Source organism: Canis aureus, chromosome 22 (genome assembly GCF_053574225.1).
Source record: "Canis aureus isolate CA01 chromosome 22, VMU_Caureus_v.1.0, whole genome shotgun sequence".
Lineage (NCBI taxonomy): Eukaryota > Metazoa > Chordata > Mammalia > Carnivora > Canidae > Canis > Canis aureus.
In genome coordinates, this window is record NC_135632.1 from 52,672,184 (window position 1) to 52,744,272 (window position 72,089).

Here is a 72,089-nt window from a genome sequence, read left to right on the forward strand (position 1 = left end):
TGGTTTTGTTGATCTGTTCCACAGATCCTCTAGTCTCTATTTCATTGAGTTCTGTTCACATATTTATTAACTCTCTTCTTCTGCTGAGTGTAGGATCTATTTGATGTTTTTCCTCCAGCTCCTTTAGGTGCAAGGTTAGCTTTCGTATTTGAGTTCTTTCCAGTTTTTGGATGGATGCTTGATTTCCGATGTATCTCCCCCTCAGGACTGCTTTTGCTGTATCCCAAAGATTGTGAATGGTTGTATCTTCATTCTCATTAGTTTCCATGAATCTTTTCAATTCATCTCTAATTTCCTGGTTGACCATTTCATCTTTTAGCAGGATGGTCCTTAACCTCCACGTGTTTGAAATCCCTCCAAACTTCTTCTTGTGATTTAGTTATCATTTAAAAGCATTATGGTCTGAAAATATGCAGGGGACGATCCCATTCTTTGGTATCGGTTAAGACCTGATTTGTGACCCGGTATGTGATCTATTCTGGAGGAAATTCCATGTGCACTTGAGAAGAAGGTGTATTCAGTTGTGTTTGGATGTAAAGTTCTGTAAATATCTCTGAAATCCATCTGGTCCAGTGTATCATTTAAAGATCTTCTTTCTTTGGAGATGTTGTGCTTAGAAGATCTGTCAATTGTAGAAAGCACTACATTCAAGTCACCAAATATAAGTGTATTATTATCTAAGTATGTCTTAACTTTGGTTATTAATTGATTGATATACCTGGCAGCTCCCACATTCGGGTCATAAATACTGATGATTGTTAGGTATCTTGTTGGATAGATCCTTTAAGTATCATATAGTGTCCCTCTTCATCTCCTAACAGTCTTTGGAATAAACTTTAGTTTATCTGATATAAGAATGGCTACTACCCCTGCTTTCTTTTGAGGACCATTTAAATGGTAAATGGCTCTCCAACCTTTTATTTTCAGGCTTTAGGTCTCCTCAAGTCTAAAATGAGTCTCTTGTAGAGAGCAAATAGTGGGTCTTGCTTTTTAATACAGTCTGAAACCCTGTCCCTTTTGATGGGGTCATTAAGCCCATTCACGTTCAGAGTCACTATTGAAAGATATGAATGTAGTGTCATCATGATACCTATTCAGTCCCTGTTTTTGTGGATTGTTCCCTTGGGCTTCCTCTTTCTATTACAGAGTCCCCTTTAGTATTTCTTGCAGAGCTGGTTTGGAGGTCACATATTCTTTCAGTTTCTGCCTATCTTGGAAGCTCTTTATCTCTCCTTCTATTCTGAATGAGAGCCTTCCTGGATAATGTATCTTGGCTGCAGGTTCTTCTCATTTAGGACCCTGAATATATCCTGCCAGCCCTTTCTGGCCTGCCAGGTCTCTGTGGAGAGGTCTGCTGTTAACCTAATACTTCTCCCCATAAAGTTTGGGGATCTCTTGTCTCTTGCTGCTTTAAGGATCTTCTCTTTATCTTTGGAATTTGCAAGTTTCACTATTAAATGTCGAGGTGTTGAGTGGTTTTTATTGATTTTAGGGGGGGATCTCTCTATTTTCTGGATCTCAATGCCTGTCGTCCCAAGTTAGGAAGTTCTCAGCTATGATATGTTCAAATACACTTTCTTGTCCTCTGTCTCTTTTGGCGCTCTCTGGAACCCCAATTAAACATAGATTTTTCCTTCTGAGGCTGTCAGTTATTTCCCTTAACCTATTCTCATGATCTTTTGTTTGTCTCTTTTTTCCTCAGTTTCCCTCCTTGCCATCATCTTGTCTTCTATGTCACTCACTCGTTCTTCTACCTCGTTAACCCTCGTCCTTAGGACCTCTAGTTTGGATTGCATCTCATCTAATTGATTTTTAATTTCTGCCTGATTAGATATAAATTCTGCAGTCATGAAGTCTCTTGAGTCCTTTATGCTTTTTTCTAGAGCCACCAGTAGCTGTATAATAGTGCTTCTGAATTGGCTTTCTGACATTGAATTGTAATCCAGATTTTGTAACTCTGTGGGAGAGAGGACTGTTTCTGATTCTTTCTTTTGAGGTGAGGTTTTTCTTCTAGTCATTTTGCTCAGTGCAGAGTGGCCAAAAACAAGTTGTACTGGAAAAAGGAGAAAAAGAGAGAAGAGAAAAAAAGAAAACAAAGAAGAAGAAAAAAAAGGTGGGGGAAGCAACAGAAAACAAAAAACAAGGGGGGGGGGTGTCCTCTGATTCTATATACTGTAAATCCCTTGACTTCCCCTGGAACTTTCCAGTGCTTGGTCAATAACTTGCTTTTCCCCTGTCCTTCTAGCTGGTCTTCTGGGGGAGGGGCCTGCTGTGCTGATTCTCAGGTGTGTGCACCTGGGGGAGCTGCTCAGCCCCCTGCCTGGTGCACCATTCAGTGGGAGCTGTTTATCCTGTGAGGCCCCAGGAGGAAAAACAACAGTGGTGGAGGCCACTTCTCCAGCCCTTGAGTCAGCTCCCGTAGTAACTACCACAGCTCCCAGTCCACAGGGGCCTGGATGCTCCGGGGGTGGGGGGCACCGATCTGCAGAGCTCGGGGCCACTGGCGGCAGGAGCATCCTTGCTGCACTGTTTCCTCCTGGCCTCTGCGTGTCCCGGGGGGGCGGGGAGCGCCGGACCTTGGGCTGTGTCCCCCAGCGCCCTGTGCTCCAGGACCTGCGCCACTGGAATTACGCTCCAGGGGCCATGCTGCCTCCTCTGCACGGAGCCGAGCCCGAGCTGCCCCCGGAGCTGCTCGCGGCCCGCTGGGCGCACGCTGCAGCCCTATAGGGAGGTGGGCTGCAGTTTGTGGCATGTTCTCCCCCGGGGGCGCAGGTCCTCTGTTAGTGCCCCCTGGGAGCCCGAGGGCATCCCCGCCCTCCTGGGATCCTACTCCAACTCCCTGCGGGCGCCTTTCCATCAGGGAAGGTTGGTGCAGCTCCAGCTTCTCTAGGACTGGGCTTTCCTGTCCTGGGGACACTCGCCCCGGCCTCAGCCCGGCTCCTCGCGGGGGCCCCTCCCCCTTGGATGCTTTTTTATTGCTTTATTTTTCCCCCCGTCTTCCTACCTTGATAGAAGTGCAAACTCTTCTCACTGTAGAGTTCCAGCTGTTCTCTCTTTAAATCTCAGACAGAATTCGTAGGTTTTCAGGATGATTCGAAACTTATCTAGGTAATTTCGTGGGGACAGGTGACTTGGGGACCCTACTCTTCGGCCATCTTGCCCCTCTTCATAATAAGTTTTTAAAATCGTTTGTAGGGATCCCTGGGTGGCGCAGCGGTTTGGCGCCTGCCTTTGGCCCAGGGCGCGATCCTGGAGACCCGGGATCGAATCCCACGTCGGGCTCCCGGTGCATGGAGCCTGCTTCTCCCTCTGCCTGTGTCTCTGCCTCTCTCTCTCACTGTGTGCCTATCATAAATAAATTTAAAAAAAAAATAAAATCGTTTGTATTTCCTTGGTATTGGTTGTGATCTCCCCTTTTTCATTTGTGATTTATTAATTTGAGTCTTTTCTCTTTTGCTTTTAGTAAGGCTGCCTAATGGTTTATTTATCTTATTAATTCTTTCAAAGAACCACCTCCTGGTTTTGTTGATCTGTTCCACAGTTCTTCTGGTCTCTATTTCATTGAGTTCTGCTCGAATCTTTATTAACTCTCTTCTTCTGCTTGGTGTAGGTTTTATTTGCTGTTCTTTCTCCAGTTTGAGGTGCAAGGTTAGCTTGTGTATTTGAGGTTTTTTTCCAGTTTTTTAAGGGATGGTTGTATTGTGATGTATTTCCCTCTTAGGACTGCTCTTGTTGTATCCCAAAGATTTTGAACAGTTGTATCTTCATTTTCACTAGTTTCCATGAATCTTTTTAATTCTTCTCTAATTTCCTGGTTGACTCTCATCTTTTAGCAGAATGGTCTTTAACCTCCACGTGTTTGAGTTTCTTCCAAATTTCTTCTTGTGACTGAGTTCAAGAGTCAAATTTGTGGTCTGAAAATATGCAGGGGATAATCCCAATATTTTGAAATTGGTTGAACCTGATTTGTGACCTAGTATGTGGCCTAATCTGGAGAAAGTTCTATGTGCAATTGAGAAGAATGTGTATTCAGTTGCGTTCGGATGCAAAGTTCTGTAAATATCTGTGAAATCCATCTGGTCCAGTGTATCATTTAAAGCTCTTGTTTCTTTGGTGATGTTGTGCTGAGAAAATCTGTCATTTGCAGAAAGTGCCGTGTTGACATCTCCTACTATCAGTGTATTATTATCTAAGTATGTCTTTACTTTGGTTATTAATTGATTGATATACTTGGCAGCTCCCACATTGGGGCTTAAATATTCATGATTGTCCAGTCTTCTTGTTGGATAGACCCTTTAAGTATGAAAGAGTGTCCCTCTTCTTCTCTTACTACAGTCTTTGGGATAAACTTTAATTTATCTGGTATGAGGATGGCTACTCCAGCTTTCTTTTGAGGACCATTTCACTGATAAATGGTTCTCCAACCTTTCATTTTCAGGCTGTAGGTCCTTAGGTCTCAAATGAGTCTCTTGTAGACAGCAAATAGATGGGACTTGCTTTTTTATCCAGTCTGAAACCCTGCGTCTTTTGATGGGATCATTTAGCCCATTCACATTCAGTTACTATTGAAAGATGTGAATTTAGTGTCATCGTAATACCTATTCAGTCCCTGTTTTTGTGGATTATTTCTTTGGGCTTCCTCTTTCTTTTCCAGAATCCCCCTTAATATTTCTTGCAGAGCTGGTTTGGTGGTCACTTATTATTTCAGTTTCTGTCTATTTTGGAGGCTCTTTATCTCTCCTTCTATTCTGAATGAGAGCCTTGTTGGATAGAGTATTCTTGGCTGCATGTTCTTCTCATTTAGGACCCTGAATATATCCTGCCAGCCCTTTCTGGCCTGCCAGGTGAGAGGTCTGCTGTCAATCTAATATTTCTCCCCGTCTAAGTTAGGGATCTCTTGTCTCCTGCTGCTTTAAGGATTTTCTCTTTATCTTTGGAATTTGCAAGTTTCACTATTAAATGTCACAGTGTTGAACGGTTTTTATTGATTTGGGGGGACCTCTCTATCTGCTGGATCTGAATGCCTGTTTCCTTCCCCATGTTAGGGAAGTTCTCAGCTATGAAATTTTCAAATATGCTTTCTGGACCTCTGTGCCTCTTGGCGCTCTATGGAACCTCAATTACACGTAGATCTTTCCTTCTGAGGCTATCATTTATTTCCCTTATCCTTTCCTCATGGTCTTTTAATTGTTTTTATCCCTTTTTTTCAGCTTCCTTCCTTACCATCAACTTGTCTTCTATGTTACTCTTTCTTCTACCTCATTAGCCCTCATCATTAGGACCTCCAGTTTGGATTGCATCTCATTTAATTGATTTTTAATTTCTGCCTGATTAGATCTAAATTCTGCAGTCATGAAGTCTCTTGAATCCTTTATGCTTTTTTCTAGAGCCACCAGTAGGTTTATAATTTTGATTCTGAATTGGCTTTCTGGCATTGAATTGTAATCCAAATTCTATAATTCTGTGGCAGAGAGTACTGTTTCTGATTCTATCCTCTGTGGTGAGATCTTCTTTCTATTCATTTTGCTCACTGCAGAGTAGCTGTATGAGCAGGCTGAGTCAGGAATATTAACTATGACCTAAGTAAATTTCACCCTCGATGATTCTGACAAGGTCAGAGACCCAGAAATTTAAAAAAAGATCAGAATGAAATAAAACAAAAGGACCACTAAAGTGAAAAACAAATTTTAAAACAATGTAGTAAAAAATAAAAGGCCAAAAATCCCAAAGAAGAAGAGAAAAAAAAATAAAAGAAGAGAAAAAAGCAAAAGTAAAGAGAAAAAAAAGAAAAGAAAGAGAGAAAAAAATGGGAGGATTGGGAGATGGTGTTGGTGACAAAGTTGTAGTGGAGGTAGAATGTAGTCAGTCTACTGAGGGGTCCTAGATGGTGATCCTCTTGGTTCTGAGTATATTAAGTTCTGTATGTTAGAAGATGCTCAGTCCCAAATTTATATAAACCAGAAATACTTGTAGAAAGCCCCAACATTGATCACCAAAACATAAATTAGATAAAAGAGGGTGACAGAATGGGAATGAGGAACCTCACAGAATGAACCAGCACAGTATACCACTTGGTTCTGAGTGCATGCTGGTCATGTTTTAGAAGGTATTAACTTCCACCATTGTAGAATAAAATGAGGGAGAGAAAATGAAAAACATAATACAAAGAAAACACATCTTATATATCTCCCAAAATTAAGTTGAGTATGTTGAAGGGAATCTAGAAGTGGAAAATATATCTAAGACCTGTAATTGTAGAGATATGAAAGTGAAAAAGGAAGAAACCTAAAAATAAAGAGGTGGTAAAATATTGTAGTTAAGGTTGGAAAAGAGAACAAAAAATGGGAAATTTATAGTCTGATATAAAAAGGAGTTGTACTAGAAAAAGGAAGAAAAAAATAGGGGTATTCTCTGGTTTCATATACTGTAAATCCCTCGACTTACCCTGGAGGTTTCCCATGCTGCTTGACAAGAACTTGCTCTTCCCCTGTTGTTCCAGCTGGTCTTCTGGGGGAGGGGCCTTCTGTGCTGACTTTCAGGTGTGTGTACCTGGGGGAGATGCCCTATCCCCTGCAGAGTGCCGGGCTCAGTGCCAGCTGTTTACCCCATGAGGTCTTTGTTCCCTGGTGGCCTGCCCCTCTTAGGCACACAGCGACACCAGGAAGAACAACACTGGCGGCAGCCAGGTCTCCAGCTCTTGAGTCAGCTCTCTGCATTAACTACTGCAGTCTCCCAGTCTGCACTGGCCTAGATGCTCCCAGGGTGGGGGCGCTGACCTGCACAGCCTGAGGGCGCCCGGTGGCAGGAGAGTCCTCGCTGTCCTGTGCCCTCCCTGCCTCTGCCTGTCCTAGGGAGACCACAGGATGGGGGGCTGTGTCCCTCCATCACCTGGGGATCCAGGGCCTGTGCTGCTGGAATTGTGCTCCTGGGGCCGCAGCTCCTGAAAGCAGCAGGGCTCAGACTCCTCTGTCCAGAGACCCCACCTGACCCACTAGTTTCTCCCAGAAGTCCTGTCAGGTGCATGCTCCAGCCCTTTACTGAGTTGGGCCCGCAGTGTGCTTTGCACTCTCCCCTGGATGCACTTCCTCTGTTAGAGACTCCGGAAGACTGGAGGCTCCACTGCCCCTCCTGCGGTTCTGCCCAATTTCCCTGCTAAGTGCCTTTCCATCCAGGAAGAATCTGGTGCAGATTTTTAAAGTTCCCACTGCTCAGGGCCTGGGCTTTCCTGTCCTGGAGGCTCTTGCCACCTGGCTTTAGCAGGCTCTTCGGGGGGCCCCTCCTCCATGTGATTCTTTTTATTTTATTTTTTTCCACCTTCCTACCTTGTAAGAAGTGAATAACCTTTCTCTCTATAGTGTTCTGGCTGTTCTTTATTTAAATCTCAGGTCATATTTGTAGATTTTCAGATGGTTTGAAAGTTATCTAGGCAAGTTGGTGGGGCCAGGTGAGTTGAGGACCCTACTCCTCTGCCATCTTGCCCCGCCTCCTCCTAAATACAATATCTGTGTCAATTACATTATAATTAACTCTCATGAGATCTTTATCTATGGCCAGTCTAAAATCTTTTACAATTTACAGTTATTATTTTACTTTGATGTGTTTGCAAAAGTGAGATTCATAAAAATGGTCCTATCAAGTACTCTTGACTACTAACACTGCTGCCAAATTAAAAGGTGTCAAACCTCCAGTCCATATTTCAAAACTGAAGAAGGATCCACGTGACATCTTATCCTGTACAAGTGGTGGAGACTTCAAAATCAAATTGATGAGGAAGAGGAGTAGCCAACATGAAGAAAGGCTGCTTTTACCCAAAATGTTGGATCAAGAAGATATATTTTTCCTTTTCTTTTTTCCTCTCTGACCATCCTTTTCCTAATTCTTACACCACAAAGATCTTTTTCCACCTTTTCTTCTTGCTCTGTTGTGGAAAGATAATGGCATTATTTACATATCTCAGGCTATTGCAAGAGTGAGTAGGAGGGTAATCCAATCTCCAAGTGATTGTTGGAAGTGCCATGATGGTGGTGGTTCTATAGTTCTGCTTGTCACACACTTCTGATTCCCAATGCCTCAACCTCACCAGAGCACTCAGCTCCCTGTCTATCATGTTATCCTCCTTAATGCTGGGGGGCCATTTCTTTCTTACTCTAAGGGAAATATCAGGGTCTACCACTAAAGCTATAGCTGCCTAGCAGACATCATTGTATTTGCCTGTAAAAGTTGTCCTGACAATAGAATAGCTCTGGATTATCTACTTGCAGAACAAGAAGGAATTTGTGCAATAATCAACAGCACCTGCTCTATCTGGATAAACACTTCTGAGAAAGTGGTGGAGACACTGTTACATGAAATGCATAAAGAGGACAACTGACTCAAAGAAGTATCCCCTAAAGAAGGGTTCATTTTTTTAACTTACTTTATTCTAGCTTATTTGGTTTATGGGGACCCTGGCTCTGGAGTGCTCAACAAACCAAGGGTGTCATTTGATTGCTAATAATTACTATTTTCTCCCTAATAAACTGCATTCCCTCTGAAGTTTTAAATGCACTGGATAGCCATTGACTGGGTAATAGATAGTCTCTGACCAACTAAAACAAACACAAAAACCCTGAAGAATAATATAACCAGGTCCAATAATACAAGCTTGACATCATCTCTTGTGACTATTATACTGTGACTCCCGAGGCAATGATAACGGAGAGTCAAACTAGGCCAATATTTTTTAAAGCATTTATTTATTTATTGAGAAAGAGAGCATGATCAAGGGGAAGGACAAAGGAAGAGAGAGAATCTCAAGCAGACACCGCACTGAGCACAGAGCTGACATAGGACTCTATCTCACAACCCAGAGATCATAACCTGAGCCAAAATCAAGAGCTGAACACTTAACTGACCGAGCCTTCCAGACACATGTAAAGCCGATATATTTTATCATATCTTGAATGGTCAAGAGAATGATCAAAAGTGGATGGGAGCTGTCAAAATAAATTTTTAGGTTCAAGAAGGAGCCACTACTGCTCAGGATGCCACATCAGCAAACCTAACTTCCATGTTCCTGTAGAGTCTCCACTTGACAAGACACACAGAGTATCCAAACACCAATCCAACTCTTTATATATTTTCTTGTTCCTTAATCTTTCCAAATAAGGTCAGATATGCAACCCCAGCTAATCACACCCTGTCTCCAACTTGCTGCTTCTAATTCTATTTAAAACTTTCTCTTAACCACAATCCTCCAGGAAGAGTGTGCTACCACTTGGGTGGCACTGTATTCTCCCAGCCTTTGGAATTTTCCTTGTATAAAGGACATCACACTTACTACTAAATTGTTTTAGTTTTGTCATTTTGCAAATGACAAATTTCTACCACACAGTGGTAGAAAACATTTGCAAATCATATAGCTAATATGAAATTTATTTCCAAAATATATAAGGAACTATTATAACTTAATAAGAGGACAACTAACCCATTTTTAAATAATTAAACCTTAATTTTAAAAATTAAAAGTAACCAAATTAAACTTTTAAAAAGACAACCCAATTTTAAAAACCCCAAAGGAAAAAAAAAAAAAAAAAACCAAAGGATTTGAATGGACATTTCTTCAAAGAAGATATGCAAATGACAAAGAAGTACATGAAAAAAAATGCTCATCATTAGGCATTAGGGAAATGCAAGTCAAAATGAGATACCACTTCATACCCACTATATGGCTATAATAAAAAAATTAAAAACAAATAAAAACAGACAATAACAAATTAGAACCTCATATTGCTTATAGAGATGTAAAATGGTGTAGCTGCTTTGACAAGTAGTTTGGCAGTTCTTTTAAAAGTTAGGCATATGGCTACCGTATCACTCAACAATTCTGCTTTGATATAGATGCCACATATAAATGATAACATGGCCATACAAAAACTTACACAGGAACGTTTGTAGCAGTGCTATTCCTAATCTCAAAAAAAAAAAAAAAAAAAAGAGAGAGAGAGAGATAAAAAAACCTAAATGTCTGCCAATAGATGAATGAGTAAAGAAAATGAAATATATCTGTATGGTGGGTTATGGCTGGGTAATACAAAAATTGAAGTGCTGATACATGCTACAAAATGGAAGAATTTGAAAACATCAAGGTATTTGAAAAAGTCAGCAACAAAAAGACCACATATTTCATTCATGTAAAATAGCTAGAAAGATGGGGCAAATTTATAAAGACACAATGCAGACTAGTGGTGGCGTAGGGCTAGGGGCAGCAGTGGGAGGTGGGCGGGCCAGGAAGGTGAAAAGTGCTAATGGGTAGAGGCCCTCTTTGGGGGTAATAAAAATATTCTAAAGTTATATTATGGAGACATTTGCATAATTCTGTGAATATACTAAAAACCATTGAATTATACACACTAAATGGTTAAATAGTGTGGTATGTGAATTATATCTAAATGAAGCTATTTAACAAAATCCATCCCAAAGCTTTATTTATCTAAGCCAAATGTTTACTCTGTGTTCTCCTTCCCATTTCAAATAATTTCTGGCCACCTTGTCCAATCAAGCCTCAACAAAATTAAGCAAGTACAATTAAACAATTGTACCCTAATTATAAGCCAACATAGAAATTTCCTACCACATCCCCACCCTCATTATCTCATTCCCAGGAAAAATTAAAGTTCAAGACTAACTCCTTTGCAAGCTGAAGTCCTAAAACATTAAAATCCAAAGGAATTAAAACCCCAGGCAGAATTCTCTTGTTCTTGTGTGAGTTTAAAACTCCAAAATTTTAAGTTTATAAACTACCCTCCCCAAATTCTTATTCAGTTCAGACTTAGCCAGAATCTGAGCCATTGAGATTCCCAATCTTAGTGCCTGGGTAAAGTCCAACTTCCTGCTGGAAGCCTGGAGCCTGATTCTCACTATGATTGAGTGTAGGATTTTCAAAGCAGCAATTCCCAAAATGTGGTTCTTGGATCAGCTACAGCAGCAGTAACAGGAGCCAGGAATTTGTTAGCAATGCAAATTCTTAGGGCCCACCCCAGCCCTGCTGATCAGAAAATCTGGGGGAGAATCCAATAATCTGTGTTTTAACAAGCTGTGTTATGCAGCCATGATCTCCCTCTCCTGGACTTCAGGACCTTGTGTAATCAGTCCCCTTCCCCTGAGCATGGATTGGTCTTAGTGACTGGTTTGTAACGAAAAGGCTATGGGCACCCCGGGTGGCTCAGTGGTTTAGCGCCGCCTTCAGGCCAGGGCATGATCCTGGAGACCAGGGATCCAGTCCCACCTCAGGCTCCCTGCATGGAGCCTGCTTCTCCCAGTGCCTGTGTCTCTGCCTCACTCTCTCTCTCTCTCTCTCTGCCTCTCATTAATAAACAATAAATAAAATCTTTAAAAGAGAAAAAAAAAGGCTACACAGGGACACCTGGGTGGCTCAGCAGTTGAGCATCTACCTTCAGCTCAGGGCATGATCCCAGGGTCCTGGGATTAAGTCCTGCATTGGGCTCCCAGAGGGGAGCCTGCTTCTCCCTCTGCCTGTGTTTCTGCCTCTCTCTGTGTGTCTTTCACGAATAAATAAATAAATAAGATAAATAAAAAGAAAAGGCTACCACAGAAGTGAAGAGATGTCACTGGCAAACCCACTCTGTACAATCTGGAAGGACTGGCTTCCATCTTGGGCACTCCCTGGCTCTCTATGTCAGATGGGTAACTGCTGTGATGTAAGGGCACTCAGGCAGCCTTTGGAGACACACACATGATGAGGAACCAAGGCTCACAAAGAGCCATGTGAGAGAGCTTGGCTGTAGTCCCCTACCAGCCATCACCAGAGAGACCTCCATCAGAGACTGTATCTCTGGCTGTAACTTCATATCAGATATCAGAGATATCTCTGTATCTCTGGCTGTAACCTCATAGAGACCCTGACCTAGAGGCACCTAGTTAAGTTGTATGTACACTCCTGACCCATAGAAATTGAGATAATAAATGCTTATTGTCTTAAGTGTCTAAGTTTTGCAGTAATTTGTTACACAGAAGTATGTAATTCACATATTATTATACAATTAGATAATTCTGACAGAGGCTAAAGTTTAAGAACCACTGCTTTCACTTTAGGAATGGTCAGTCACCAACTGAAGCAGAATTTCTCACTCTTGCCCTTGCCTTTCAGTAAGGATCAGGTAAATTTTTGATGGCTTCACCTTCTTCTCAGGTTGGTCACTAAAGTTCCCTAACTCTGGTGAGGCTTGTGTTATTTTCCAGATTGCCTCCCTTTCTTGCCTTTACTTTCTCCTTGTTTTCAAAGCCCACTCAGTTTCTATTCTTACACTACATTTTGCCTGAGGGGTACCCTATGGAGGGCTACAAATAATTGCTAGTCTGTCAAAGTCATCTGCTATTGCAACAAATCTTATCCATTCTCCCTTCCTGGGATGGATAATTTGCATGTAAGGAGACATTTCTCATCCCAATGTCCTCTACCCCCAGCTGCTGTGGTGAGTGTCTTCTGTCTCTGTCATACCCTCCCTTGGTTTCCTTTAGTTCATCAAGCACACTCCCGTGGAGCTGAAGCAAACCTGTATGTCTACCTATTGTGTCCACATCACCTGGAAATCCAGCAAGGGAGCTCTGATGAGTTTAGGTTGGTGAAATTAATTGGCAAATCTGACCTAGCTATGGTCCTTACCCTGGCTGTACATAAAATCACCCAAAAGCTTTGGACATATGCTCTACCCAGACTGCTAAAGTCACACTCCTCAGGTGACTCACAGTTTTAGGGGTTAGTCTCTCAACTGTTCTCTCCGTGGTTATTCTTTGTGCACCTCTTCTCCCCCAAGTAGTTTCATGGATCTTCCCTCTCCTCTAAAGGTGTCATTTCACCTTTCATTTCAGTCTGTCCCAAGACCTCTCTTGGCTTCATCAGTGGGATGCCTTTGGCTCCAGCTACTGTTGGTAATTTAGTAATAGCATGTTTCCCTCACCTTTTTAGTGCCTCCTTCATGAACAGTTGGATCCACATTAGTCCCCATCTCCTTATCCTGGTCTTCAAATCCACTTTGTGTTTTATATCAGTCTCACTGGTCCAAGTACTTAAATTCCTAGGGAAGTCTCTTCCTTTAGCTAAATTAGAGGGTATTTCAGTTAGTGTTCTTCTGCGAAACAGAATCAATAAGATCTATGTACATATATTATGAGATTTATTTTAAGTGATTTGTTCATGTGATTATAGGAGCTAGGAAAAAATCCAGGTCTGAAACTTGTCAGACAGGCCAGCAGCATGGAAACTCAGGAAAAATTGTGTTGTTATCTTAATGTAGAATTCCTTCTCCTGGAAACCTCAGATTTTGCTCTTAAGGCAAAAAAGCTTGTTGAATGAGATTCATCTGACGTTGTCAAAGGTGATCTCCTTTACTTAAAGTTAGCTAACTGCAGATGGTAATCATATCTACAGAAATACCTTTACAGTAACATCTAAACCAGAGTTTGACCAAACAACTGAGCACCATAACTTTAGTCAAATAAATACATAAAATTTAACATCATTGTTGATTTTCTTCCTTTTTGTTCTAATTTTGCCTCTGTTCTTGTTTTGAAAGCTAACTTGAAACATGTTTTGCAAAATACTTCTGTTCTTGCTTATGTTTCCAAAGAAATTTCAGTCCAAGGACAGAATGTTCCACACACAGTCCTTTTAGTCGCATTCTTGGCCTTTAGTTTTACAATGATATCACTGAGAAGATAAAAAAAAATATTTTTGTAATTAGAGCAAAGAGTGCTCAGCCACAAGGTGGCTGTTTTGTGCAATAATATGTGCTAAAAATTGTGTAAGGACACTTACCTGAGCCCAACTTTGCCTTTCAGAGCCAATGTTATGGCTGGACTGGTCCTAGAGGTTTTTATTATGATGACAAGATGCCTTCAGTAACAAAGATCAGAAATACACAGAAAACCTCGTAGACTCAACAACTGTTAGAACAAGTAAATATGGATCCCTGGGTGGCGCAGCGGTTTGGCGCCTGCCTTTGGCCCAGGGCGCGATCCTGGAAACCCCGGATCGAATCCCACGTCGGGCTCCCGGTGCATGGAGCCTGCTTCTCCCTCTGCCTATGTCTCTGCCTATCTCTCTCTCTCTCTCTATGTGACTATCATAAATAAATAAAATTAAAAAAAAAAAGAACAAGTAAATAAACTCAGCAAAGTCACAGATACAAAATCAACACACAAAAATCCATTGCATTTCTATACACTAATGCTGAACTATCCAAAAAAGAAATTTAAAAAGTCCTATTGACAAGAGCAACAAAAAGAATAAAATAGAAATAAGCCTAACCACGGAGGTAAAGGACATGTACACTGAAAACCAAAATATTAATGAAAAAAATGAAAGCAGGAACAAATAAGTGGAAAACATTCCATGTTTATGGGTTGGAAGAATTAGTATTTTTCAAAGGTCCATATTACCTAGGCAACTTACAGGTCCAATGTAATCCCTATTAAAATCCCAGATACACTTTTACAAAAATAGAAAAAATAATCCTAAAATTCCTAAAGAGACACAAAATAGGGGTTGGTAATTTGCCTAATAGGCAAAGTAATATTGAATTAAAAGAACAAAGCTGAAGGTATCACACTTTCTGGTTTCAAAACATATTACAAAGCTATAGTAATTAGAACTGCATGATACTGGTATAAAATAAACATACCGACCAATGGAACAATAAAAAGCTCAGAAATAAACCCATATATATGCATTCTACTGGTTTTCTTTACAAGAATGCTAAGAATAAACAAATGAGAACAGATAATCTCTTCAATAAATGGTGCCGAGAAAATCAGATGTCCACATTCAAAAAGAATGAAATCAAACCCTTATCTTGCACCATAACAAAACTGACTAAAAATGGATTAAAAGTTTGAACATAGATTCAGAACCCTAAACTCCTAGAAGAAATATTACAGAAAGCTACTTGACATTGGCCTTTGGCAATAATATTTTGAATGTGACACCAAAAGCATAGGCAACAAAAACAAAAATAAAAATTGGAACAACAGCAAACTGAAAAGCTTCTGCACAATAAATGAAACAATCAACAGAGCAAAAAGGCAATCTACAAAGTGGAAGAAACCAATTGCAAACCATGTATCTGATAAGGAGTTAGCTTCCATAATGCATGAGGAATTCATACAGTTCAATAGCATGCATAAATAATAAATAAATAAATAAATAAATAAATAAATAAATAACCCAACTTAAAAATGATCAGAGAGGGGCACCTGGATGGCTCAGCAGTTGAGTGTCTACCTTTGGCTTGGGTCCTAGTCCCAGGGTCCTGGGATGGAGTCCCACATTGGGCTCCCCGCAGGGGGCATGCTTCTCCCTTTGCCTGTGTCTCTGCCTCTCTTTCTGTGTCTCTCGTGAATAAATAAATAAAACCTTTTTTTAAAAAATGATCAAAGAACTTGAATAGACATGTATATGGTCAGCAGTTATATAAAAATATGCCCAACATCACTAACCATCAGGGAAATTCAAATAAAAATCACAATGAGATACCACTTCAAAATTCTTTAGGGTGGTTATTATAAAAAACAAAAGATAATTGTTGGGAAGGCTATAGTGAAATTGGAACTTATACAGTGTTGGTAATAATATGCAATGATGCAACTGCTATGGAAAAGAGTATGTAGGTTCCTCAAAAATTAATAATAGAATTGTCATATGATTCAAAAACCCCAATTCTAGGTATATGTACAAAATAATTGAAATCAGGATCTCAAAGAGTTACCTGCACTCCTGAGTTCATGGCAGCATTATTCGCAGTAACCAAGATATGGAAACAACCTAAATGTCCATCAACAGATAAATAAATAAAATACAGCATACACACACACACACACACACACACAGCAGATTATTATTCTTCCTTTAAAAAGAAGTAAATCCTACCAGTCATGACATCATGGATGGATCTAGAAGACATTATACCAGGTGAAACATGTTACTCACAGAAGGACATATACTGCAAGATTTTTCTTATCTGAGGCATCTCACATAGTCAAAGGTACAGAGATAGACAATAGAGTGATTGTGTGGGGGGGCAGGTATGAGAAATTGCTGTTCAAAGGATATAAAGCTAATTTTATGAGGTAAGTTCCAGAGATCTGCTGTACAATATACTTCCTAAGGTTAACAATAAGGTATTATGTCCTTAAAAATTTGTTAATAGATCTCATTTTAAATGCTTTTACCAGAAAGGAGGGGGACACAAGAAAATCTTTGGAGGTGATTGATATGTTTATTACCTGGATTGTAGTGATAGTGACACAAGTGTATGCATATGTTCAAACTCACCAAGGAATATACATTAATTATGTGCATTTTTTGTATACCAATCATACTTCAATAAAACTGGAAAAAATAAAATAAATGCAATATGTGATTCTAGATTGCAACTTGGACTAATAATTTCCATGATGGACATGAGTTGAATAAAATTTGTATATGGGCTGTAGATTGACCATTAATGCTGTATCAAGGTTAAGTGTCCTAGAGAGGAGGGGCAAGATGACGGAAGACTAGGGTCCCCACATCACCTGTCCCCACCAAATTACCTAGATAACCTTCAAATCATCCTGAAAATCTACGAATTCGGCCTGAGATTTAAAGAGAGAACAGCTGGAATGCTACGGTGAGAAGAGTTCGCGCTTCTATCAAGGTAGGAAGACGGGGAAAAAGAAATAAAGAAGCAAAAGGCCTCCAAGGGGGAGGGGCCCGCGAAGAGCCGGGCTGAGGCGGGGGCGAGTGTCCCCAGGACAGGAGAGCCCCGTCCCGGAGGAGCAGGAGCTGCACCGACCTTCCCGGGCGGAAAGGGGCTCGCAGGGAGTTGGAGCAGGACCCAGGAGGGCGGGGATGCCCTCGGGCTAAGGGGACACTAACAGCACCTGCGCCCCGGGAGAGTGCGCCGAGCTCCCTAAGGGCTGCAGCGCGCACGGCGGGACCCGGAGCAGCTCGGGGGGCTCGGGGGCGGCTCCGCGGAGGGGGCTGCGGGGCGGGAGCAGCTCGGGGGGGCTCGGGGGCGGCTCCGCGGAGGGGGCTGCGGGGCGGGAGCGAATCCAACAGCGCAGGCCGGAGGCACAGGGCGCCGGGACACAGCCCAGATTGGCCTCCCCCCGGGACAGGCAGAGGCCGGGAGGGCCCAGGACAGCAAGGACGCTCCTGCCCCGAGCTGAGCAGATCAGCGGCCCCGCCCGGAGCCTCCAGGCCCTGCAGACGGAGAGCTCTGTGGTTACTGCGGGGGCTGACTCCAGGGCTCCAGAGCTGGCCCCGCCACTGCGGTTATTCCTCCTGGGGCCTCACGGGGTAAACAACCGCCACTGAGCCCTGCACCAGGCAGGGGCAGAGCAGCTCCCCCAAGTGCTAACACCTGAAAATCAGCACAACAGGCCCCTCCCCCAGACGACCAGCTGGACGGACAAATTCCAGGGGAAGTCAAGGGACTTAAGGTACACAGAATCAGAAGGTACTCCTCCGTGGTTTTACCTTTACCTTGCCTGTCTTGCATTCACTTCCTTAGGATATGCACAGCCTTCTGAAAGTAATCTTTCCTCCTGCCTCCTTCCACCTGGTAGTCTGCTCCTGGTGCTGCTCGGCCCTGTATCCTAACTTGGCAGAGTGCAACAGGGAGCAGTGGCAGAAAAGTGCTGCAGAGGCTCATTGGAAAAAGATCCCTCTGTGGCCAAGAGGCAGCACTCACCAACAGCTAGAGAATGCAATCATAGCTCCTTGTTCAAAATACATTTTTAAATTTATTTTATTTTTCCCCTTCCCATTTGCTCATCTTACCAGAAAAGAGTTTTGTTTCTTAAATTCTGCATGAGTGAAATCATATGGTATTTGTCTTTCTCTGATTGACATATTTCACTCAGCATAATACCCTATAGTTCTATTCATGCCACTGAAATGGCAAGGTTTCATCCTTTTTGATGGTTGAGTAATATTCCATTGTGTGTAGATATATGAAGTGGTATCTCATCATGGTTTTGATTTGTATTTTACTGACTATAAGTGATGTTGAGCATCTTTTCACGTATTTGTTAGTCATCTGGATAATCTAAGAAAGGTGTCTATTCATGTCTTCTGCCCATCCTTGACTTGATTATTTGGTTTTTTGGGTGTTAGGATTGATAAGTTCTTTATAGAATTTTGGATACTGACCCTTTATCAGATATGAACTTGTAAATATCTTCTTCCATTCTGTAGGCTTCCTTTTAATTCTCTTGATTGTTTTCTTCACTCTGCAGAAAAGAGAGAAACGGGAGGGGGGGGGAGCGGGGAGAGAGAGAGAGAGAGAGAGAGAGAAACTGAAAGAGACTTGTTTTTGTATTTTTTTAAATTTTTAATTTATTTTTTATTGGAGTTCAATTTGCCAACATATAGCATATCACCCATCAAGTGCCCCCCTCAGTCACTCAGTCACCCCAAGCCACCTCCCCTTCCACTACCCCTTTTCATTTCCCAGAGTTAAGAGTCCTCATGTTCTGTCACCCTCACTGATATTTTCACTCGTTTTCTCTCCTTTACCCTTTATTCCCTTTCACTACTTTTTATATTCCCCAAATGAATGAGACCATATAATGTTTGTCCTTCTTCGATTGACTTATTTCACTCATCATAATACCCTCCAGTTCCATCCACTCAAAGCAAATGGTGGGTATTTGTCATTTCTATTGGCTGTGTAATATTCCACTGTATACATAAACCACATCTTCGTTTTCCATTCATCTTTCAATGGGCACTAAGGCCCCTGCGACATTTGGCTATTGTGGACATTGCTGCTATAAACATCAGGGTGCAGGTATCCTGGAATTTCACAGATGTGTATCTTTGGAGTAAATCCCCAACAGTGCAATTGTTGGGTCTTAAGGCAGATCTATTTTTAACTCTTTGAGGAACCTCCACACAGTTTTCCCAAGTGGCTGTACCAGTTCACATTCTCACCAACAGTGCAAGAGGGTTCCCCTTTCTCCACATCCTCTCTGTTTGTTGTTTACTGTCTTGTTAATTTTCCCCATTCTCACTGGTATGAGGTGGTATCTCATTGTGGTTTTCATTTGTACTTCCCTGATGGCAAAGGATGCGCAGCATTTTCTCATGTGCTTCTTGGCCATGTCTATGTCTCCCTTTGTGAAATTTCTGTTCATGTATTTTACCCATTTCACGATTGTACTGTTTGTTTCTTTGCTGTTGAGTTGAATACGTTATTTGGGGGGGGGGATTTGGAGGCCTTTGTGTTTTTTTTTATAAATTAATTTTTTATTGGTGTTCAATTTGTCAACATACACAAAAACATACAGTGCTCATCCCATCAAGTGCCCACCTCAGCGCCCACCACCCAGTCACCCCTACGCCCCGCCCACCTCGCCTTCCACCATCTAGTTTGTTTCCCAGAGTTAGGAGTCTTTCATGTTCTGTCACCTTCTCTGATATTTCCTACTCATTTTCTCCCCTTTCCCTTCTAATCCCTTTCACTATTTTTTATATTCCCTGAATTAATGAAACCATATGTTTGTCCCCTTCTGATTGACTTACTTCACTCAGCATTATACCCTCCAGTTCTATCCACTTTGAAGCAAATGGTGGGTATTTGTCGTTTCTAATGGCTGAGTAATAGAACAGATCGACAAAACCAGGAGTTGGTTCTTTGAAAGAATTAATAAGATAGATAAACCATTAGCCAGCCTTATTAAAAAGAAAAGAGAAAAGACTCAAATTAATAAAATCATGGATGAAAAAGGAGAGATCACAACCAATATCAAGGAAATACAAATGATTTTAAAAACATATTATGAACAGCTACACGCCAATACAGTAGACAATCTAGAACAAATGAATGCATTTCTGGAAAACCACAAATCACCAAAACTGGAACAGGAAGAAATAGAAAACCTGAACAGGCCAATAACCAAGAAGGAAATTGAAGCAGTCATCAAAAATCTCCCAAGACACAAAAGGCCAGGGCCAGATGGCTTCCCAGGGAATTCTACCAAATGTTTAAAGAAGAAACCTTACCTATTCTACTAAAGCTGTTCTGAAGGATAGAAAGTGATGGAGTACTTCCAAATTCGTTCTATGAGGCCAGCATCACCTTAAAGCACATAAAGCATCTTATTAATAATTTTTATGTTAATTATCTTTGAAATAATACTTTGGATATATTTGATTAAATAAAATATATTATTAAGTTTAATTTCACTTGATTCTTTTTTACTTTTGAAAATTTGGCTCCAAGATAATTTGAAATTACACACATGACATATATTTCTATTGGACAGTGCTGGTCAATGTGGTAATGCATTTCAAAATACTTTGGCATAAACAGTGGGAAGGATGTATGTTCATAGAGATCAACTCTCCACAATCTAAAAATAGCTGTGTGTGCTCAGGGTCCATCAGAAATCTCCATCTCAGGGTGATTGATTGGAATCAGAAGTCACTAATTAGCAAAATGGCAGAAAAGTTAACATCCATCATAACTGAAACCTACCCCAGAAGGTTTAGTCAGTAAAAAAAAAAAAAAAAAGCAGATAGAATTATTTTTGTGTGTGCAGAAATCATAAAAAGGTTTGGCTGAAAAAAAGTTGCACAGACTTGGCCACCCTTGGATACACGAGGCAAACCAGGAACCCCCAGCATCTTAGGGCAATGTTCAAAGTGGATGGCTGTGCTAGCTGTGTGACACTCCACTTCCTGGAGGTCCCCAAGCCAACCCAAGCCCAGAGAATGTCTTCATCCTGGAGTCACCTTCTCAAGCAAACACCAGCTGAAGAATAGAGAGTGAGCTACAGGGAGAGACCACAGGACTGCCTGGTGCCTACACGTTAATAATGTGTGAGTGTTTGGAAGAGTTGGAACTGAGACTTGTTTCTATAAGTAGGTGATGAGGTTAGGAGGAAGGGGAGATTGTGTAGCCTTCTCTTAACTTTAATTGGGACATGTTGCTGATATAGACCAAAAGAATTGACTTTTGCTGAATGACCAAATTCACTTACGTTATTTCAGTACATTCCTTCTGGAGGCAACAAGGCTAGGACAACTAAGTGGGATATAGTGTGCCACTTGCTGCTACATCCATACATCATTTTTCCCCTCTCTCTCACTTGTCCTCTCAACCTACTTCTCTCTCATTTTTTCAATTTACCTTCTTTCTCTTTTCCTTTCTTGGTCACAAATCACTTCCTTTCCCTAATCTCTTCATTTCTATTAATGATACCATCCTTTTCTTATTACCCAAACAGAAAACTGCATTGATTTCTCCTCCTATTACCCCCCTACAATATTAAGACAATCTTCAAGATTGAATCAGTAATCAAAAACTTCCCAATGAAGGAAAGCCCAGGAACAAATGGCATTCACCTTTCATAGGTGAGTAGATAAACATCCTGGATATATGCACGCAACAGAATATTATGTATTGCTAAAAAGGAAATAGCTATCAAGTCATAAAAAGGTGTAGGGGAAACGTAAATGCATATGAGTAAGTGAAACAAATCAATATGAAAAGGCTACACACTGGATTCCAGCTAGATGATATTCTGGAAGAACGAAAACTATAAAGGTAGTAATCTATCAGCATTTCCATGGATTAAGGAGGAAACAGGAATAAAAAGGCAAAGCACAGAGAATTTTTAGGGCAGTGAAACTACTCCATGCGATATCATAATGGTGGATACATGTCATGCATTTGTCCAAACTCACAGAGTGTACAACATGAGAAGTGAGGCCTAATGCAAACTGTGGACTTTGTGGGATAATGATGTGTCCATGTAGGTTCATCAGTTGTAAAAAATGAACCATTCTGGTGGGGCATAGGAGGGCATAGGAGGGCATAGGAGGGCATAGGGCATAGGATAACATAGGAGGCACATGTGTGAGGGCAGTGGGTAAATGGACAATCTCTGTAATCTCATCTCAATTTTGCTGTGAACCTACAAATACTCTAAAAAACAAAAACTCTTAAAAAATCAGCACATTTTTAGTGGTAAAGAATGCAAAACAGTGATAAAAGAAAACTATCTCAACATATTAAAAGTCATACATGAAAAGCCCACAGCTAACCTCATCCTCATTGGTGAAAAAATGAAAGCTTATCCTCTAATCAGAACAGCACAAGGATATCTGCTTTTCCAACTTCTATTCAACATAGTTTAGAAGTCCTAGCCAGAGGGATGAATCAAGAAAAAAAGACAAAAATCATTCATATTAGAAAGGAAGAAGTGCAATTACTTGTTTGCAGGTGACATGATGTTATATCAATACCCTAAAGATCACACACATATTTGAACTAATAAATTCAGCAGTTGTGGATACAAAATCAACATAAAAAATCATTTGTATCCTATACGCTAACAATGAACCATCTGAAAAAGAAGGAAAACCATTTTTTTCTAAAAAGCATGAAAAATAATAAAACACTTAAAAATAAACTTAACTAAGGAGAACAAAGACTGATACACTGATAGCTACAGTGTGTTGATGAAAGAAATTAAAGCAGACACAAATAAATCAAATACATATTGTGCCCTAGAAGAGATGACAAATATCATTAAGATGGCAATACTGTCCCAAACAATCTACACATTCAAAGCAACCCTTAGCAAAGTCCTGTTTTGCAGAAATAGAATAATCCATCTCAGAATGCATTTAATTTTCAGGGACCCTAAATAACCAAAACAAATTTGAAAAAGAAGAACCAAGTTGGAGGTCTCACACTTCCTAATTTCAAAACTGACTATAAACTTGCAGTTTATGAAAGTAGTGTGGTCCTGATATAAAGAAAAACATATAGATCAATGGAACAAAATGGAGAGCCTAGAAATAAACTTTTGCATATGTGGTCAAATGATTTTTGACAAAGGCACCAAAATCCACTCAATTGGAAAAATATAATCTTTTCAATAAATGGCTAAAACAAGAAAAGTCTACTCAAAGAGTTGAGAAAACTGGATATCCACATGCACAAGAATGAGATTGGGCCTTATCTAACACTATATACAAAAACTAACTCAAAATATTATAAGACCTAAATGTAAAAGCTAAAACTATGCAATTCTCAGAAGGAAATATAAAGGAAAACCTTCATGATATTGGATTTATCAATGAGTTCTTGTATATGACATCAAAAGCACAAGGGACAAAAGAAAGAAATCAAACTGTCATCCAAGGGCACTATCAACAAATGAAAAGGCATCCATGGAACAAGAGAAAATATTTGCAAGTCATATATCTGAAAGAGATTAATATCCAGAATATATAAAGAATTCCTACAACAAAAAACAAAAACTCTACTCAAGATGGACAAAAACTTTGATAGGCATTTCTTCAAAGAAAATGTACAAATGGCCAATAATCACATTAAAAAATGATCAGCATCATTAATCATTAGGGAAATGCAAATGAAAACCATAAGACATACAATTTCATACCCATCAAGATGAGTATTAATTTTAAAAAGAAAAGCAAACAACAACAACAAAAAAGGAAAATCATCAGTGCTGGTGAGGATATGGAGAAATTAGAAATTTTGTGCACTGCCATGGGAATGTAAAATGGTATAGCCATGACAGAAAATGGTATGATATGTGTGATGGTTTCTTAATAAGTTAAAAATAGAGTCATCAAATAATACAGCAATTCCACTTCTGGGTATATATCGCCAAACACTGAAAGTAGAGATTCAAAGAAATATTTGTACACTCATGTTCATAGCAGCATTTCTCACAATAGCCAAAAGGTGGAAGCAAACCAAGTGTCCGTGGACAGAGAAATGGATAAATAAAATGTGGTGTACACATACAATAGAATATTTTCAGTCTTTAAAAGGAAGGAAATTCTGACACCTGCTATAAGGATGAACCTTGAGGATATTATGCTAAGTCACAACAAGACAAATACCCTGTTTCCACTTAAATGAGAGGCTTGACTACTCATCAAGTTCATAAGGATGGAAAGCAGAATGGTGGCTGCCAGAGGCTGGCAGGGAGGGGAAAATGAGGAACTGTGTACATATGGGGAAGATAAATAAGTCCTGAAGATGATGATGGTGATGGTTTCACAACATGAATGTACTTAAAGGCCTTGAACTCTACACTTAAAAATGGTTAAGATAGCAAATTTTATGCATGTACATTATACCACAATAAAAAAAAGTGGGGAAAAAATCCTCCAAACACAAGCAAATTAATTTTTCCCCTAGAGTGTTTCTTGTATCAGTCACATCCTTTTTAGTACCTGTAGACGCTGATGTTTCATCTCATGCTAGAAACAATTTCCCAAAATACAGGTCATTACATATCACCCAGACAGGTATGGGCAGAGCAGGATTGGAGTGTAGATTTCCAAGGAGGATTCTCACTTTCCACAACAGGCCCTGCTCTCCTCCTGCAGGGACTTGCTGGGCTGGGACACAAAGAGGTCACAGTGAGGGCACAATCAGTGTGTGCTCTTCCCACAAGGGTTCATTTCTGGTTCCAAAAGCATTCATGACTTGCAAGATGTATAGCATGGGAAGGACACTTCTTATGGATCAGTGTGTTCCAATAAGTGACATGCTATGAGCTGTGAGGATACTTCAGACCCTTCTACTGGCATGTTGCCTATGCTAGGGATGCATTCATTGAATCAAAAGATTTGTGGGACAGAAGAACTCAGAGGGCCCTTGAGACCTTCTTCTCAGTGATTTCCAAAGGCAGGCCTGTAGATGATGCTCTTGCTGCTATATCAGAATCACCTGGAGGATTTGTTACAAATGCAGACTCCCAGGCTCCACTGCCAGAGGGTCTGACTCTATCAGATAAGGCCTCAGATACTATATACATTTTTAAGCTTTCTATGTGTTTCTGGTGGAGAGTCAGATTGCCAGCAATGCTGAAGAAAGATAAGTGGAGTACACTGAAAGTAACTTGCAATTTGAAGTTGCAGTCCGGTGGAGCTCAGTTGTCTCCCTATAGCATAAGGAAAATTGAACCAAATAGTCTCTGACTATCCCCTCCAGGACCCAAGTAGATATTGAGATTGGTCATATCTTTGAGACTTTAATACCAATCTAAGGCCACAGTAGAACAGGTGAGTCTCTGTGGCCAGAGCACACCTGTTCTGGGGCCGAATTTGGTCCTCTGGGCTTTCACTAAGGATTTCTTTGGTTTCTTGGAGTTTTTTGTTTGTTTGTTCAGTTGTTTGGGGGGTTTTTAGTGTTAGAATGAGTAAAAATTGCTGTGAACTCAAATTTTCCAAAGCAATCTTGCAATCTCATGAAACAGGGTACTGTGCAAGCTCTGAGGAAGAATATCCAGAAACAGAGACAGGAGCACAGAGATGGGTTTAGAATGGGGAGCCTGAAGGCAGATTTTACAATCTCAGAATTTGGCTATGAAGACCCAGGCTTTAAGCTCTTGAAATATGTGGTAGTGAATGAAGAACTATCCATGGTTATCTTTGACTATTTAATTGGAAAATCTAAAGACAAGTGCCACAAATTACTCCAGTGACTCACTGGGTTTTCCAGATCTCTGGTCCTGTCCTGCTGCTTACCTCTAAGAAGAATAGAACACCCACTAAGGAGGGTAGAGCACTCCCTAAGGGGAACAGAGCACCCCCTAAGGAAGACACTGCACCCCATAAAGAGGACAGAATCATTATTTTATTTTTGTCAAGGGAATATCTCCACATAATAGGAAGTGCTGATGAGCTTAAGATAAAAAGCAACAATTTCATCTGTTCCAAGCCACTGTCCTGGCCCGCAGAGCAAGCTGCCATGCTCTAGTTCCTCTAGTGTCTTCCCTAGGACTTGTCTAGGCCATAGGCTTATACCATTCTAACTGTATTGTCAGCATTGGACAAGATCTATCTGATCTCTGATATGAATGATGGCAATTGATCCACACAGGTACAAACTCATCTCTAATGTTTGATATTTCTATTTTAATACTACTATATGCTATCCTTTAACTTGAACCACTGTGTGTGGACATTGGAGATATATATCCCAAACCTAATTCTTTAGCCTGAAATCACATGGATTATGATGAGACTTAAGAAATTTGCTTAGTCAAGAGCAGCTGATGTATCTGGAAAAGTAAAAAGGTGGAAAATGAACTGAATTAGTGTTTTGTTCCCCAAAAAGGAGTGTTATCTTTGCAGTGAGTTGACTGTTTTATATTTCCAAAATAAGTGCCAATTTGGACATTTGTGGTTGATTCCAAACAACACTATTTGAGGAAGTGGAAATTTGGCTGAGTCAACGGAAACTGTTGCAGGATACCCAAAAAGAACTCTGAATGGAACCATTTCAAGAAGAAAGCTGCCATTGTCCATGCCTGCATAGCCATTAAGGAAGACAAAAAGGACACGTTTGTTAAATTGGCCAAGTTTAAAGAGACTGTTTTGAAAGAAGCAGCGGTAAACATTGCCCCAAAACCGTCAAAATGAAAAGAATTGAGAACACCATGTACAATGTGAGTAAAATGTCTAAGGCAGGACAACCCGGACAGGCTGTGAAGACAGGACATCCATGACAAAAAGCCAGCATAAAATAAAACAGAGTGGTTGGACAGAAGGTTTCAAGGGCCTCAGCCAGTGATTGCATCTGTTGCCTAGGCCTCATTTTATAATGCAAGAAAACTTGTTCCTCGTAGAAATAAGAAGAACCCAAGGCTGCTCGGACTTCTGCATAGTGACAGAGAACCGGAGTCCTATATGAAGCAGCAATTAAATGGTGCTGTGAGAGGCCACACAGCATCACTGCACATGCCTCTCATGTCAACTTCACATAAGACCATGCCATAGAAGAGGGGAAGGGGTTGTGGGAAGATTGAGTATGGGGCAGGGGTTTCCCAGCTGCAAGGTCAGAACACAAGGACTTGAACCCAAGCTTCTCAACACTGAATTTGAAGCTCAAGGGATGCCTGGATGGTTCAGTGGTTGAGAATCTGTCTGTGTTTGGCTCAGGGTGTGATCCTGGGGTCTGGGATGAAGTCCTACTTCTGGCTCCTTATGGGGAGCCTGCTTCTCCCTCTGCCTGTGCCTCTGCCTCTCTCTCTCTCTCTGTCTCTCATGAATAAGTAAATAAAAATATTTTTAAAAAACGAAGCCCAAGAGGGTTAGTTTGGTTGTCAGAACTTCTCAAAGAGAAAACCATCACATTTGAATCTCTAGAATGAGTTTTCTTAAGCTGTGATCTTAACACAAATCAGATCAAAGTCTAAACTTAAAGCCAAACAACAGTGCCCAATCCTGTATCCAAACCATCCCAGGGAATCTGATAGATGGTAACAGAGCCATTGAAACTCCTTCTCCCCTTCCTCCCCAACATGCTCCCCAGTCCCACAGCTTAGAATATGTAGTACACGTCTCAGCTCAGTCACCTTTTTCTGGGGATGAGGATAGTTAGATACAAGCTTGGTTCCTGAGGGATGCTTTTCCGATAATTAAGGAGAAGAACGAAACACCACAAATATCATTTGTTGAGCATCTAGTTCTGCCAGGCATTCTGTCATTGTCTTATGTACATTATCTCATCCACTTCCTAACAACCCTTGGGTAAGATACCAAATAATTCTTATTTCATGGTTGTGGAAACAGAAGCAATTGTAAAGTAAAAATGTGCCCCACTGCTGCAACCAGCAAGAGGAGCAAATGACCCAAAGTGAGGTGTGTCTAACTCCAAAGACCTCCTCAACTCTGCTTTGCATTCTTCCATGATTTCTATAAACCACAACATATTGACCATACAAGTCATCTAAAAACATGAGCCTCTATAAGTGGATGCAATGATGGTACAGCTTCTTTACAATCAACCCATACTCTCAGTCTGCACTCCCAGTTTTTTCTCTTGCTCTTTTGGGTAAGTGCTTGCCTGCATCCAAGAGGTAATTCCAACTTTCCAGGAGACAAACTCCTTGAAGAATAAAACTTACAACATTTCAGAAAAAGATAAAAGAACAAATCTCATATTTCTAAATGATAAAGGAATAGACTAGAAATTGTAGGGTTGGGTGCTGGAGATACTAACAACAGTATAAATTATAATAGCTAATCCAAAAAGGGCTTCCTAAAACCTGGGATCAAACCCAGACCACCTTCCCCAAAGCCAAGGTCTGAGTGGAGAGCACAGAGGGCCACTGTTCCACTGACCACAAGTTAGGGGCTGGCAGGGAGCAGCCCTGTGCAGCAAGCAAGGCCTAGGCCTAGTAATATGTCCTGACATTTTATTCTCTTTCTGGCCAAAGTCAAATGGTCACCTTATTTTTCTTTCTTTCTTTTTTTTTTTTAAGATTTTATTTATTTATTCATGATAGAGAGAGAGAGAGAGAGGCAGAGACACAGGCAGAGGGAGAAGCAGACCCCCAGCAAGAAGCCCAATGCGGTACTAAATACTGGACCCTGGGATTAGGCCTGTACCTTCTTCACTCACCACTAGAGAAGAAAAGAGATTCAAAAGCAACCAACATGTTTTAGAAAACAGGCATAGGACAAACAGACTATTAGGATCTGGGAGTAAAGAAGGAATTGTTCCATAAACGTGCTGGAAAAAGCCAGCTGTGCATCCAGGGCTGGCAGGGCTGGGTAGAGGTTGTAGGGAACAGGAGAGGAGGGAGTGTCAAGCCTTAAATAGGAGAGGAGGGAGTGTCAAGCCTTAAATCCCTACCTCACACCTAACACACATTCAGACTTCATCTGGATCACACACATAAAGGAGAAAAGCAAAGAAAATTACACAGTTCAAAGAAAATATAGAAGAATATGGGATAGAATTTTTTAAAAAGCATAAAAAAAGCACACACCCTCAACAAAAATGTTGATACACTGAGTTGTCTTCCATTTAATCTGTATAATGTACTATCGTTAATTTAATCTGTATAATAATAGAAATCATTAGCATGGTGATCAGTAATAAAGCTGAAGGCAAGGCTACTCCATTCCCAACAATATTCTTTCTGGGCTCCAACCCAGTCAGTCATACACGTGCATGGGGAGACCAGGATGAAGGTGACTGTTGCAGGTCCAACTTTAACAGGCAAAGAGTAGGTTTACCCAGTATCACTCAGCAGAGAATTCTTTCATTAACAACACCACAGGGTTCTAATACATACAAAACAATGCCAGTGGAAGAACTAGATTGACAAGTACAAACATGGGCAACCTCACCAATATGATTTGAGTAAAAGCATCAAATTGAAATGCAGTATGATATTATTTATACAAAATGCTAAAAGCCTACAACTTAATAACATATATCATTTTGGCTGACTTTCTCCCTATGAGGCTTAAATGGGACAATGCTTGTAGAGAGCCTGAGGCAGTATCTGGCAAAAGTGAGCCCATGTGAATATCAGCTTCTATCCATATCGAGAAAAAAATAAACCTCTGGCTTTTTGAAGGCCCTGTTATTTGGACTGTCAATTCTGCTGAGGCAAGCCTACATTTTACCTAAAGTGGTAATGTACCATTTCATACTTTTTAAATGAATGTAGAATATTTTAAAGTTAAAACAAAAAAAACTATACACAGAAAAGAAAAAAAGGAGGGGGGCAATGTAAGAAGAAAGCTCTGCTCTGGGTCTAAGGAAGGCTTGCCAGAGGAGCAGGTGGGTGCAGGCCCGCATCGAGCACAAGTCAGAGAGCTCAGCACCTGTTGGTAGAGACAGAAAGACACTTTAGAAGACAAGATCTCAGCAACCACAAGCACATTTATAATAGGATTGACTGTTTTTCTGTCTTCTTGTTTTAGTTTTCAAATCCACTTTGGCCACGTAGAACTGAACCTTGAACAACATGCATTTGAACTGCACAGGTCCACGTACAGATGGGATTTCTCCAATTATTAACAGTGTGGTACTGTCAACATATTTTCCCTTCCTTATGATTTTCTTACTGACATTTCCTTTCCTCTAGCTAACTTGATTGTAAGAATACAGTATTTAATACTATAACACATAAAATATATGTTAACTGACTATCAAGTTGTCAATAAAACTTCTTATCAACTGTAGCTGAGTTCTGGGGAGTCAAAAGTTACAGATGGATATTCAACCACACAAGGGTCAGCTGTTTCATGTAAACAAAAGTGAATGAGATGGGATAGCCATCTCTGGTCACAAGAAAGGCAAAGTACGGTTTCTAACAGTGAGTCATGGAGTGGTGATTGGGGCAGCTAGACTCCCACTGAGTGATGATGGGATAGTGAGTGGGCCTGTTCCTCTTAAGTAGGTTCTGCAATACCACTGGCTCATAATCACATGGCGGGCTAAACCAGCGGAAGGAAGAGAAAACCGCCCTGGTGACTTTCCATATGCACATGCTGTAAGCAATTCCTGGTTGCGGCATCACATATCTTGTGGTCATATTAATATTTTTATTTTTCCCTTTGCCATTAATACATTCAATTGTTACTCCTCTTTATCAGTTTAAATTTGCTGGAAGTCTAAATTAGATGCCTGCCTTAAGTGATCAGGACTCAGTCTCCTGGAGACTCACACAAGAAAGTTTTTCCAGCTGGAAGCCCCAGGTAAAGGGAGGCCCAGGTGAAGAGTGGCTCTGCCTTGTCTGAAGGTTTCCTGCCCCTTCAGTGCTTCCTTTGACCTGGCTGTGATCACTCTATTCTATGTGAAGTCCAGGGATTCTCTCTGTCGCTGCTTTCCTCTTTGTCCACATGGGCTCTGGACACACTCTTGTTTCCCAGCACAGGAACCAGAGCACCTCAGGTTATCTGGGTGGGGCGCCATGAGGAACTGTCAAGCTGGAGGTGCAGGGCCCTTAGGAAGCAGTCTGGAAGCCAAACGGACAATCCTGGGCAAGACAGTGCAGGACAGTTGGAGGGTAGGACCAAGTCAGGCTGGGCAGTGAATCAGACCGTCTGGAAATTGTTGAGCTGTAAGGTCAGAAGGAAGGAGCTGGGAGGAATGTCCTGTGTCTAGGACAGAGATGGTGATTTCTACTCACCTGCAGCATCACCTTTGTCTCCACAGGGAAGAGCTGGTGGTTTGGTCCTTGTCACTGCTAACATATTCTGATTTCTGAAAGGAGTGCTTTCAGATATACAGGGCTTTTGTTCTAAGGAATCAAGCTCATTTCAGTGAGCAGTTACTGAGACCTTCCTATGTGACCCATATGGGGCGCTCTATACCAGTAACATAAAGGGAGCTTGACAAAAGTCCTACTTCCCCTAGAAGACAAGCACTAATTCCTTAGGTTAGTGAGACAGAGTTCTTCCATGGGACTCTAGACAGCATTACAGAGAAGGTATATTTGGCCTGGGCATTGGAGGATGAATAGGAGTCCCTAGAGAAAAGGTACCCCAGATCCCAGATAGAGGGGTGGTCTGACAGACAGTTGTGACAGGCTGCTATAAGCTCCCAGATGCGGATCCTATACCTCTAGGTTTATTTGGGGCCTACACAGTGTCTGTGCCTATGTCTTTTGGGTTCTAACTGGGTAGGATACACTTTCATTCTTCTCATTCCTTGGCTTAATATCCTTCTAATTCCTTCCTGATATGCTAATAGCTGTCAGTCTGGAAAGGGAGACCACCCAGACCACTAAGGATGTGGCAAGAGTATAAACATACTTGTAAGAGTAAGGTATCCATCCATGCACTTTTGATTCCAGGTCTGGATGTGGCCAGCTGCGAAACTCTTCTTAGTTGCACAGTGAGGACCAGTGTGGTGCACATCCCTTCTGTGAGATCATGTGATGACATTCCCTTGGATGGAGAAGACATTGACATATAAAAGACAGATCTGTGTTGTTCAGGACCTTACCATGGCAAAGTGTGAGTGGCCTCAGTGGACATTTGCTGGCTCTGTTGGGACACTTGCCCTCTATCCATGTGTGTCATGATTCTGTTTCACACAGATTTCCATGGCCTGTCCCCTCTACTGAAAATCCACAGAAACATCACTATGATGGCAAACACTTCCATCTCACCCCTAAACAAACATCATTCTCAGGCTAAAAAAACCATATCACGGGATCCCTGGGTGGCGCAGCGGTTTGGCGCCTGCCTTTGGCCCAGGGCGCGATCCTGGAGACCCGGGATCGAATCCCACGTCGGGCTCCCGGTGCATGGAGCCTGCTTCTCCCTCTGCCTCTCTCTCTCTCTCTCTCTCTCTCTCTGTGACTATCATAAATAAATAAAAAAAAATTAAAAAAAAAAGAACCATATCACGTAAGCTTCGGTTTGTATAAACTTAAAGCCATCTGAGAAATGATGTGACCATTTCTTTTCCTATCCTTTCCTTTTTCTTTTCTTTCCTTTTTCTTTTCTTTTCTTTTCTTTTCCTTTCCTTTCCTTTTTTTAAATTTTTGTTTTTGGTTAATCTGCATTTTTGAAATATGACAGACATACATAAGCTACAGCATTCTACAACTCATACATTAGGGGTGAGTATACACCGATCAAACTACCACCATCATTACAAATAACATATCACAGCCTGGCAGGATGGAGTCTGTGGGGAACAAGGCAACAGTGACCATGGAACTTTGCCTGAAGACTAAGATCACATAAAACTGTGGAGGTTAAGATACAAGGATGCTCACATTCCCTGGAGTAAGGAGATGAAGATCTCAGGGTGGGGGATTAGCTGGGGACACCTGGAAGGATCTCCTGAATGCAGGCAACGCTCATAGTGCAAAATTTGAGTTGGAGAGACCCCTCTCCTGGGAAGGATGCGAGCTCTGAGGACCTCTGGGCAGTGAGGATGGGCTGTCAGATTCTAAGCAGCCTTCTCTGTCTGTAGGGCCATCTGGTCACAGATGCCTAGGGTCTGCAAACTCTATACCAGGCATGGAGTTCTGACACCTCCCCTGATCTGGTGCAGTGCCCACAAACCATCCTCAGCTCCAGCTTGTGCCCTTACACTTGAATGACTTTTCTTTGCAGTTTGGCTGCAACCCCTCCCCCCACCAGGGACTCACTCTCAACTGTGCTCCCTAACATGTAGTCCAGAGATCAGGACAATCAGCATCCCCTGGGAGCAGATGAAGCACCCGAGAGCAGGTGAAGATGCAAACTTTCCAGCCCTGCCATAATGACTGGGTCAGAATCCTGGCTGAGGGAAAGGCCCAGGGCTCTGGGTGTCCACAGGCCATTCTGGTCCACCTGAGTTCACAAAGAGCAGCAGGCAAAGGCTGAAACCTTTCACAGGCACAGAGTTGAAGCCTTGTTTGGAAGGATGTGCTCTTTAGTCCTTCCAGAGTCCCATCGGCTGCTCCAAATGGAGACTGTGAGGGTCCTTCTCAAGAACCCAGACTGCGGGATCCCTGGGTGGCGCAGCGGTTTGGCGCCTGCCTTTGGCCCAGGGCGCGATCCTGGAGACCCGGGATCGAATCCCACGTCGGGCTCCCGGTGCTTGGAGCCTGCTTCTCCCTCTGCCTGTGTCTCTGCCTCTCTCTCTCTCTCTCTCTCTCTCTCTGTGTGACTATCATAAATAAATAAAAATTAAAAAAAAAAAAAAAAGAACCCAGACTGCACACAGGAAATTGTGTCCACTGAGTCTTCAGGACCTCTGCCACGAAAGGGCACTGATGCACAGCTCAGCCAACCCTGGGAGCTCAGTGGTTTACTGCTCTGTGTCTGTTTCTCCCTCATTCCACCTTCTCTCTTCTAGAGCAAATTCCTACAAAGGGATCTATAGGCTCAGTGTGTGTCAAGGGTCACTTTTGCTGCAGCACCTTTGGAGAGTGAGTGCTTACATCATGCATCTAGGTCCCCAGGCTGAGCACATGACAGCATATCCAGAGGCTGAGAAGTGCAAAGGGAGATACAGCGAGCTCAGCTGGAAGCTTCTGGTTCCAGGAACTTGAATTCTCCTAGCCTGGCATCATCCTCGGATCCAGTGAACCTTGTCAACTCCACTACTCTAGGGAAGCTGGGAACCTGAGGGGGATACAGATAACTGACCCCATCAAGACCTCAATGTTCCTTCCTTCCAAAGATACCCATTTTTCTCTGGGCAGGTTGCCTCTGTCCCCATCAAAGCTGGCTCTTGGCCACTCATCCTCTTTTGGATCTGTCCTTGTCTCAGTGGCCCTCACCCTACTGCTGTGTCCTGGGGTCATCTTCCATTTCTACCCCTTGCTCTTATGTCCTTGTATCAGCCTTTGATTCTGGGGCATCCAAATGAAGTTTCTGCCCAGTGAGGAGCTGAGGGGGATGTTGTGGCTGGGACTCAGCTGCAGGGGACCTCTGCCTCCCATTGCTGGTTCTTTCCAACCCACCCTGCCTGGGTTTGTCCCTCTCTCTGGACACAAGACAATTTTGCAGCTTGGGATGGGGAAGGCAGGGTGATATGTGGGAAGGGACAGTGTGTAATAGTAGATAGGAAATCCAGAGGGAGTTGTTCTGAAGCCAATGTACTGGACCAATGCCTAGGGAGCCTCAGATTGGAACTTGAGCTGGGAAAGCAAAGGCCCTGAGTGCCCAGATGCCTGTAGCCATGCCACGCTGGCAGTGTAGGTGGGCTCTGTCCGCGACCTTGCTGCTGTTTCTCTTAGGTTCCCCATTCCTAGTGACTCATGGGTCAAGATCTGGAGAGGGAGTAGATAATAATGACCAGAAAACCATGGAGATCTTCCTCTCTGCTACCGTGGAGTATGCCTTACATGTATTCAACTTGCAGAGCAATGACACGAAGGCCTACAGGTTGGTGCGCATCCTGGATTCCAGGATAGAGCAGGTAGGTACCACACCCTCGTCTAATATGCACTTGCTATAAAGTCAGATCAGGAGGGTCCTATCTAGAGATTTTGTTCTGAAGTCCATTAAATACAGCAAAAATACAAACTGTAAATTTCAGTTATGTGAAAGAATTTGAAAATTTAATTACCCTGGTCAATGTCTACCACATGTAAGATGTTCCAATTTTTACCTTTATATGAAGTTACTTATTGATGATCAAAATACAGACTATAAGAAAATACAGATACTGAATAGGGAAAAGAACAAGACAGAAAGGAGGAAGAGAAGATAGATTGAGAAAATATCAGAGATGGATTGAAGAAATATTCTAGGAAAACATATGCAGAAAGAAACAATAGACATGGAGAAAGGGAAGGAGGGGGCCTAAAGATCAGAGCAGCAAGGATTCTCCCCATCCAGAGAAGCCTCTGTGACCTCAGGGCCTCCTCTCTGAGCTCCTCCTTATGGTCTCCACCTAAGGGGATGGATGCTACTCTACACTCTTCCCATACCATGCTTCTCGATCCTAAAGCATTGTCCTTGTACTGCTGTGTCGACAGAATGCAGCCAGGAAGGTTGCTTCCACATGGGCTGTATCAGGAGCAGATCTAGCTGTAGGTTGGATGTGCGTGCTTTAGAAAGCATGGAAGAGTGTGCATATGTGTAAGTATGAGTTTTTGAGTGACTGTATGTCCCTTTCTAGGTGTCTGCGAGTGCATGTAGTAGTTATGGGTGTGAGTAGCATGAATGCGTCACTGAGTGTGTGTAGTATGTGTGCACATGTTGGGGTATTCTCCGGAGGGAGAGGACTTCTGCCCCAAGATACAGAGGGAAGGGTAGTGCGAGTTACACCCTGCAAGGAGCTCCAACCTCTGTGAATATTGCTGAGCCAGGTCCCAGCTTGTCCTGCTGTCCCAGCTCTCTCAGGTTAGACCTCTGCTCTGGAGCCCCTAGATCTACACTCACACTGAGTTAGAGTGTGGGGAGTAATGGAGGGTGGAGTAGTGGGTATGGAATGGAATGAATTGAGCAGAGAAGAGTACAGAAAATTCCAGCTGCACTTTTTAATAGGACAAGAGGTATCCAGAAGCCATAGTTGAGGGGGTGGGGGTTGTGTACACACCCGAGCACTCATGGGCTCATGTGAGTATTACAATAGCACTGAAGGCCAATTTCCTGTTGTCAGTCAGTTGAAAGGTGTGATGATGGAGTTGTAGATGAGACTGCTACTCTGCAGCTGAAATTATTCAGCAGAATCTTGAAGAGCCAACACCTTCCCAAGCGTTCAGCACCTGTACCCTGGAAGTGCTGTTGTAGCTTCAGAAGCATGCTGGAAGTTGGGCTGAGTCTCCCTAGGGCATTTGGGGATGTGGGGCTATAGTGTGTGATATATGAATGGTGTGTGACCAGGCCTGCCTCTACCCTGAGTCCGACAGCAAACACAGGCTTCTTTGATTGAACTCCCCAAGCTTGGCTTTATCCCCAGCAAGCTCAGCCAAGCCCAGAGGCAGCTCCCTATGTGGAGAAGTGTTTGAGGCTTTCCCCACAGTGCATGGGTCCACACTGGCAGTTGTGCAAGGGAAACAGGAGACAGATTATCACACTAATTTCAATGTCAATTACAATTCAAGGAGAAGAAGATGATGGCATTTTCCATGGAGCTGCAGCTTAAAAGAACAAGATGTGGGAAATTTGATGAAGATATTGACAACTGTCCCTTTCAATCAAGTTCAGGACAGAACAATGTAAGACATATAGTAGGTCTCTCAGGTCACACAACTGAGGATTCAGCTTGGGACAGAGGGGAAAGTGGGGTAGGTGACAGTGTCATTCATAGGCACATAGAGAAGTGACAGAGCTGCAGGCACTGCTATGCCCACCACTGGTGCTACATAGGAGCCCAGCTGGGCAGGCCATCCTTCAGGTGCACTTGTAGCCCCTGGCCAGACTGGGAACTGACTCTGCCCACTCACCCCATTCCAGTTGCCAGCCACTCGAGCCACAGTGGTGACATTGCTCCTGGCCAAGGGTCCATGTCTCTTGGGAAAGCCATTGGATATTCCTTCTCTGGTCTTTATTGATGTGCCTTTCCTACAGAATTCGGGAGGAGAAAATTGAGATGGGCAACATGGCCTTTGCTAGACTGGCTTTCTCAGGTCCCCCCTGAGAAAAAAAGCCAGTGGGATGGGGATTGAAGAGGGGACCACAGGGATCCCTGGGTGGCGCAGTGGTTTGGCGCCTGCCTTTGGCCCAGGGCGTGATCCTGGAGACCTGGGATCGAATCCCACGTCGGGCTCCCGGTGCATGGAGCCTGCTTCTCCCTCTGCCTGTGTCTCTGCCTCTCTCTCTCTCTCTCTCTCTCTCTCTCTGTGACTATCATGAATAAATAAATAAAATCTTTAAAAAAAAAAAAAAAAAAAAAGGAAGAGGGGACCACAGCTCACCTCCCATGCCCTGACCAGATTCCATGGACTATCAGTTACTGCTTTGGGGAGAAGGTCAAGGTGAACCCCCCTAGGGTGAGGGGCTCCCCTGAGATAGAACCCCTAGGAAAGAGCACCACAATATTGTACTATGGGCATGGGTCACACTGGATCAGCCTGAGTGTTGCCCTGGAGACCACAGGCCTAAGGATGAGAAAATGGCACAGAAGCCCCTGAAGTCAGGACAAGGTCCTGCATTCAGAACAAGCAGTGCTCAGGTGGGGCTGTACCTGAGAATCACAGCCTGTATCCCCAGCTGCTAATGCCGGTATGGGTGGTTGGGATATGTGTGGTGTTTACAGCAGGAGCCACTGTTTTCAACCATTCTCACCCACTTTCCATCCCTGTGCTTGCCCTCAGATCATCACCTGCTTCTTCACCATCAGCACTGATCCCTGGAATACAATATTTGAACTCTGGAACAAGACCTGCTTGGAGGGTGGCTCACTCAGTTAAGTGTCTAACTTCAGCTGAGGTCACAATCCCAGGTCCTGGGATCAAGCTCTGCATCAGGCTCTCTGCTCGCTGGAGTCTGCTTCTCCCTCTGCCTCTGCCTACCATGCTCCCTGCTTGTGTTATCTCTCTCTGTAAAAACAAAAAAACAAAAAACAAAAAACGACCTGCTTGAATGGCATCCACTAATGAGATCCCAGAACACCTGGCTCTGATTGTTCTCCTGAACACCAATCATGTCCTGTTGGTCACCCTTCAGTGGCTGAGCAGCTTCAGGTTATGTACTATTTATTTACAAAATCTGATATCTCATATATGGGCATTGTGAAAATTCTTCATTGTTCATTTTTTATGTAGAAAAATTATTAAACATTAGCATTTCAAGAATCTTTGTATGGCATGGTTCCAGATAGAGGGGCTGGGCAGGTGAAGGGCTCATCCCAGCAGGGCAGTGGAGTGGCCCCAGGTGGAGGGTTCTTTTCCCATGCAGACCTCTGGTGTCATCTCCAGGTGGCACAACCTGGAAGTGCAGGAGACTCTGAGCTGCTGCCTTGAGGCTCATGAGGAATCACCTGCTCCCTAGAGGTGCAATGACCATGATCCAAAAGAGATGGGATCCATGATCCCAAAGTGCAGGATGGACACAGACAGGCACTCAGACCCTCAAAACATATAAGGCCCTGTATTGGGGGGCTTGCTCACACCCATTCCCTGATCCATACATCTGTGAGGATATGAGAGTATCTGTAGCTTCCACCCACAGAGTGATCCAACCACTACCAGCAGTAGCAGCAAGTCCTGGAACCTTAGAAATGTTCCATCAGGGATTCTCCACTTTTGGACAAGGAGTTTTCATTTTCATGAAATCCCAAGAGATACACAATGAAATCTTGAGTGTCACTGCTCTACCAAATGCTATGAGACTCTGCCTGAATTTCCTGGGTACACATTTGCCAGACAATTTCTACAAATAGAGTTCAACTATTTTGGCCTTTGTGGGCCACCAGTTTTGTTCTCATCTCCTCAGCATTGCTTTGAAAGCTCCATAGAACATAGGAGTACATATTACAGTGTTGTCTTCCAGTGAAACTCTTTACAATCACAAGCAGGAGCTCTGTTTGGTCCTTTGGCTGCCACTCCCCCCATCCTCGCTGACATAGATTCCTCTGCAGTGCCCATGAAGTGAATGTACCCAGTCAGTGTCCTGTCACCTATAATTTAATCTTGGACTGAATACACCTTTATAATTTACACTTTATTTTCATAATTATCAGATTACTATATTTCAAAAATTCACATTCTATATAGGGTAGAAAGGTTTATAGACACTGTGGAAGCAGACTTGTTCACTCACCTTTCAACTCTCCTGCTTCCTTTATAATGTTTAGCCTTCTTAGTATCACTGGAACAAGTGACAGAATCTTCCAAATTCATGTGCAGTTACCTTTTTGCCTGTAACATGATAGCTGCTGTGTTGAATGGTCCAACTCTGGAGTTATTGGGATACAGGTTCATGAGTACTAGAGCTTCTTGATGAATCCTTCCTCTTAGCATCACCTCACTGTGACTACTGTTCTGGAGGCTGCCAGCCTCCATCCAACCACATATCACATCACCCACTACTATGAGGAACTTCTTGCACTTGCCTGCTGACTAGTGATGTGTGGGAAGGAGTTGTCTCACATTATGGGACTATGCAGGGACTATAGATGTCTACACTTTGGTGGGGATGAGTTTATCTCCTTGTCTTCACATGGGAGAGAAATGTGACTTGGACCCTCCATGTTTGTGTGGTTCTATGAAAATAGTGGGTTCAGGATGAGTGTCATGGTCCACACCCAATGTGGTGTCATTGGGCACCAGGTGTTGTAGATGGTGAGGAAAGACCATGGGGTGCCCCAGCTGCGTGGGCTGGATGGCGGGGGGGTGGACCAAATTCTTCAGCACCAGGAGTTGGGATTGCAGCTGGGGCTGTAGTTCACCCTTGGACAAGGCCTATTATTCCCACCCTCTCCATCAGTGGGTTCTCCCCAGGCCCACACTCAGGGCCACTGATAATCACAGTGGTGACAACAACCCCTGGAATCTTCACTTTGCTGTTGGCTCAGTTGCAGCACTAAAGTCCACCTTAACTCTTGTCCCCAAGGCTGTGACTGAGGGTCAGACACCATGGAACAATGAGCTGATCTGGCCCTCTCATTTCCAGGCCAGGGCCCCCAGCCAGCTCCCTGGGCCTCTCTGGAGATCAAAGGGAATTCATCACAGTTGGCCAGTGCTACATGCCCCCAGGGTTCTCAGTGGCCTCATACCAGGAAACGACTATTGTCATCCACTGTCTAGGGCAGAGAGGGTCAGTCAGAGAATAGGGGACTGGGCCCCTCTAAATCTGGCCGTGTCCTCAATCTTCCATGGGTGAATCCCACCTATGTTCTCTCCCCCTGGCTGATGCCTAGGGAGAGAGGGTATGCTCAATCACAAGGAGTATTGTGAGACAGGACAAGACTTTAGTCTTGGCCACACTTATTTTTGGACCAGAGCCATGAAGGCTGCAGAACCATAACCCCACCAATACCCCTACTCCTACCCTTACTGCTACCCCTACCCCTAACACTACTCCTATCCCTACCCCTACCCCTAAACCAACCCCTACAACTACCCCTGACCTTACCCCTACTACTACCCCTGCCCCTACCTATACCCCTAACCCTAACCTAACCCTACCCATACCCCTGCAACTATGTCTACCCCTACCCCTATCCTTAACACTACACCAAACCATACTCTACACCTAAACCTACCCATGAACCTACCTCTACTCTTACCCCTAAACCTACTTCTAACCTTACCTCACCACTACCCCTAACTCTAACCCTAATCCTACCCTATGCCTACACTCACTCCTAACCCTAACCCTACTTCTACCATTACCATTACCCTACCACTAACCCTACCCTACCAACACTCCTACCCTACCTCTACTCTTACACCTTCCCATACCACTCCCCTACTTGTGCCACTAAACCTATTATACCCAGACCCGAATCTCTAACTTTAACTGTACCCCTACAGGTATACCTACTCCTACCACTACACCTAACAACTTCTAACCGTACCCTAAACCCTACTGCTAACCCTATTCCTACACCTACCACTAAACCAAACCTACCACTATACCTAGCCCTACATCTAACCCTAACTCTACCCTAAGCCCTAAACCTACACCTATGCCTACTCCTACCCCTACCCCTAACCCTACTCCAAACCCTATCTCTAGCCATGCACCTAACCCTACTATTAATGCTAACCCTACACCTACACCTACACTATACTTACCATGACCCCTACTTCTCCACTTATTCCGACCCCTGACCTGACCCCTATCCTACACGTACCCCATCCCTACCCCTACATCTAACCCTACTCTAAGGCTGCGCTTAACCAGACCCCTAATTCTACAACTAGCCCTACCTCAACCACTATCAGTAACCCTACCCCTACACCTAATCCTACCCCTACACCTACCTGTACTTCTAACCTTACTCTACCCCCAACCTTAACACTACCTCTCATCTACCTTATCTTTACACCTACATCTACCCCATCCCTAACCCTATTACTACCACTACCACTACCCACTTACCCACACTCCTAACCTCACCTTACCCCTACCTCTACCCTTGCCCATATCCCTACCCCTATCCCTAACCCTATTACTACTCTTGACCCCACTCCTACCACTAACCCTACCCATACATCTAATCCCAACCTATCCCTACCCCTAACCATACCCCTACCCATACACCCAACTCTACGTCTACCCCTACCTCTACCCTTAACACTACAACTAACCTTTCCCCACACTTAAACCTACCCATGAACCTACCCCTAACCCTACCCCTACCCCTAACTCTACTTCTACCCCTACCCCAACCCTACCCCTAACTCCACCCTACCCCTACCACTACACTGAACTATAACCCTATTGCTATACCAACTCCTAACCCTAACCCTACTCCTCCCCTTAGCCCTACCCAATCCCTAACCCTAAACCTACCCTTACACATAAACTTAACACTAACCCTACCCATACCAATACACCTACCCATACACCCACTCAAACCCCTAACCCTACTCCTGCATCTACCCCTACACTACCCCTACCCCTAACTGTACCTATACTCCTACCCTACCTCTACCTATACCTCTACACCTTCCACTAACCAGAACCCTACTAGTATAGTATCTACACATGCCCCTAACCCTAACCCTACCACTAGCCCTAAACCTACAAATACCCTACCACTTCCCCATTACCCTACCACTAACCCTAACCCTACACTTACCCCTACCCCTACATCTACACTTACTGTAACTCCTACTCCTCCCTTAACCCTACCCCTAACCTGAATCCTACTCCTAAACCTATACCGACACCTAAACCTAACCCTACCCCACCATTAACCCTAACCCTACCCCTCTCCCTACCTCTACCAGCAACCATACCATTGCACATACTTCTAGCCATATCCCCTTCCCCTAACCCTACTCCTACTCCTACCCCTACACCTAACCCAACACTTACCACTCCCCTAATCCTTCCCCCACCATGACCCCTACACTAAACCCTATTCTTAAGCTTACTCCTACCTCTACCCCTAACCCTACTACTAAACCTACTCCAACCACTACCCCTACTCTACCACAACCCCTAATCCTACTCCTAACCCTACCCAAACTGATAGCCCTAATTGGACCCTTAACCCTACACCTTACCTTACCTTTAACCCTACCCCTACCCCTACAACTACCCCTATCCCTACCCTTACCTGTGACTCTACCTTTACACCTACCTTTACTCCTTTGCCTAAATCTCCTAACCCTACCACTACCCCGAATCCTACCATACACTACCCCTACTCACAGGTATAACCTTACTCCTACAACAAGCCCCACACATACCATTAACTGTACTTCTATCCTACACTTTCCCCACCCCTAACACTATAGCTACTCATACCCCTAACCTTACTCCTATTCCTAAATCTACCCTTAACCCTAAACCTACACCTCACCTAAATGTACCCCTAACCTTCCTCCTACCATTACCCTTACCCTAAACCTGCTCTATACCTACCCATAACCCTACCCCTACCCCTACCATTACTCCTACCCCTAAATTTATCTCTACCTCTACCCCAACCCTAACCATACCCCTACCCTAACTCTATCCCTAACCCCACCTATACCTCTAATCCTACACCTAACCCTAACCCTACTTCTAACCCTACCATACCCCTACTCATAAGCTTAACCCTGCCCCTAACCCTACCACTAACCCTAACCTTATCCCTACCCCATCACCTATACCTACCCCTCACCCTATCCTTAACTCTAACTCTACCCCTACCCCTACTCCTAATTCTAATCCAAAATCTATCCCTAAACCTGCCCCTCCTCCTACTCCTAAACTTACCAATAACTTTTCCCCAAACCCTACCTCTACCCCAAACCCTACAGCCTACCCTAACCCTACACATAGCCTTAACTCTATTCCTACCCCTATTCCTAACCCTATCATAACCCCTACCCTTAACCCTATCCCTACCCCTAAAATATGTCAACTCCTAAACCTAGCCATACACCTACCCATACCCCTACCACTAAGTCTAAACCTAATCTTATCCCTACCACTACCCATAAGCATACCCATACCCCTATCCCAACATTTCCCATACACCTACCCTTACCCCAACCCCTAACCATATTCCTACATTACCACTACCACACCTCCTGCCCTAACAATAATCTGACACCTATGACTAACTCTACCCTCTCCTTGACCTTACACCTACACTTGCACTACTTATACCCCTACCCCTACCCCTAAACCCACCATTACCTCTTCCCCTAACAATACCCTATCCCTACCTCAAACACTACTCCTACCCCTACCACTACCCCTACCTACCCCAACTCTATCCATACTCAACACCTACACCTACTCCTAACCCTAACTGTGCCCCTATGCCTACACTACTCCTACATCTAACCCTAACTATACCCATACTCCCCACCTGACATTAACCTTACCCCTAATGCTACCCGTGCACTTACCCCAAACTCTACCACTATCCCAACCTCTAACCCTACCCTTACATCACTCATACCCCTAACCCTGCCCCCTCACTAACACTATCCTACCCCTATGACTAACCCTTCCCTACCCCAACAGTTACCCCTACCCTTGCACTACTCTTACCCCACCACCACCTTTAAACATACCCTTAACCCTTCTCCTAATCCTACCCCTAAAACTATCCCTATCCCTAGCTGTAATCCTACCCCTACCCTTAAACATACTTCTACCCCTAATCCTACCTATACCACTATACCTACCCCTGATTCTAAACCTACCCCTAGAGATCCCTGGGTGGCGCAGCGGTTTGGCGCCTGCCTTTGGCCCAGGGCGCGATCCTGGAGACCCGGGATCGAATCCCACATCGGGCTCCCGGTGTATGGAGCCTGCTTCTCCCTCTACCTATGTCTCTGCCTCTCTCTCTCTCTCACTGTGTGCTTATCATAAATAAAATTAAATTAAAAATAAATAAATAAACCTACTCCTACACCTAAACCTACTCTTACCCTTACCATTACTCCTAACCATACCAGCACCCCATACCTAAACCTAATGCTACTACTATCCTTATATCCACACTAAACCCTACCCTTTGCATAAATCTTACTGCTACACCTAGCTGCATCCCTACTAATAACCCTACCCCTAACCAATCCTCTACACCTACCCATACCCCCACACCTACCCCTATCCCTATCCTCACCATTACATATAATCCTAATCATACCCCTAGCCCTATACCTAACCCTATCCTACACCTAACCCTACCCTAGTCCTACACCTACCCTTAAAATGAATATTAAAACAAATGGTTTTCAAAGTGAAAGGGACATCAAGTAGAAATCAGAAATTTATCTTCTCAAAGGTACAAGAATCTGGGAAATCGGGATCCCTGGGTGGCACAGCGGTTTAGCGCCTGCCTTTGGCCCAGGGCGCGATCCTGGAGACCCGGGATCGGATCCCACGTCGGGCTCCCGGTGCATGGAGCCTGCTTCTCTCTCTGCCTGTGTCTCTGCCTCTCTCAGTCTCTCTCTATCTCTCTGTGTGACTATCATAAATAAATAAAAATTAAAAAAAAAAAGAATCTGGGAAATCTTTCTACTTCTAAAGTTCATTCCCAGAAGTTTGTTGTGAACATGATAGAGCCCATGGATATGGAATCCTTCTATGTGCTACCCCTCCTTGGGAATATTAAGAGGGGCATCATCTTGAAAGCAAGATAGATCTACAAAGACACTCACATCACTCTGGTTTTTGGCTGTCTTCAAAGAATGAAGCATCTTGGGATCATCATTAATGCTCAGGGCTCCAATCATCTTCCCTTTGATTTTCTCATAGTCTTTCTTGTACATCACCTGTGAAAAATCACACATGCCAGATCCCACCCATCAGGCAGTGTCACTGGGGGCCCCTGCCTGGGTGCCCAGGCCATATTCACATTGCTGGCAATCCTGCTGTTGGCTTTGGCTGCCAGCAAGGGGATGGCGTCCACTTTAATGTCAAACTTCTTTGCTCTTCTCCCAGTCATGCTTATAGATATTCTGAACAGGAGATTTCAGCAGAAAAATTGTTACAACAACATCTAACACAGAATCATTCACTAACAATAAGAAACAGACTGAAAATTTCTGTATGTACACTTTTTTCACCTCCAAACACTATACTTACCAAATGATAGTATAATTATTCATTAACCTGTCATCCAGCTTCTTCACTCCTGCCTCATAAGGATAATACACTTTCTTAATATCCTATGAACTCTCTAAAGTTTCTGCTATGTTGATGTATAAAGGACAATATAAAAAGACAACCACTTAGAGAAGATGAAATGTTACGTTCATAGGAGAGAGCTTGCCAAACGCTACAGAGATTAGCTGAGGGTAATTAAGAAGATGTTTCTGACCGTTATTTTTTTTAAGTTTTATTTAAATTCCTCTTTGTTAACACAGTATAATATTAGTTTCAGTTGTACAACATAGTGATTCAACACTTGTATACAATGCCTGGTACTCCTCACAGGTGCCCTCCTTCATCCCCATCTCCTGTTTTCCCCATCCTCCCTTACCTCCCTCAGGTTTTTATTAGTTTATTCTCTATAGCTAAGAGTGTGTTTCTTAGTTTGCCTCTCTCATTGCCCCTACCCTTTGCCAGTTTGTTTGGTTTCTTAAAATCTACATATGAATACAATTGTATGGTATTTGTCTTTCGCTGACTCACTTCAGTTAACATAATTCCTTTTAGATTGTAAATGGCATCTTTTCATCCTTTCTGATAATTGAGTGATATTCCAGTGCGTATATCTACCACATCTCCTTTATCCATTCATCTGTTGATGGATATCTTGGCTGTTTCCATAGTTTGGCTATTGTTGATAATGCTGCTATAAACATTGGGGTATATGTACCCCTTCAAATCTGTACTTTTGTATTCCCTGGGTAAATACCAATTGTACATTTGTGAATCATAGGGTAGTTCTATCATTAACTTCTTGAGGAACCTCCATACTGTTTTCCACAGTGGCTGCACCTGTTTGCATTCCCAGCAGCAGTGCAAGAGGGTTCCCCTCTCTCCCTGTCCTCACCAATACCTGTTGTTTCTTGTGTTGTTAATTTTAGCCATTATGCAGGTGTCAGGTGATATCTTATTATGGTTTTGATTTGCATTTCCCTGATAATGGGTGATATTGAGTGTCTTTCCATGTGTCTGGTGGCCATCTGGATGTCTTGTTAGAGACAATGTCCATTCATGTCTTCTGCACATTTTCAATTGGATAATTCGTGTTTTGGATGTTTAGATTCATACTTTGGATACTAACTCCTTATTGGATTTGTCATTTACAAATATCTTCTCTCATTTCATTTTTTTTCTCAGTTTCCCCAAATAATTTTATTGACTATGTCCATATGAGATTCCTTCTGCTGATGCAAAATATCCCCACATTAGTTGCTTAAAACAAATATGTAAGTGCTTTTATGGTTCTGAAGTCAGAAACTTGAAAGGAGCTTCATACTGCTAACAGCAACATGTCTGCAGTGTTGAACATCTAGAAGCTCAAAGAAGAATCAGTTTCCTTCCAATTCCAGTCTCTCTTGCTGTCTCCTGCATTCCTGGGTTCGTGGCTCTGCCTCCACCTTCAGAGCCAGCAGGGTAGGATTTTCGAAATCTCTCTGACACCAACTCTTTTGTTTCTGATGGTAACAGAAAATGTGGGAAATGAATTAGGAGAGCAAAGTAAGAGCCTTCTGAGCAGTTCAGCCTTAAAAGCTCCACTTATACTCTGGAAACAATTGCCACCATTGTTTTTATTGCATAACTCCTAATCTGGTCTTTTTAAACACCCATAACATTTCCCCTTCACATGGGCACATAATGGTAGATTTCTGAAGCTTTGATACTTAAATCACTTAAGTTACAGGCATTGACTTTGTGCTGGAGAAACTGTGGAGCCTTTGCTGGTACGTTGTACTTGAACTTCTCACTTTCATGTTTTGCTTTGTAATTCAGCTGGAAAACAGAAGCTATCCAAACAGTTGAGGATCCAGATTTCCTTGAGGGCATGTGGGAGAGTGTATATAAATGGCTGAATTACTTCTACCCTTTTTTGAAACATGCCTCAAAGTGATGGTCTATCCAGTCAAAGTCCATTACAAGGCCTAGACTCTGCTTCCTCTTTCAGGATTATGGTGTAATCCAGTTTGGGTTGTCATTTTTATAAACATCATCACAATGTATGTGTGGGAAACTCATTGTTGGATCTAAACTTTTAGGCTATGACTTCAGGACACGAACATTCAAAGTCTATTAAATTCTATGATCAGATAAATAACAAAAAAAGAGATAATTCTAAATAATTAAAATGCAGTATAATCAAAAAGATACATACATTCTGATTATTAAAAATTTAAAGTACAGAACTGTATTTAAAAAAATTTAAAGGTGACATACGTGGAAGAGGATATATAGAGAGCATGAGGCTGCTGAATTCTGGAGCATAAGGCAAATGCACGATTAAATGTTGGTAATAACCACCTCGGGAACAGTGCCCATGGCCGGTCCAGGCCAATGAGAAGAGCATGTGGTGACAAGACATTGCCTATGACACCCTGTTCCTCGTCAGCTTACCAAGTTCAGCTGGGCCAGTGATGTTAGCGTCTAACTGTTCCTTCTTGTGGCATAAAATATTAATATGCTAGAAAAGCTGCATGATGAACTGATAAGACTCCTGGGGTACAGTGATGTCATTCACTTCTTTACCGATTGCAAATGAGCTGTGATACTAAAACACGTTTTATCCTAGGATAGGATGTATTTTCCTTCCTGAGAAGGCTGTGGGGCATTAGCTACTGGCACCATGCAGCCCAAAGTGTGGTCTAGAAGCAGCAGCATCGACATCGCTGAGGAGCTTGAGAGAGAGTCAGCATCTCTCTCCAGACCAACTGAATCAGAATCTGTATTCTAAAGTGGTCACTGGGTGACCCACATGAGTGTGACTGAGACGCACTGCTCCTCTTCCCCGATCTTCACCCAGTTGGACCGTTCTGCTTTACAGCATCCTTGACCACCCTCTCTCTCTCACCATTATGTTTGAATTCTGTATCGGCATCCTGTATTCATTTTCTTTCTTTTTTCTTAAGATTTTTTACTTATTTATTTATGAGAGACACAGAGAGAGAGAGAGAGATGCATAGACACAGGCAGAGGGACAAGCAGGCTCCATGCAGGGAGCCGGACACAGGACTCGATGCCCGGTCTCCAGGATCACACTCCAGGCTGCAGGCGGCACTAAACCGCTGTGCCACCGGGGCTGCCCCGTATTCATTTTCCTATTACTGCCTGATGTCTTTCTTGTTTCTGTGCTCTTTACCTTTTGGAAAGCCTTTGTTAGCAAACTCAAGAATGGGAAATGCGGGATCCCTGGGTGGCGCAGCGGTTTGGCGCCTGCCTTTGGCCCAGGGCGCGATCCTGGAGACCCGGGATCGAATCCCACGTCGGGCTCCCGGTGCATGGAGCCTGCTTCTCCCTCTGCCTATGCCTCTGTGCCTCTCTCTCTCTGTGACTATCATAAATAAATAAAAATTAAAAAAAAAAAAAAAGAATGGGAAATGCTTGCCTTGTTCCCTACACAAATACGTGCTTTTGGGGAGGCGGGGCAAGATGGCAGAAGAGTAGGGTCCCCAAGTCACCTGTCCCCACCAAATGACCTAGATAACCTTCAAATCATCTTGAAAACCTACGAACTCGGCTTGAGATTTAAAGAGAGACCAGCTGGAATGCTACAGTGAGAAGCGTTAACACTTCTATCAAGGTAGGAAGAGGCGGGAAAAAAGAAATAAAGAAAAAAAAGGCACCAAGGGGGAGAGGCCCCGCGAGGAGCCGGGCTGAGGCCGGGGCGAGTGTCCCCAGGACAGGAGAGCCCCAGAAAAGACCCGTCCCGGAGACGCAGGGGCTTTACCAATCTTCCCGAACGGAAAGGCGCTCCCAGGGAGTTGGAGCAGGACTCCAGGAGGGGCGGGGATGGCCTCGGGCTCCCTGGGACACTAACAGAGGACATGGGCCCCGGGGGACGGTGTGCCACATCCCGCGGCCGAGCTCCCTAAAGGTCTGCAGCGCGCCCACGGCTGGACCTGGGAGCAGCTCGGGGGTGGCCCAGGCGGCAGCTCCGCGTGGAGGGAGATGCGTGGCCCCAGGAGTAGCTGCGCAGCCCCAGGAGTAGCTCCGGGGTGGCTCCAGCAGAGGGTCAGCGCAGAGGGAGCAGTGCAGACTGGAGGACGATTCCAACAGGGCAGGCCTGGGAGCACAGGGCGCAGGGGACACAGCCCAAGATCCGGCGCTCCCCCAGGGACAGGCAGAAGCCAGGAAGGCACAGGACAGCAAGGATGCTCCTGCCTCCGGCGGCCCCAAGCTGAGCAGATCAGAGGCCCCCGCCCCCACAGCATCCAGGCCTCTGCAGACTGAGGCCTCTGTAGTTACTGCAGGAGCTGAATCCAGGGCTGGACAGCTGGCCTCCACCACTGTTGTTGTTCCTCCTGGGGCCTCACAGGATAAACAACCCCCACTGAGCTTCACTGTGGTCTCACGGGATAAACAGGTTAAACAACTTTCACTGAGCCCTGCACCAGGCAGGGAGCTGAGCAGCTCCCCCAAGTGCTAACACCTGAGAATCAGCACAGCAGGCCCCTCCCCCCAAAGACCAGCTAAACTGATAGGGGAAAAACAAATCGACCAAGCAGCACTAGAAAGTTCCAGGGGAAGTCAAGGGATTTGCAGTATACAGAATCAGAGGATACTCTCCCTTGTTTTTTCTTTTTAGTTTTCTGTTTGCTTCCCCTGCCCCCGCCCTTCTTTTTTCTTCTCTTCTCTTCTCCTCTCTTCTCTCTACTCTTTCCTTTTTTTTTCTCCTTTTTTTTTCTTTTTCTTTTGTTCTTTCTCTTCTCTCTTTTTCTCCTTTTCCCAATACAACTTGTTTTTGGCCACTCTGCACTGACCAAAATGACTAGAAGGAAAACCTCATCTCAAAAGAAAGGATCAGAAACAGTCCTCTCTCCCACAGAGTTTCAAAATTTGGATTACAATTCAATGTCAGAAAGCCAATTCAGAAGCATTATTATAAAGCTACTGGTGGCTCTAGAAAAAAGCATAAAGGACGCAAGAGACTTCATGACTGCAGAATTCAGATCTAATCAGGCAAAAATTAAAAATCAATTAAATGAGATGCAATCAAAACTAGAGGTCCTAACGACAAGGCTTAACGAGGTAGAAGAACCAGTGAGTGACAAAAAAAACAAGTTGATGGCAAAGAGGGAAACTGAGGAAAAAAGAGACAAACAATTAAAAGATCATGAGGATAGATTAAGGGAAATAAATGACAGCCCGAGGAAGAAAAATCTACGTTTAATTGGGGTTCCTGAGGGCGCCGAAAGGGACAGAGGGCCAGAATATGTATTTGAACAAATCATAGCTGAAAACTTCCCTAATCTGGGAAGGGAAACAGGCATTCAGATCCAGAAAATAAAGAGATCCCCCCTAAAATCAATAAAAACCGATCAACACCTTGACATTTATTAGTGAAGCTTGCAAATTCCAACGATAAAGAGAAGATCCTTAAAGCAGCAAAAGACAAGAAATCTCTAACTTTTATGGGGAGAAATATTAGATTAACAGCAGACCTCTCCACAGAGACTTGCCAGGCCAGAAAGGGCTGGCAGGATATATTCAGGGTCCTAAATGAGAAGAACATGCAACCAGGAATACTTTATGCAGCAAGGCTCTCACTCAGAATAGAAGGAGAGATAAAGAGCTTCCAAGACAGGCAGGAACAGAAAGAATAGGTGACCACCAAACCAGCTCTGCAAAAAATTTTAAGAGGGACTCGGTAAAAGAAAGAAGAAGTCCAATGGAACAATCCACAAAAGCAGGGACTGAATAGGTATCATGATGACACTAAACTCATATCTTTCAATACTAACTCTGAATGTGAAAGGGCTTAATGACCTCATCAAAAGGCACAGGGTTTCAGACTGGATTAAAAAACAGGACCCATCTATTTGCTGTCTACAAGAGACTCATTTTAGACAGAAGGACACCTACAGCCTGAAAATAAACGTTGGAGAACCATGTGCCATTCAAATGGTCCTCAAAAGAAAGCAGGGGTAGCCATCCTTATATCAGATAAACTAAAGTTTATCTGGAAGACTGTAGTGAGAGATGAAGAGGGACACTATATCATACTTAAAGGATCTATCCAAAGAAGAGGACTTAAAAATCATCAATATATATGCCCCGAATGTGGGAGCTGCCAAGTATATCAATCAATTAATAACCAAAGTTAAGACATACTTAGATAATATTACACTTATACTTGGTGACTTCAATCTAGCACTTTCTATACTCGATAGGTCTTCTAAGCACAACATCTCCAAAGAAAAAAGAGCTTTAAATGATACACTGGACCAGCTGGATTTCAGAGTTATTTACAGAAATTTACATCCAAATGCAACTGCATGCACATTCTTGTCAAGTGCACATGGAACTTTCTCCAGAATAGACCACATACTGGGTCACAAATCAGGTCTGAACCGATACCAACAGATTGGGATCGTCCCCTGCTTATTCTCAGATCATAATGCTTTGAAATTAGAAATAAATCACAGGAAGAAGTTTGGAAGGATTTCAAACATGTGGAGGTTAAGGACCATCCTGCTAAAAGATGAAAGGGTCAACCAGGAAATTAAGGAAGAATTAAAAAGATTCATGGAAACTAATGAGAATGAAGATACAACCATTCAAAATCTTTGGGATGCAGCAAAAGCAGTCCAGAGGGGGAAATACATCGCAATACAAGCATCCATCTGGAAAGAACTCAAACACAAAAGCTAACCTTACACCTAAAGGCGCTAGAAGAAAAAAAAAACAGCAAATAGATCCTACACCCAACAGAAGAAGAGAGTTAATAAAGATTCTAGCAGAACTCAATGAAACAGAGACCAGAAGAACTGTGGAACAGATTAACAAAACCAGGAGTTTGTTCTTTGAAAGAATTAATAAGATAGATAAACCATTAGCCAGCCTTATTAAAAAGAAGGGAGAGAAGACTCAAATTAATAAAATCATGAATGAGAAAGGAGAGATCACTACCAACACCAAGGAAATACAAACGATTTTAAAGACATATTATGAGCAGCAAATAAATTAGGCAATCTAGAAGAAATGGACGCATTTCTGGAAAACCACAAACTACCAAAACTGGAACTGCAAGAAATAGAAAACCTGAACTGGCCAATAACCAGGGAGGAAATTGAAGCAGTCATCAAAAACCTCCCAAGACACAAGAGTCCAGGGCCAGATGGCTTCCCAGGGGAATTCTATCAAACGTTTAAAGAAGAAACCATACCTATTCTACTAAAGCTGTTTGGAAAGATAGAAAGAGATGGAGTACTTCCAAATTCGTTCCATGAGGCCAGCATCACCTTAATTCCAAAATCAAAGACCCAACCAAAAAGAATTGTATACCAATATCCCTGATGAACATGGATGCAAAAATTCTCAACAGGATACTAGCCAATAGGATCCAACAGCATATTAAGAAGATTATTCACCATGACCAATTGGAATTTATCCCCGGGATGCAAGGTTGGTTCAACACCCGTAAAACAATCAATGTGATTCATCATATCAGCAAGAGAAAAAACAAGAAGTATGTGATCCTCTCAATAGATGCAGAAAAAAACATTTGACAAAATACAGCATCCATTCCTGATCAAAACTCTTCAGAGTGGGGATCCCTGGGTGGCGCAGCAGTTTGGCGCCTGCCTTTGGCCCAGGGCGCGATCCTGGAGACCCGGGATCGAATCCCACATCAGGCTCCCGGTGCATGGAGCCTGCTTCTCCCTCTGCCTATGTCTCTGCCTCTCTCTCTCTCTCTCTCTGTGACTATCATAAATAAATAAAAAAATTAAAAAAAAAAAAAAAACTCTTCAGAGTGTAGGGATAGAGGGAACATTCCTCAACATCTTAAAAGCCATCTAGGAAAAGCCCACAGAAAATATCATTCTCAATGGGGAACCACTGGGAAATCAGGATCAGGACAGGGATGTCCACTCTCACCACTGCTATTCAACATAGTACTAGAAGTCCTATCCTCAGCAATCAGGCAACAAAAAGAAATAAAAGGCATTCAAATTGACAAAGAAGAAGTCAAACTCTCCCTCTTCACAGATGACACGATACTCCACATAGAAAACCCAAATGACTCCACCCCAAGATTGCTAGAACTCATACAACAATTTGGCAGTGTGGCAGGATACAAAATCAATGCCCAGAAGTCAGTGGCATTTCTATACACTGACAATGAGACTGAAGAAAGGGAAATTAAGGAGTCAATCCCATTTACAATTGCACCCAAAAGCATGAGATACCTAGGAATAAGCCTAACCAAAGATGTAAAGGATCTATACCTTAAAAACTACAGAACACTTCTGAAAAAATTGAGGAAGACACAAAGAGATGGAAAAATATTCCATGCTCATGGATTGGAAGAATTAATTTGTGAAAATGTCAATGTTACCCAGGGCAATTTACACGTTTAATGCAATCCCTATCAAAATACCATGGCCTTTCTTCAGAGAGTTCGAACAAATTATTTTAAGATTTGTGTGAAATCATAAAAGACCCCGAATAGCCAGGGGAATTTAAAAAAAAGAAAACCATACTTGGGGGCATCACAATGCCAGATTTCAGGTTGTACTACAAAGCTGTGGTCATCAAGACAGTGTGGTACCGGCACAAAAACAGACACATAGGTCAATGGAACAGAATAGAGAATCCAGAAGTGGACCCTCAACTCTATGGTCAACTAATACTCGACAAAGGAAGAAAGACTATCCACTGGGAGAAAGACAGATTCTTCAATAAATGGTGCTGGGAAAATTGGACATCCACATGCAGAAGAATGAAACTGGACCACTCTCTTTCACCAGACACAAAGATAAACTCAGAATGGATGAAAGATCTAAATGAGAGACAAGATTCCATCAAAATCCTAGAGGAGAACACAGGCAATACCCTTTTTGAACTCAGCCACAGTAACTTCTTGCAAGATACATCCACGAAGGCAAAAGAAACAAAAGCAAAAATGAACTATTGGGACTTCATCAAGATAAGAAGCTTCTGCACAGCAAAGGATACAGTCAACAAAACTTCAAGACAACCTGCAGAATGGGAGAAGATATTTGCAAATGACGTATCAGATAAAGGGCTAGTATCCAAGATCTATAAAGAACTTATTAAACTCAACAGCAAAGAAACAATCCAATCATGAAATGGGCAAAAGACATGAACAGAAATCTCACAGAGGAAGACCATGGCCAACATGCACATGAGAAAATGCTCTGCATCACTTGCCATCAGGGAAATACAAATCCAAACCACAATGAGATCCCACCTCACACCAGTGAGAATGGGGAAAATTAACAAGGCAGGAAATCACAAATGTTGGAGAGGATGTGGAGAAAGGGGGATCCTCTTACACCGTTGGTGGGAATGTGAACTGGTGCAGCCACTTTGGAAAACCTTTTGTGGAGGTTCCTCAAAAAGTTAAAAATAGATCTGCCCTATGAGTCAGCAATTGTACTGCAAGGGATTTACTCCAAAGATATAGATGCAGTGAAACGCCGGGACACCTGCACCCCGATGTTTATAGCCGCAATGTCCACAATAGCCAAACTGTGGAAGGAGCCTCGGTGTCCATCGAAAGATGAATGGATAAAGAAGCTGTGGTCTATGTATACAATGGAATATTCCTCAGCCATTAGAAACGACAAATACCCACCATTTGCTTCGACGTGGATGGAACTGGAGGGGATTATGCTGAGTGAAGTAAGTCAATCGGAGAAGGTGAAACATTATATGGTCTCATTGTTTTGGGGAATATAAAAAATAGGGAAAGGGAATATAGGGGAAAGGAGAAAAGATGAGTGGGAAATACCAGAAAGAGAGACAGAACATGAGAGACTCCTAACTCTGGGAAATGGTGGTGGAAGGAGAGGTGGGTAGAGGGTGGGGATGATTCAGTGACGGGCACTTAGGGGGGCACTTTATGGGATGAGCACTGTGTGTTATTCTATATATTGGCAAATTGAATAGCAATAAAAAATAAATTTATTTAAAAAATTAAAAATTAAAAAAATACGTGTTTTTTCCAAAAAAATAAAAAATAGAAATAAAATAACAACTGTTAGTATTGATGACAAAGGTGCACACATACAGATAAAAACAAAGTAAATTGAATATCCATATAAAGAGTACTTAGAGCTACAAATCCCCTCCTTAGCTCAGGAGATGCCTGTCATGTCTATTATCACCCCAGCAGAGGCCTGGAGTGGGCTTATCTCGAGTGGCCTCTGAATTGATGGAGCCAGGCCATCCTCAAAACAACAACCAGAATATAGTGCTTAAAACTAAGTCATCAAAGATATTGGGAGTCCCAGATACCAGATACAAACTCACACTCTACACAAATAATAACCCTAACTCTAAACTTAATCCTAACCTTAACCTAACCATAATATTAGATGTATCAGTAACAGAAAACCAAACACAAACCACAAGCTCCTAAGACATACAACTGACCCAAATGCCAACCCTAACCCTAACTAACCCTTTACCCTAACCCCAACCCTGACCGTAAACCAAACCCTAATCCTGACCCTGACACTAACCCTGACCCTGATGCTAAGCTTGACCCTGACCTTTATCCTAACCCTAACTGTGATCCTGACCCTGACCCTAACCAAAGATCACTAGTGTCTAAGAGTTAACAATATCAGTTTGTCACTGCATCTCCACATGAAAATTTTAGAAAGTTTCTAAATCATTCTGGTGATAGACTAGTTGCAAGCTGCAGGCCAAGATTCTTTCAGTGTTAAACACCTGGCCTCTCCACTGAGCCAACACACCAAAATGGGGGGCTAGCTTCTAACGTCCCTCAGGTGTGAGTGCTTATTGAAGGGTACGTCTGAGAAAGCTGGTTTCAAAGTGAAGCAGACCACCTTTCCACTGCCAGTAAGCAACCCTTGAAGAGAAGTCTACCTTCTTTTTGAAAAGGCTAGTGGAAACCTACATTCAATTATCTGTGGCTTCCCAGAGGCCCTCCAGCCCATATTTATCAGGCCTCCAAAACTGCTGTAGATATAGGTTTAAACTTCCTTGATTGAGAAGCTAGCCAGCTAGGAATTCCTGAGTCACAGAATTAATGTCAGGTCATTTCCAGTGCACCTTCACAGCTGCTGGGAAGTAAGGTCTCAGTTGCCTATAAGAGAGGCCTAGTGCAGAGCTTCCCTCAGGGAAAGCTTTGTCCTTGGATATAGGTAAACTGCTGTCCCTTTGCACTTCCAACACAGCTGAGGACACTAGGTTTCAACTCCCTGATGTGAAAAGCTAGTTGGAAGGTGCATTCTAGAAAGGCTTGTCTCCAAGTGTTTTTCAGTGCATTTTAGCTCCTCTCCAAACACATTTTGTAGTTGCTAACCCCTTGAGTAGCGAGTGGAAAGCTGCCTTCAAAGGACACTCATACAGCAGGTTCCATTGGGCCTCCAGTCCATTGTTGAGCCAAGGCCTACCTCCCTAAAGACAAAGGCTAGATGAAATTTCATTTGTAGAATGCTGTGTCACAGAGTTCCTATTTCTCCTTGTACCTGCACCTCCTTATTAACATTTGAGAGAGGTCCTGACTCCGGAGTTAGACTAGTTGCAAGCTGTAGGCCAAGAAAGGTCTTCCTAAGTGTTAAGTACCTGGCTTTTCCACTGTGCCAACACACCAACATGTGGGGTTAGCTGTTAAACTCCCTCAGGGTAAGTGCTCATTGAAGGGCACTCTGGGAAGGCTTGGCTTTCTTTTTTTTTTTTCTTTCTTTCTTTTTTTTTTCTTAAGGGCTTTGCCCTCAAAGTGAAGCAGACAACCTTCTGCCCATATGCAACTCTGTGGAGAGGCCTCTACCTTCTTTTTAAAGATGCTAGTAAAAACCTGCATTCAAGAAACTGTGGTGTCTCAGAAGCACCCCAGTGCATATGTACCACGCTTCCAAATTTGCTGTTGAGATAGCTTTGAACTGCCTTGATGTAGAGGTTAGCCAGCTAGGAAGGTCTAAGTTCCTAATTATGGTCAGTTCATTGCCACTGATCCTTCACAGCTGCTGTGGGGGTAGTCTATCTCACCTATGTGAGAGGCTTAGTACAGAGCTTCCCTCAGAGAAAGATTTGTCCTCAGAGATAAGTAGACTGCTTTGCCTTTGCACCAGCACCACTGCTAAGACATGTAATTTAAACTCCCTGATGTGAAAAGCTTGTCAGAGGGGCATTCCAGGAAGGCCTACATCCCCTAGAGGTGGACAGCACTTTACATGGCCCCTCCAAACTTACCAAGGAGCTAGGTTCAAAAACCATTCATTGAGAGGCCAGCGGATAGCTGACATTAAGGTAAGCTTCTGTTTAGGGTCCAAGACAGCCAGTTCCATTGTGTCTCAAGGCTAATGTGGGAGGGGCTAACTGAAAGTTTCACTCAAGGAATGCTAGTTCCTCAGTGTTCAAGAGGTTGCAAGGAATATGCACCTACACAACCACTGAGGAGAGGTTGTGCTAAGTCACCCTGGTGACAGATTCCTGGTCAGCTATAGGCCAGGAAAGCTGCTTTCTCATTGAAAAGTACCTGGCCTCTGCCCTTGCCCCTCCTCCACTGAGGTTGGCCCTAGCTGCTAACCTCCCTCAGCTGTGAGGGCTGGCATGTTGAAAGGTTCCCTCCAGAAGGGTCTGGTTCTCACACTGAAGCCCACAGCCTTGCCACTGCCTAGGCTCCTCTGTCTGCTGGGCTGAGAGGTTTGACTTTCCTCACAGAAGGGGCCAGTGGAGAGCTGTAACTCTTTATCATGTTAGCATCACCAATTGGCCATGGGCTTTTAAGGGTTTCATTTCTGAGCCTCTCTCTCAGCCTTCTTCTCAGCTGTATGAATCCCTGATCCCACTTCACAGCATCCACCCACCCTGGGATGAAAACTGTTCCCTGTAAATCCTACATCCTGAGCAGTTTGAAAGCTCCTGATGAGAGGCCCACAAGAGAGAAATCAAGCAAGTCATGTGACTCAGAAGGCTGGACATCTAGCGGGTTGAAAGCATTGACTGAACATCAGAAACTTGAAGGGTTTTCTTTCAAGAGAATACTTCCTCAGTTGGCTAACTATGTGCATACCTAGTATTTCTTCCACCTAAAGGGCAACTGAGCAGAAGGCTGCTCAGCAGGAGAAAGGTCACAGGTGAAGACTTCACATTTGTTTTTCAAAGACAGGTATTTCAGGGCACCTGGCTGTGCCTCTGTAAGTCGGTGGAGCATGTGCCTCCACACATGATTGGCGTGCCTCCCAAGTGCCAGCACCGCGTCAGATGGGTATAGAGCTGACCTCGACAAGCTAGATGGGCAGAGGATTAGGGATATTATGGCCCTCTGCTTTTGCCTCCTCTGGATCACCCGGGACTGATCCCAGGGATTGGGATGGCTGGGTCCTCCAGTAAGAGCATGTGAAGCTTGCAAAGGCATCACCCCTATCCAGGGTGTCTCTTGAGATGGCGGCTGAGAGTGGGGCAGCACTCTGAAGGGAGCAAGGAAGGGCCACGAAGGAGGTCAAATCCAAAGATGCTGGAAAGGACGGCGTCCCAGAGGCACCACCTTGACCTCCACCCTCTCAGCGTCTGGGACCCCGACCTTGAGGATGACCTTGAAGTCAGTTCTATGAAGGGGGGGGACAGACAAGTTTGTCCCCGACAAGCTTCACGTGGCAGAGCCCTCCTGAGTAAACAAAGACTCCGAGGAGTGGCAAACCCTAAATGCTTGTCTATTAGTTTGAACAATGATAAGAGATTGTGGAAGAGTAACTCAATTATGTGGAGAGGCTACAAGAACATAAGGATTTTTTTCCCTTTTTTTAAGATTTATTTATTTATGATAGACACACAGAGACAGAGACAGAGAGAGAGAGAGAGAGAAAGGGGCAGAGACACAGGCAGAGGGAGAAGCAGGCTTCATGCCGGGAGCCCGATGTGGGACTTGATCCCGGGACTCCAGGATCGCGCCCTGGGCCAAAGGCAGGTGCCAAACCGCTGAGCCACCCAGGGATCCCCGGATTTTTTTTTTTTTAATAGCAAGATCTGTTTGTCCAGCATTCTCATTCTCATGCTCAACTTCCTGTCCTTCAACATAAGAAGATAAGAAGGATGCTCCATTCACTCCCCTCCTGGCATTCTCCTCCAAGTCACCTTCCAGGGGCATTTGAGGGAGTGAGCTTCTCTGGAGGAAAGGGAGGGGAGTCGGCACACCCTCCTTCCACCTGCTTTGGGGGTGTGTTTTGTATGTGTTTCTGTGCTGCTGCAACTACTTTTTTAAAGTGTCTATAGTTAAAAAAAGTATTCTGGTTTCCTTTATATCCAAGTCTTATATTAGACTTTTGATAGGAGGAGGGAGGGTGGCCACATTTCTTCTGCCATGGTGGAGAAGGATAAGATGGGTGCAGAGCTGTGCATATTCTTTTCTGTCGTGGGGGTGAGCAGAAGATTTGGATTCAGCTGCTGTGGGATGGGATCTAATTTCTCCGTGAACAATCAGGCAAAATATCAGGCAAACAGAGAGCGAATAAAGGTTAGAAGAACATGGACAAGATTGGCTGTAGATGCTGGAGTTTCCAGAGCAATGATTGCACCAGAGGCATGTGAATGTCAAAGATTTCCGGGGACCATGTTTATGGATTGTGGGGGCCGAGAAAATTAAGGCCATTCCACCTCAAGTTTAGCATTAGCACAAGTACAGCCATCTTAGGCCCCTGGGAATAAGAGCTGAATTTTACAGGAAAAACTGCAGAATGTCCTTGACAGGGAATCCCATATCAGAAAGACAGCAGAGCTCAGAATGCCCTAGGCAGAGAATCCCATATCAGATCTTAAGAAACTCCCCTACCCTTTCCCCCATATTGGAATGAGAAAAAAAATTTCTCCACCCCTTCTGAAAATCCCCTAGACCAGCCCATAGAAAACCCAACTGTAACCCACTTCAGGGTCCAAGCCCCTGCACTGCTGTGTCAGGTATACTTGGACCCAAGTTCGAGCTTGCTAATAAACCCTTGTGTGCTTGCATTGGTGTCGGCTCCTTGGTGGTTTCTCAGATTCGCAATCTTGGGCACAACATTTGGGGGCTCGTCCGGGATCTGAGAAACCCCCAGGACCCTATCCGGAGGGTCCCACATGTGGTGATTGCACTCAACTTTTTCAACCTTTTGCATGCATATTTTCTGATAGCTCTAAACTGTACTTTTACCTGTAGGAATTCCAATCTGTATTGGGTCGACATTGGCTTAGGCGGACGCACTGGCAGGCTATCGACCAGGGGTCTTGAGGAGATGTCCCTTGCCCCTGCTGTGAGGACAGGGTCCTCATCTGTAAGGAGGACAGGGTCCTCATCTGGAGGGTCTTGGGAGATGTCCTTTGCACCCGCCTGGAGGACAGAGTCCTCATCTGTAAGGAGAGCCAACTGCCAGTCCTTCGGTTTAGTTTTTGTTTTGTCTCCACGGCCGCACTGGAATGTTTGTGTTACTGTGTCCTTGTTAACTGTTCGCACGCTGGTCTGCGTTACTGTATCCTTGTTAACTGTGCTTTTGTCTGCATTATTTGTTAACTGTCATAACTGTGCCTTTGTGTGGATGGGAGACATAATGGGGCAGACACAAACCACACCCCAGTCCCTTATGCTCTCCCACTTCTCAGACATTAAGAAAAGGGCTCATAATCTGAGCACAGACATATGGAAAGGGAAATTCCAAATGTACTGCATGTCAGAATGGCCAAGCTTTGATGTGGGATGGCCCTGAGAAGGAACTTTCCACCTACCTATTATCTTACAGGTAAAGGCCGTGATCTTCAGAGACAAACTGGATGGCAACCCTGACCAGGTGCCCTACATCCTGGCCTGGCAGGACATGATCGAGAATCCCCCTCCTTGGCTAAAACTATTTTTACCCCCCAAAGCAAGACCTCCCAAGATTCTAGCCCTGTGGAAAGCGGAGAAGGAGACTGACTCTAAGACCAAAGAGGCCCCTTATCTGGTCTTGCAGGATTCCTCCCCAGAAGACCTGATTCTCCCACCGCCCTACCTGATGCCCCCTCACCCTTCTGCCCCCCCCATCATAGGTACGGGGGCTGCAGAAGGGGCGCCACCCCTCCCAGATGAGGGAATTTCTGTGCGCGGGCCAGCAGCGGGGACACGGAGAGGGACCCACCGAGGGGCCTCACCCCCTAACGCAGGGCTGGCTGACTCCACCACCCTTCCCTCTGCACCATGGGACCCCCCTGACGAGACTGGTGGACAGCTAATGTTATATTGGCTGTTCTCCACCAGTGATATAATTAGAAAACCCAAAATGCAAAGTTCTCTGATAGTCCAAAAGATCTAATAGGGCTTTTAGATACTGTTCTTTTTACCCACCAGCCTACTTGGGATGACTGCCAACAGTTCTTGGAGGTTCTCTTCACCACCGAAGAGAGGAAACGAATTCAGGTGGCAGCCCAGAAGTCTGTCCTGGGAGAGGACAGACAGCTGACTCAAAACCCAGACCTCATAAACGCTGCCTTCCCCTTATCTTGCCATACCTGGGACCACAACTCAGCTGAAGGTAAGGAGAGACTCTGGGTCTACCGCCAGACTCCAACGGCAGGTCTCAAGGCTGTTGCATGCAAGCCTACCAATCTGGCCAAGGTATGGTGTAAGACAGGGTAAGGATGAGCGTCTAGCAGCCTTCTTAGAGAGAATCATAGAAGCTTTTAGGCAGTGCACCCCAATGAAGCCAGAAGCCCCAGAAACAAAGGCTGCAATTATCATGGCTTTTGTTAACCAGGCTGCTCCAGACATTAAAAAGAAATTCCAAAGAGTAGAGAGACTGGGGGAGAAGAGCTTGCAGGACTTAGTAATAGTAGCAGAAAGAGTCTAAAATAATAGAGAAAGTCTGGAAGAGCAGCAAACCAAACTAAGTGACTGGCAGACCCAAAACCTGGCCAAGATCCTGCTGGCCACAACCATGGATGACCTACAGGAAAAACGGAGGGACCTCAAGAAGCTGGCTTAAGGGACAGGTAAGGAGGATGGCCCTGGTCCCCATCAGAAGCACCCTAAACTGAACGAAAACCAATGTGCCCATTGCAAGGAAGAGGGCCACTGGGTGAAAGACTGCCCTAACAAAAGACCTAAGGCCCCTGCCAAGATCTTGGAGATGGATGACCTAGACGACTAGGGGAGTCGGGGTTTGGCACCCCTCCCCCGGCCCAGGGTAACACTCAGAGTGGAGGGGCAAACCACTGAATTCCTAGTGGACACTGGGGCAAAACACTCAGCTTTATTACAACCCTGAGGGAAATTGGCAAGCAAGACTTCATGGGTGCAAGGGGCCATGGGCACCAAACTGTACTCATGGACTACCCGAAGAACTGTAGATTTCGGCATGGGCCGGGTATCCCACTCCTTCATGGTCACCCCTGAGTGTCCCTACCCATTGTTGGGTTGGGACTTGCTCACCAAGATGGGGGCACAAATTTGCTTCCACCCTGAAGGAACAAAAATCCTAAACAAGGAGGATCACCCAATGCAGGTGCTTGTCCTGAGTTTAGAAGATGAATAGCAAGAAGACCACCAATTACTTAACACTGCCCCCTCCAGATTCCTCCACCAGTGTCTCAAAAATTGACAATGGGGAGCAAATTGATTGACTTTAAATGGATCCAAGTGGGACCTAGTACATAGGTCTTGAAAATTATCACTACTAACCCTGAAACTTCTATTCTATTGAGGTTTACTGAAGTTCACATAAGCTCTGTTATCTTTTTGCAATTTGTTAGTAAGAAATGGCTAAAATGATGGTTAATTGTCTTGTTTCCAAGTTTTCATAGGTAATTATTAAGATACCTTTCAAAGTCTTTGGTAACCTGAAACCTTAGTTACACTTTGATGATAAAAGGGATTAAATTCATTGGACATCTAGGTCTTTTCCAAACAGGAAAAAGTGCTGAAATGTTGATTTGAATCTGTCAGTGAACAATGCTTTGTACTTAACTGTTTCATAAATTTGCTGTCTAAAGAGTTCTGGTGTGACAGTTCAAAATCGGTTACTCCTTAATTTTCACTGGAGACTAAGGTTACAAAGAATGAAAAAATCTGCTAAAATAAGACTGATGACTGATAAAGAAAGCAACTCTGTATGTAGAAAAGGAGATATGTAAGAAAAATATAAGGAATGGGAATATATTTTTGTTCAAGGTAAAAGCAAGCAATTTTGTCCTAAATGAGACTGACTGGAAAAAATGGCTTGGGACAAATTCTGAATGCAAAGGAAGGTGTAAAAGGGTTGTGAAGGGAAATCCTTGGAAAGGAATTTTAGATGTGGTCAGGACAGACTAAGGTCAAAGTAAATGGATTTTAAAGTAGAAGAGTATAAGATTAAAAGTCTACTTTCTGTTCAAAAGTTTCCTTGATTTGTTGGTCTGCTCTTGATAAAAGCAGCAGTTTTGTCTGAGGAGTCAGATATGTGGGGGCAGCCATAACCACGGAGACGGACCATCTGGGCAGAGCCATTGGCCTCCAGAATATTGACTCAATGGGCAGAACTGATCACACTGGCCAAGGCGCTGACCATGGGAGAAGGTAAATGAATAAACATCTACACTGACAGCAGGTACGCCTTCCCACCGCTCACATCCACGGAGCCCTTTACAAAGAAAGAGGGCTTCTGACAGCAGGGGAAAAACTATTAAAAACAACAGATTCTTGGACTCTTAAGGGCCCTCTGGCTGCCCAAGGCACTAGCTATCATCCATTGTCCGGGACACCAAAAAGCAGACACACCAGTAGCCAGGGGAAACCGGCTAGCCCACTCAAAGGCTAAGAAGGTGGCCCTTAGGGTGACCCAGGTTTTAAAACCACACTACCTGCCCGACACCCCCAACTATACTGACACTGACTTACAATGCATAAAAGGCTTGCCTATGACCCAATGCTTGCATGGCTGGTGGAGTGCTGCAGACTCCAGCATCATCCTGTCAGAGGAACTAGGACGACGAGTCCTATCCAAAATGCATCGGAGTCCTCATATGGGAACAAGAAAGATGGAGACCTCATACAACATGCAAAGATACGATTAAAGACTCTCGAGCAAAGATCGAGCAGATTGTGGCAAGCTGCCATGCATGCCAGTTAACAATGCCACCGCCCATGTATCTAACCTAGGCACCCACCTCCGAGGGGACCGCTCAGGAGCCTACTGGGAAGTGGACTTCACTGAGGTAAAACCTGGAAAATACGGGTACAAGTATTTACTGGTGTTTGTAAATACTTTTTCAGGATGGACAGAGGCATTTCCCACCAAACATGAAACAGCACAGACCGTGACCAAGAAACTGCTGGAAGACATTGCACTGAGGTATGGTTTTCCTGTTAAGATTGGATCAGACAATGGACCAGGATTCATCTCTAAAGTAACACAGGGAGTGGCACTAGTACTTGGGCAGATTGGAAATTAGATTGTGCATATAGGCCCAAGATCTCAGGACAGATAGAGAAGATGAACAGAACATTAAAGAAGACATTAACTAAATTAGCCCTGGAGACTGGCGGGGACTGGGTGACTCTCCTCCCCTTTGCCCTATATAGGATGAGGAACTCCCCGTATAAGATAGAACTGACTCCCTACCAGATCGTGTTCGGTATTCCTCCACCTATTATCCCCAATTTAAAACCTGAGGTGCTTGCTGAATTTGATGATCACCAACTCCTTTTCTCCTTCCAAATGTTACAATGAATCCATGAGCAGGTGTGGCCTAAGCTGAGGCCCTCTATGAGACTGGGCCACCCCCGGGGCCCCATCGATATCAGCCGGATGACTGGGTATATGTGCGGAGATACCAACACCAAACACTTCAACCTCGCTGGAAGGGACCCTACATTGTAATCCCGACCACTTCCACTCTCTCAAGGTCGATGGGATTATTCCCTGGGTCCACTACACCCATGTCCGGCCAGCTGACCCACATGCCGTTCTCAAGGACTTTGTTCCAGCAAACTAGGGGTGGTGGAAGGGGAGGTGCGTGGGGGGCGGGGGTGACTGGGTGGCAGGCACTGAGGTGGGCACTTGACAGGATGAGCACTGAGTGTTATTCTGTATGGAGGCTCTGCGGAGAGGGGGCTACACGGCCCCGGGAGCACCTCAGAGGGGCACAGCAGCTCCGGGAGCACGAATCCAACAGTGCAGGCCCCGGAGCACTGGGCGCCGGGACACAGCCCAGGATCCGGCCTCCCCCCGGGACAGGCAGAGGCCCGGAGGGCCCAGGACAGCAAGGACGCTCCTGCCCCGAGCTGAGCAGATCAGCGGCCCCGCCCCGGAGCCTCCAAGCCCTGCAGATGGAGAGCTCCGGAGCTACTGCGGGGGCTGACTCCAGGGCTCCAGAGCTGCCCGCCACTGCGGTTGTTCCTCCTGGGGCCTCACGGGGTAAAAAACCCCCACTGAGCCCTGCACCAGGCAGGGGCAGAGCAGCTCCCCCAAGGGCTAACACCTGAAAATCAGCACAACAGGCCCCACCCCAGAAGACCAGCTAGACGGACAAGTTCCAGGGGAAGTCAAGGGACTTAAAGTACACAGAATCAGAAGATACTCCCCCGCGGTTTTTTGTTTGTTTGTTTGTTTGTTTTGTTTTGTTGTTGTTGTTGTTGTTGTTGTTTGCTTTTTGATTTCTGTTTGCTTCCCCCACCCTTTTTTTCTTTCTTTTTCTTCTCTTTTTTTTCTTTTTTTCTTCCTTTTTTCTTTTTCTCTTTTCTTTCCTTCATTCTCTCCTCTCTTTTTCTCCTTTCCCCAATACAGCTTGTTTTTGGCCACTCTGCACTGAGCAAAATGACTAGAAGGAAAACCTCACCTCAAAAGAAAGAATCAGAAACAGTCCTCTCTCCCACAGAGTTACAAAATCTGGATTACAATTCAATGTCAGAAAGTCAATTCAGAAGCACTATTATACAGCTACTGGTGGCTCTAGAAAAAAAGCATAAAGGACTCAAGAGACTTCATGACTGCAGAATTTAGATCTAATCAGGCAGAAATTAAAAGTCAATTGAATGAGATGCAATCCAAACTAGAAGTCCTAATGACGAGGGTTAATGAGGTGGAAGAACGAGTGAGTGACAGAGAAGACAAGTTGATGGCAAAGAGGGAAACTGAGGAAAAAAGAGTCAAACAATTAAAAGACCATGAAGATAGATTAAGGGAAATAAACGACAGCCTGAGGAAGAAAAACCTACGTTTAATTGGGGTTCCCGAGGGCGCCGAAAGGGACAGAGGGCCAGAATATGTATTTGAACAAATCCTAGCTGAAAACTTTCCTAATCTGGGAAGGGAAACAGGCATTCAGATCCAGGAAATAGAGAGATCCCCCCACCCCAAAATCAATAAAAACCGTTCAACACCTCGACATTTAATAGTGAAACTTGCAAATTCCAAAGATAAAGAGAAGATCCTTAAAGCAGCAAGAGACAAGAAATCCCTGACTTTTATTGGGAGGAGTATTAGGGTAACAGCAGACCTCTCCACAGAGACCTGACAGGCCAGAAAGGGCTGGCAGGATATATTCAGGGTCCTAAATGAGAAGAACATGCAACCAAGAATACTTTATCCAGCAAGGCTCTCACTCAAAATGGAAGGAGAGATAAAGAGCTTCCAAGACAGGCAGGAACTGAAAGAATATGTGACCTCCAAACCAGCTCTGCAAGAAATTTTAAGGGGGACTCTCAAAATTCCCCTTTAAGAAGAAGTCCAGTGGAACAATCCACAAAAACAAGGACTGAATAGATATCATGATGACACTAAACTCATATCTCTCAATAGTAACTCAATGTGAACGGGCTTAATGAGCCCATCAAAAGGCGCAGGGTTTCAGACTGGATAAAAAAGCAGGACCCATCTATTTGCTGTCTACAAGAGACTCATTTTAGACAGAAGGACACCTACAGCCTGAAAATAAACGTTGGAGAACCATGTGCCATTCAAATGGTCCTCAGAAGAAAGCAGGGGTAGCCATCCTTATATCAGATAAACTAAAATTTACCCCGAAGACTGTAGTGAGAGATGAAGAGGGACACTATATCATACTTAAAGGATCTATCCAACAAGAGGACTTAACAATCCTCAATATATATGCCCCGAGTGTGGGAGCTGCCAAATATATCAATCAATTAATAACCAAAGTTAAGACATACTTAGATAATATTACACTTACACTTGGTGACTTCAATCTAGCACTTTCTATTCTCGATAGGTCTTCTAAACACATCTCCAAAGAAACGAGAGCTTTAAATGATACACTGGACCAGATGGATTTCACAGATATCTACAGAACTTTACATCCAAACTCAAGGGAATACACATTCTTCTCAAGTGCACATGGAACTTTCTCCAGAATAGACCACATACTGGGTCACAAATCGGGTCTGAACCGATACCAACAGATTGAGATCGTCCCCTGCATATTCTCAGACCATAATGCCTTGAAATTAGAACTAAATGATAACAAGAAGTTTGGAAGGACTTCAAACACATGGAGGTTAAGGACCATCCTGCTAAAAGATGAAAGGGTCAACCAGGAAATTAAGGAAGAATTAAAAAGATTCATGGAGGGATCCCTGGGTGGCGCAGTGGTTTAGCGCCTGCCTTTGGCCCAGGGCGCGATCCTGGAGACCCGGGTTCGAATCCCACATCAGGCTCCCGGTGCGTGGAGCCTGCTTCTCCCTCTGCCTGTGTCTCTGCCTCTCTCTGTGTGTGTGTGTGTGACTATCATAAATAAATAGAAATTTAAAAAATGTTTAAAACATGCTTTTAAAAATAAATAAATAAATAATAAATAAATAAATAAATAAATAAATAAATAAATAAATAAAAAGATTCATGGAAACTAATGAGAATGAAGATACAACCGTTCAAAATCTTTGGGATGCAGCAAAAGCAGTCCTGAGGGAGAAATACATCGCAATACAAGCATCCATTCAAAAACTGGAAAGAACTCAAATACAAAAGCTAACCTTACACCTAAAGGAACTAGAGAAAAAACAGCAAATAGATCCTACACCCAGCAGAAGAAGAGAGTTAATAAAGATTCAAGCAGAACTCAACGAAATCAAGACCAGAAGAACTGTGGAACAGATCAACAAAACCAGGAGTTGGTTCTTTGAAAGAATTAATAAGATAGATAAACCATTAGCCAGCCTTATTCAAAAGAAGAAAGAGAAGACTCAAATTAATAAAATCATGAATGAGAAAGGAGAGATCATTACCAACACCAAGGAACCTCAAATGATTTTAAAAACATATTATGAACAGCTATATGCCAATAAATTAGGCAATCTAGAAGAAATGGATGCATTTCTGGAAAGCCATAAACTACCAAAACTGGAACAGGAAGAAATAGAAAACTGGAACAGGCCAATAACCAGGGAGGAAATTGAAACAGTCATCCAAAACCTCCCAAGACACAAAAGTCCAGGGCCAGATGGCTTCCCAGGGGAATTCTATCAAATGTGTAAAGAAGAAACCATACCTATCCTACTAAAGCTGTTTGGAAAGATAGAAAGAGATGGAGTACTTCCAAATTCGTTCTATGAGGCCAGCATCACCTTAATTCCAAAACCAAAGACCCCACCAAAATGGAGAATTATAGACCAATATCCCTGATGAACATGGATGCAAAAATTCTCAACAGGATACTAGCCAATAGGATCCAACAGTACATTAAGAAAATTATTCACCATGAACAAGTAGGATTTATTCCCGGGACACAAGGCTGGTTCAACACTCATAAAAACAATCAATGTGATTCATCATATCAGCAAGAGAAAAACCAAGAACCATGTGATCCTCTCATTAGATGCAGAGAAAGCATTTGACAAAATACAGCATCCATTCCTGATCAAAACTCTTCAGAGTGTAGGGATAGAGGGAACATTCCTCGACATCTTAAAGGCCATCTAGGAAAAGCCCACAGCAAATATCATTCTCAATGGGGAAGCACTGGGAGCCTTTCCCCTAAGATCAGAAACAAGACAGGGATATCCACTCTCACCACTGCTGTTCAACATAGTACTGGAAGTCCTAGCCTCAGCAATCAGGAAACAAAAAGACATTAAAGGCATTCAAATTGGCAAAGAAGAAGTCAAACTCTCCCTCTTCACAGATGACATGATACTCCACATAGAAAACCCAAAAGCCTCCACCCCAAGATTGCTAGAACTCATACAGCAATTTGGCAGTGTGGCAGGATACAAATCAATGCCCAGAAGTCAGTGGCATTTTTATACACTAACAATGAGACTGAAGAAAGAGAAATTAAAGAGTCAATCCCATTTACAATGCACCCAAAAGCATAAGATACCTAGGAATAAACCTAACCAAAGAGGTAAAGGATCTATACCCTAAAAACTACAGAACACTTCTGAAAGAAATTGGGGAAGACACAAAGAGATGGGAAAACATTCCATGCTCATGGATTGGAAGAATTAATATTGTGAAAATATCAATGCTACCTAGGGCAATTTACACGTTTAATGCAATCCCTATCAAAATACCATGGCCTTTCTTCAGAGAGTTGGAAGAAATCATCTTAAGATTTGTGTGGAATCAGAAAAGACCCTGAATAGCCAGGGGAATTTTAAAAAAGAAAACCATAGCTGGGGGCCTCATAATGCCAGATTTCAGGTTGTACTACAAAGCTGTGGTCATCAAGACAGTGTGGTACTGGCACAAAAACAGACACATAGATCAATGGAACAAAATAGAGAACCCAGAAGTGGACCCTGAACTTTATGGTCAACTAATATTCGATAAAGGAGGAAAGACTATCCACTGGACAAAGGACAGTCTCTTCAATAAATGGTGCTGGGAAAATTGGACATCCACATGCAGAAGAATGAAACTAGACCCCTCTCTTGCACCATACAGAAAGATAAACTCAAAATGGATGAAAGATCTTAATGTGAGACAAGATTCCATCAAAATCCTAGAGGAGAACACAGGCAACACCCTTTTTGAACTCGGCCACAGTAACTTCTTGCAAGATATATCCACGAAGGCAAAAGAAACAAAAGCAAAAATGAACTATTGGGACTTCATCAAGATAAGAAGCTTCTGCACAGCAAAAGAAACAGCCAACAAAACTACAAGACAACCTACAGAATGGGGGAAGATATTTGCAAAAGATGTATCAGATAAAGGGCTAGTTTCCAAGATCTATAAAGAACTTATTCAACTCAACAGCAAAGAAACAAACAATCCAATCATGAAATGGGCAAAAGACATGAACAGAAATCTCACAGAGGAAGACATAGACATGGCCAACATGCACAGGAGAAAATGCTCTGCATCACTTGCCACCAGGGAAATACAAATCCAAACCACAATGAGATCCCACCTCACACCAGTGAGAATGGGGAAAATTAACAAGGCAGGAAACCACAAATGTTGGAGAGGATGCTAAGAAAGGGGAACCCTCTTGCACTGTTGGTGGGAATGTGAACTGATGCAGTCACTCTGGGAAACTGTGTGGAGGTTCCTCAAAGAGTTAAAAATAGATCTGCCCTACAACCCAGCAATTGCACTGCTGGGGATTTACCCCAAAGATACAGATGCAGTGAAATGCTGGGACACCTGCACCCCAATGTTCACAGCAGCAATGTCCACAACAGCCACACTGTGAGAGGATCCTCGGTGTCCATCGAAAGATGATGGATAGAGAAGCTGTGGTCTATGTATACAATGGGACATTCCTCAGCCATTAGAAACGCCAAATACCCACCATTTGCTTCGACGTGGATGGAACTGGAGGGTATTATGCTGAGTGAAGTAAGTCAATTGGAGAAGGACAAACATTATATGTTCTCATTCATTTGGGGAATATAAAAAATAGTGAAAGGGAATAAAGGGGAAAGGAGAAAAAATGAGTGGGAAATATCAGAAAGGGAGACAGAACATGAGAGACTCCTAACTCTGGGAAACGAACTAGGGGAAGTCGAAGGGGAGGTGGGCAGGGGGCGGGGGTGACTGGGTGAAGGGCACTGATGGGGGCACTTGATGGGATGAGCACTGGGTATTATGCTCTATGTTGGGAAATTGAACTCCAATAAAAAATAAATAAAAATTAAAATTAAAAAAAGAAAAGGCTACATACTAATCAAACCAATGAGTGAAATAAAAGGCCAACACTTATAGTTTGGACACAGTAATGGGAAGAACACATTTAATGTATGTGACCAAGTGTAACACAGCGTCACACCAGGTACCCCCAAACAGATAAATGCAAGCTGAAGCCATCCCCAGCCCCCAGGGCCAAAAATAATTTAAATAATGCAGGTAAGTGCCCCTTGCCCTCCAGCCCGGATGCCAGGGCTAAGGTCCCTGCTCGGCGGCGGCCCCTCCCGGCGCCCTGGCCGCTTGCACACACACACACACACCTGTACACGCCTGCAAGCGGAGACCCGGGCGCCGCTTGCACACACACGCACACGCGCCTGGAGTGGACGGCTTGGCTCCAACAGCCCATTCAGGTGGTCAGGACAAGGCTTCCTTTGTCGGTTTTCAGAGAAGACAACCCGGCCACCTGAGATTAGAAATGAGGCATGTAACTTATGGTCTTCCTCTCTCCTATTATTTTGCTAGAATTTCAAACTTTGACTTTTTTTTCTCATTATTTTCATACACCACTTCTT

The 72,089-nt window shown here is 43.6% G+C and overlaps 1 protein-coding gene and 1 long non-coding RNA gene across 3 annotated transcripts; one reads left to right on the forward strand and one right to left on the reverse strand.

The window, feature by feature from the left end:
- Window positions 1–13,158: 13,158 nt before the first annotated feature.
- LOC144294236 (uncharacterized) lies at window positions 13,159–17,682 on the reverse strand. Its single transcript, XR_013361699.1, has 3 exons — window positions 17,525–17,682; window positions 13,817–13,944; window positions 13,159–13,708 (listed from the first exon to the last, which is right to left on the reverse strand). It is a non-coding gene; the product is annotated as an uncharacterized LOC144294236 (long non-coding RNA).
- Window positions 17,683–31,776: 14,094 nt separating this feature from the next.
- On the forward strand, window positions 31,777–38,034 carry LOC144294234 (cystatin-9-like). Of its 2 annotated transcripts, XM_077866059.1 has the most exons (4): window positions 31,777–31,801; window positions 34,528–34,709; window positions 36,343–36,456; window positions 37,555–38,034. In XM_077866059.1, the coding sequence occupies exons 1-4, from the start codon at window positions 31,792–31,794 to the stop codon at window positions 37,648–37,650; spliced, it is 402 nt and encodes a 133-aa protein (XP_077722185.1). In that variant the 5' UTR covers window positions 31,777–31,791; the 3' UTR covers window positions 37,651–38,034. The 2 variants fall into 2 exon arrangements, with proteins under 2 accessions (XP_077722185.1, XP_077722186.1); XM_077866060.1 differs by lacking the exon at window positions 31,777–31,801 and having other exon boundaries at window positions 34,388–34,709.
- Window positions 38,035–72,089: the final 34,055 nt, after the last annotated feature.

Coding starts and splice junctions, on each gene's coding strand:
- LOC144294234 (XM_077866060.1), top strand. CDS start 34,458: ATGCCTGTAGCCATGCCACGCTGGCAGTGTAGGTGGGCTCTGTCCGCG. Junction 34,710..36,342: donor TGGATTCCAGGATAGAGCAG/GTAGGTACCACA, acceptor TTACAATTCAAG/GAGAAGAAGATGATGGCATT. Junction 36,457..37,554: donor CAAGTTCAGGACAGAACAAT/GTAAGACATATA, acceptor GCTTGCCCTCAG/ATCATCACCTGCTTCTTCAC.